Genomic DNA, 72089 nt, shown 5'->3' on the forward strand with positions numbered 1-72089 from the left:
CCTTTTGTATTTTTTTGAGGTAGTCATTCAAAAAATGATGGTGAACATTATTATTGCATACAAGTGAGTCCATGCAACTTATTATGTGGCTTATAAAACAATGTTTTACTCCTGAACTTATTTAGGCTTGCCATAACAAAGGGGTTGAATAATCATTGACTCTAGACATTTCAGCTTTTATTGTGTGTAGGCCAGTGACCCAAAAATGCAAATTGAATACATTTTAAATTCAGGCTGTAACACAACAAAATGAGGGAAAAAGTCAAGGGGTGTAAATACTTTCTGAAGGCTCTGTAAATACTATGTTATGGATCATTTAATACTACTTTGGCATTTCATGTTTCATGTTCTGTATGATTGTAGAGTACAACAGTCTGGCATAACGTATAATAAGGCAAAGTATGGAAGCGAAGAAATGACCTGCCACATAGTATTTATATCGCACAAGCGTTACGTCAACATGCAGCGACATTTAAAGGTTTTACACAGGAGTTTTACACTGCTGACAGTTGCATCATTGCAATGGGCAAAGTATGGAAGCAAAGATAAAGCAAAGAAAGTATGGATGCAAAGAAATGAATTAAAATCAGTGATCTCTCCTTATTTGTCAAGAAGTGTATGTCTATCTCTAAAAAGTTGTTAAATTGTTTAACACGGATACCTTTTTTTCTCTCAATTATTTATCTTCTAGGACAAATGTTAATTGAATCAGGCCTTAAATGCTAGGCTGAAGTGTTTTGACGACTTTAATGAAGCTGACACTTGCGACACGTTCACTCACTCACCCCCCCCCCCCCCCCCATCACACCATCCCACCCCTGATTGGCTTCAGGTGTGCCCTGACGCTTACAGACGTTGCCATGGTTACATCATGCATTCCACTCCTATATAATTATGTGGAATAACTTGACGTGGGTCCTCAACATAACAAAATAGTGTAAATATATCTCTCAGTACGTTCCACTCTCCTCACATCTCTACCCACACAGACTTCTTACTCTTCTCTCTCAAACAATTTGAGCGATGTGATACTATCCATGTCATCTGGAGTGTAGGCTACATTATATTTAGTCATATGTGACTTCACTTAATTGACGCTCTTACTGTCTCACATATTGACAAAATAAAAACAATGACATGTATGAAAGTAACTCTTGGTAATTGCATGAGTAAACTATTGGAAGACATATTGGCGACCTCATTACTTTGAATAGCAAGTCACCCAATAAAGTACGAGGGCATATTACTTCATGCCCTGTCAAAAGTCAAGGTCCTCATTTTGGTCTGAGATAGGATAGGAAGACTATTGTTCAGAAAAAATCCAATGCCCTGGATATCTTGAGTTTAGCTGGCCCTTTAGTAATGAGTTCATTGTTAAACAACTTCAACAACCATATCCTGAGATGCAGGGGCAGAGAAAGTTCAAATTGTAACTCAATGTGCTCCCCTGTTACTTTTTGGAACTCTGTTAATTTGCAGAGATACTTCTGGCATCTTCAATACACTGTATGCTACTGTACCGCTAATGCACTGTACTGTACTGCTACTGTACTGCTACTACTACTGTACTGTAAATCTTTATTTTTTACAGTAAGTAACACAGTCCAGTATGTGTTGGTAATTGGGAGTCAGTTGAATTGAGTGATGACTCATTTCCCCTCAATAGCTATAAGGGCAAGGGAAATTAGGTCACATGGCAAAACTCCTGGCCGTAGGCTTAAAGTACCCTACACTCAATGACTCATTCACACTCTCAATGACTCACTCACACTCTCAATGATTTACTCACAATATCAATGACTCACTCACACTCTCAATGACTCACTTACACTCTCAGTAACTCACTCACACAATATGACTCACTCACACACACTCAATGACTCACTCACACTCAATGGCTCACACACTCTCAAGGACTCACTCACACTCTCAATGACTCACTCACACTCAATGACTCACTCACACTCAATGACTCACTCACACTCAATGACTCACACACTCTCAATGACTGACTCACACTCTCAATGACTCACTCACACTGAATGACTCACACACTCTCAATGACTCACTCACACTCTCAATGACTCACTCACACTCAATGACTCACTCACACTCAATGACTCATTCACACTCAATGACTCACTCACACTCAATGACTCATTCATTCTCAATGACTCACTCACACTCTCAATGACTCACTCACACTCAATGACTCACACACACTCAATGACTCATTCATTCTCAACGACTCCAAACAAATCAAAAAAATGACAGAGAGAAATTCTCCTATGGTGTTCATCAGTCATTGATTGTCAGCATCCTTTGGGCCCACCCAACATATGTTTGACAAAATGAATGTAATTTGCCAGTCGCAAGCTTTCTGGTTTACAATATGAGCATTGCTTGTTCTATCAACCCTTATCCATCGTTAGTTTTACAAAATCTGAAAAACTTCAGATACAGTAGGCTACGTCCCAAGCATTTAATTCACAAATAGACACATTACCAACACACAAGCTCTCAAGCTCAGTGAGGAGCGTATTACTGTGGAATAGGTAGGCCTACCATTAATAATGCCTAGCCAGGGGATGTGGCACACTACTCCTCTCATGGCCGCTTCCTTATCAACTATTCAGTCGTGTGAGTTTGGATCTGTCTAATTACATTAGTTTAATTAAGCACGGCTAATAGACTCTCCTGGAAGATATGATGTCTTGCTGTGACTGGAGCGCCGTGTTGAGATGCATGTCAAACACACAGACAGGGGCATTGTGGGGACTCCAAATGCTTTGTATTGGCAGACATGTCAGACCAGGCAGCTCGGAGTGGAGGGCTGCAGGTTAGATAAAGTTCAACTACTGGGAGAGTTAATCAACGGAACTTACTGTAATTGTCTATGGAATGTTTCAGCATACTGTAAACTCAGCTTGTAGCCTACCAATAACTGAACAAGTGAGTATTGACATGTAAATGTCATTTTCTTGTGTGATTGTAAAAACTGAAAGATCATTGTTTTGTCTTGTATTTCACTTACAGGAAGCATAAAGGTGACAGCAAGTATGGATTTAGCCTCGGAAGCCCAGGCTTCAACTAGACGAGGTTTGGAAGGATGGTCTCACAAGACTAGTTTGGATGACAAGGGTATGAAATGCACCCCTTGGGCAAGGCCCTTAACCCCACAACATGCTCTGCACTGCAGCTTGACCCTGTGCTCATCTCACCTGTATGCGTGATGTCTGGGGGGTGGGGGGGAGAACAGAGCGGAAGACACATTTCTGTTGTTCGCTGTAACTAATGGACAATAAATTGTATTTGATACACTTTACTGACATTTAGCAGCCATTAACAACCAGTGGGCAAACAGACGTGATAAATACTTTTACTGAGAACCTAGGACTGCGAACCTGACTGACTGACACACCATTAGTGCAGTAGGCATATTAGGCATGTGCAGTTTGGTTAGGGCCTCTGTGGGTCAGCTTACTGTTCTGCTTGGTTCTCCTCTTCAGAGTCCTCCCTGACGGAGCACAGCAGCATCTTGAGGGAGCAGATGAATGAGGATGAATAGCGTTTCATCTGGGCTGTGAGCATGTTTAACACAGCAGAACACATCCAGTTAAACATAAAGGTCCCATTGCCACATGCAGAATTGAGGAAAGGTAGAGGCTACAAAGGAGGGAGGGTAGGGGGGGCATTGAGTTCAAATTCCCTCTTTGATTTGTAAGGGGTGAAAATAGAGTTCGCCCTGTGAAATTCACCCTGTGAAATGGTGAAATTATCAGAAAACAACATGAAATGCTGGAAAATACAAGTAGATGACAAGTGCTAGTTTGGATTCCTCAGGAATTCATGTTAAGCATAAAAGGTGATGAGAAGTTAATTATGAAAGAGAGTAACTCAAGCGAGCAGTAAACAGTAACCGCAAAATCAAAACAATCAAACACATTCCAGATTTAGACGAGACGTCTGACTCGTGGCTCAAGGCATATTTTTTAGACAAATTACATTCAGTAGAAAATAGTCTGTAATTAAAATAGACCCACTTGATGGAAATGCAATGATGTCTTGCCATTAAGTTGGTTGGAAACATTAATTCTGGAGTGTTGAACCCTTGTAATCTTGAAAGTACTGTTTACTGTCTTCAGAAAAACACAGACAATTAAAATGTTTCATGGACCCAGCCCATGGTGTTGCTTGATCATGATTTGTGTTAACTTCACTTCTCACATCTCAGTTATTTTTAACCATATTCCTAGCAAGAGAGGTTTCCATGTTACTACAGCTCAGTGCAGAATAGTTGATGATATGCATTATCATTGCTATTTGGAATATCTGTAATACTTCTCCAATACTCACAACTATCAAAGTGTAATGTCTCTATAGAGATAGTTATTATACAGTTATTACAGTTTCAAACATATTACTATCACATTTAGCAGTTTTGTAAAGTTCATGTGTGGTTGTTGGTCAATGAGATGAAAAGCAAAATAATTGTATAAAATGTCCCCAAACTGATGGGTGAGAAATCAGGATTATGGGGAGAAAAGGTCATCACTTTTCTGCTTCCGTCCTCTGAGTTCTGCCATATGTCTGATGCAAACGTCATAGTAGTCCCCCTTGTGGCCAACGTGGGGAAAACATATCAGTGCTTCAGCAACTAATCAAGTGGAGGATAGCCTACATTTGAGTAAATACGTACATTGTTTGTTATCCATATCTTTAACTTCTACTGAGGCAAATTACAAACTTAAACATAAAATAACAGTAAAAAACGTATACTCCGAATCCCTTTAACTGTAACTTTGGAACCCACTTCATTCTCCCATGAGAATGCAGTAAATGTGCGTGCAATCGTGAATCATATGGAGAAACTGATGTTTTTAATGTAGGTTTCAGATATTACTCATCATGAAACCAAAATGGCTTTTGTGGATTCCCAAACCCACAACAAAAACACCTTTCTGAGAAGTATTTCTTCCTGTGCCTTACAATAAACCTGCATCCATATAAAACCAGTTGAAATAGTTAACATTACACTCATTCTTACTTGTTACAAAGTAGTAGGCCTACCAGTAAAGTAATTGTTATGCTACAACTCCTTCTGTGATTTTAGTTTAGTTCTTTATGTTGAGCTGCAGCTACTGGTACCTCTGTGTGCACGTTGCAATAATAAATCAAAGATCAAATTGTCAATCACTTAGTCCAGACAATGTACTCTACACGCACGCACACACACACAAACACACACACACACATAAGAGAGAGAGAGAGAGAGAGAACATTCTGTAACTATCATATAGGATTAAAAAACAGTCCTCATTACATCATCCTAGAAGTACCTTAGGCTTTATTCCAAAAATGTATTAGATAACACATTCTGAGGAAAAGTCAATTACACAATTAACTGACCACGTCCTCATAGGCTACATAGTTTGGTCATGTTATACAACCACTCTGTTCCTTTGAATGTTTACACATGCATTCCCTTTGCAGTACATGGCCATCATTGACTAGTCTTTCGATCACTCATTTTTAAGTCACATTATGAAACATATCAAAGTTACCTACATTTATTTACCTATACTTTACAAAGCATTACGCACGTTTTCACATTGGCTAAATGTTTTCAACCCACTGCATTTATATTTTCAACCCACCCCTTACTATATTTATACATGTGAAACTATAGGATTTAGCTAAACTTATTTAAATTGTTTTACTAGAAATTTGAGAAAACCTCTCATATAGACTGCAATTAACTTTTAGCAAATGAAATACACGTAAATGTTATTTTTCTCTCAACACCTATCCCTCCAACCGCCTTTTGTTAAATTGTTAACACATTTTCAAACAGGCATAATCCAATAACCTAATAGAGTAAAATGATATAGAAAATCTAATTCGGTATTTTATTAGCTTTGGACTAATAAAGCCTTATAGGTGGCACTCTTATCGACCACAAGATGATTTTCAATTCGATTGTGCCATACAGTAGCCATAAATGCGCAATTTTCGGCTACTGTATTAACTATGGCTGAAGCAACAGCTTGCTATCTTAAGTGATTTAAATGGTAGATATAGAATGCCAAAGGCATTTTTCTTACATAGAAAGTAGGCTATATTATGTATATGTTATTATTGTTATTTTTACATTTTATTCGTTGTAAATGTAATTACTGTTATTTTTAAATATGTGTGTGTGTGTTATCTTTGCAATGCAAAAGCCTTTCAATAAGTTTGTCTCGTATAGCAGTTTTTAGTATCTTTTCAACAGACATTGATGGAAATTAAACAATGAAGTGGTTATTTTATCGCTTGTTTGGTTAACCATGGATGAAATGTTAGGATATGATAACCGGTGCTGTAATTTATTTGATACTTGATGTTGTGCTCTGAGACCAGGTTGGATACCAACACTACAAACCACTGCATAGGAAGCCTCTATAGTTTTATATTATCCGGCAGGACCAATTTGAGAGTTTGGACAATATAATGATCCTTTGCCATGCACCATTGTTAAAAAGAGGCTATGCGCACCCTCAAACAAATGTATCTTATGAACACGCAATGTTTTATATTATCAGTCGTTTTTCTTGACACCCAAACATGTGGCGTGTAGATATGAAAATGAATGAGTGTGAACGCTCTCCTGGCAGTCGGCTCCTATCTGCTATTCCCGCGTCGAGCTCCCTGGAGACCCTGGAGAGCGCGCCGGGAGAAGAGCGTTGTAAAAACCAAAGTGGGGCACGAGACAAGCTGCGCCACAGCTGGCAAATCATCGATTTGAGCATCAGAAACGGGGAGGGGCGGTTCGTTTACCTGCCACCCTTTCAAAGAAACCCTCCTCCCATGCCGCTACTCAAATCTACCACACTCGCGCAGCACACGTTGCTCGCATTTGCGCTCAATTCTGGCTCTCCGAAGTTCAGCTTTGCGCAGTCTTTGCGAGTGCAGTTTTGACAGCTCGTGTGTTCCTCTCAACCGTAGGAATTTCCCGAGCAGTTTTGGATCGGTCAAGGTGGAGCAGACTCTATTAGAATTCTGAACTTTTGATGGAAAACAAGAGGCTTCACGGTAACTGCTAACTTTGAAGGTATTGTGACATTTTCTCCTGAATTCATTTTTTTCTTTTTCAATTCAACAGAACCTGCTTATTTTTGCTATTTGCTATTTTGTAGGCTACTGACAGACTGGAATGTCCACCTATTTTAAAAATGTAACGTTAGGTGTGATCCTTGAATGAACGGAAGTAGACTTTGACAGTAAGCGTTTAAGTCAGTTGACCAACAGTTTTCAGATCCTTCTCGATAACCGACTAAAGGCCAAAATGCATCTGAATATAGGCGCATTTATGTCTTCTATTTAGAGAAGACAATCTCTACGTTCTGAGTGCATGATTTATGATAGGCTATAGATGAAATACTACAATAGGCTATAATATGTAAATGTATATACTTTTGTGTCGCGTTTAGTTCAGTTGTAAATAATAACTTGGCATATTCCAGACTTAATAGGCACCCATGAATGATGTTAAACCGATTCATGTACATTGCGCATCTTGAGGGAACGCACCAACTCTGTGCTTCCTTATCTTTTCAGCTCGGTGATGTAGCCTATAGGCCACCTGCAAACTTGGCTAGAAAAATGCATTACATGACCAGTATTTGTTTTGAGTGATGTCTTGGAATAACCCCAATAGAAAAACATTAGCCACCTTTTATTGTTATACAACTGTATATAGGCATAGATAACAGTGTCTTTGACAAAAGTCAATTTTTTGTCGCGTCAATTGTTTGACATGCTGTTAGATTAATTATATACATTCTGAACGTGACAATTTGCATCACGTGTTAATAACAAGTAGGCTAAGTAGTCTATTACCCTTTACCAACAGGCCATGATAGCCCCCCCTCCTTTTTTTGCCAATGGGTGTTTTATGAAGTCAAGTGATAATCGTTCAAACTTGAGTCTATGCTTATTTTAAGACAGAACTCACACATTCCAATGAATCCATATAGTTTAAGATAGTTATCCAGATAACTTTACATTTTCCAGGATTCAAACAATAGGTGAGCTTTAATAGTCAGAGAACATAGTTATTATACCGTACTACTTATATATCTAACGCTGCACTTTATTAAGAATTGCTTTATAATAGCTTCATAATCAAATGCCTTGTAGCCTAATGGAACTAAAATAATAAATTAAGAAATAAAGTGGATTGCGAACATATTGAATATCCCCTTTTGCAATGGTTGAGTTGACAACATGTATTGCAACTGATAGTGAGCATATTGGGTAAAAGTAGTGATGATGGCCTTGAGTTTTTGTCTAATTGAGGTTTTTGTAATTGTGCTGATAAGGTGTTTTCATTAAGATCCAGATGAGTGTGTGTGTAAGGGCAGTTATGGGAAGTTGTAGTGTGCCAATGTGAGATTGTGTGGGCATAGTTGTGTTGTGGTTTTGTTCAGGTTCGACAGTCTCTTTCATATATCTCAGTACGGCTTGGATTCTTGACAAGCCATAATCACTAGCATTGCTGCTGACTTAGATTAATCTGATCTGATTCACTGATCACCAATAGGTAAACAAGCTGTCTGTTGTCTCAGCCCTGAAAAATGTCATGGTATCTTTATATCAGCTAATATTAGTAAAATAATGCTAATTGGAAAATATTTATTTATTAAATTAATTATTCCACAGGAACATCAGGTAAAATCAGCACGATATCGGGAATTGCATTTACCATAGTTACGTTTTAAGTAATCTTATTGTTAAGTTTTAAGTATTCTTTTACAGGAGCAAAAGTTTGTATGTCTAATATTTCTAACTAGCCTATGCAATATGTTATAGAAGAAGTTGATTTGACTAATCTAGAGCGTAAACTTTTTTCTTTCCACTGCTGACTGTGTGCTGAGAGTGTGATAGTCCTGTACGCTGAGAGTGTGATAGTCCTGTATGCTGAGAGTGTGATAGTCCTATATGCTGAGAGTGTGATAGTCCTGTACGCTGAGAGTGTGATAGTCCTGTACGCTGAGTGTCTGGTAGTCCTGAATGCTGAGAGTGTGATAGTCCTGTATGCTGAGTGTCTGGTAGTCCTGAATGCTGAGAGTGTGATAGTCCTGTATGCTGAGTGTCTGGTAGTCCTGAATGCTGAGAGTGTGATAGTCCTGTATGCTGAGTGTCTGGTAGTCCTGAATGCTGAGAGTGTGATAGTCCTGTATGCTGAGTGTCTGGTAGTCCTGAATGCTGAGAGTGTGATAGTCCTGTACGCTGAGAGTGTGATAGTCCTGTACGCTGAGAGTGTGATAGTCCTGTACGCTGAGAGTGTGATAGTCCTGTATGCTGAGAGTGTGATAGTCCTGTACGCTGAGAGTGTGATAGTCCTGTATGCTGAGAGTGTGATAGTCCTGTATGCTGAGAGTGTGATAGTCCTGTATGCTGAGAGTGTGATAGTCCTGTATGCTGAGAGTGTGATAGTCCTGTACGCTGAGAGTGTGATAGTCCTGTACGCTGAGAGTGTGATAGTCCTGTATGCTGAGAGTGTGATAGTCCTGTATGCTGAGAGTGTGATAGTCCTGTACGCTGAGAGTGTGATAGTCCTGTACGCTGAGAGTGTGATAGTCCTGTACGCTGAGAGTGTGATAGTCCTGTACGCTGAGAGTGTGATAGTCCTGTATGCTGAGAGTGTGATAGTCCTGTATGCTGAGAGTGTGATAGTCCTGTACGCTGAGAGTGTGATAGTCCTGTACGCTGAGAGTGTGATAGTCCTGTATGCTGAGAGTGTGATAGTCCTGTACGCTGAGAGTGTGATAGTCCTGAATGCTGAGAGTGTGATAGTCCTGTACGCTGAGAGTGTGATAGTCCTGAATGCTGAGAGTGTGATAGTCCTGTACGCTGAGAGTGTGATAGTCCAGTATGCTGAGAGTGTGATAGTCCTGTATGCTGAGAGTGTGATAGTCCTGTATGCTGAGTGTCTGGTAGTCCTGAATGCTGAGAGTGTGATAGTCCTGTACGCTGAGAGTGTGATAGTCCAGTATGCTGAGAGTGTGATAGTCCTGTATGCTGAGAGTGTGATAGTCCTGCCATTAGTAGTGCTCATGCATTTTTTTAAATGTCAAAGTGGCACAAGCTGGAGAAAACCAGGTTATGGTTTTAATAGAGGTGATTGTATCTTGTCAAATCTCTCACCGTTTGAGGAGCTGTTGTGGTTAATCTGGTCACTATTTCACAGAACAATGTCACAGCCCTTTTCCTGTTTGAGCGACCGTGTCACTTCTTGTAAGTCCTGTTTAAGATGAAAGAATGAACGTTGAACGTTGAGCGCTGCTGTTAGCCCTCTCAGTCTCACTTTCTGCTTACTAAAACCAGTCTTAACACTTAGCTAGCCGTTGTGAAAGTGGCACACACACACACACAAACACACACACACAAACACACACACACTCCTTGATCTTTTACCAAAATCTGTTACTTAACGTTATTTGACAGGAACAACACAAGTCAGATGGTGAGCACAGAGCTAACAGTCCAGATACCTAACAGGACACAGATCCAATAGTCATGCTCAGAAGAAGCCTATCATTGTGCCATAACTGTTTCATGTTCACATACCCTTTTGCAAATTCCTTTGACATGTAATAATGACCATAAGGCGATCAATTATCAAGAATACTAGCAGAAGAAATACCAAGACATTTAACTGCCTGTCTTTGCCTATAGATGTTTTTGAGGTTATCAAAAGTTGGGTTATATTTGTCAGTGAACCAAAGTGAAAGTAGTGCGTGTCTTTGTTATTGACTGCTCTGTAATAGCAGGAAATCAACCTACTGTTTGAGAACTGTTAGAAACACACATAGGGGATCTCTCCCTCTCCTCTCCAGCCTACTCATCTTCGTGGCACTTTTGCCTCACATCTCCAATAATTGCCACTTCATTTGTCAGGTCGCTCTAGCATACGGGAGAAGATTCTGAGGGAGCGGAGGCTTTGCAGGCTCAGCTGAACGTTGGCTGCTGCTCTTAACATACAGTACAGAAAACAGGAGTAGGGTGTGCAACTCATAGTGCTCTTTCAGATGAGGTCCCCACAGCAGTTAAACAGCAGTTGTGGTAAGGGATGTAGGGTTGGAAGTACATAGTAATAGATACTAACTTACATAATAGGTGGGCGAGAGGAAACAACGTCTTCAGTTCATGTATTGACCCTAAGAGACCAATTAGGCAGTACAGTACATCATAGAGGTTTTCTCTTTGCTACTGATGTGGAACTTCTCCTCAACACATGATGAAGGCTCAACGACACTCAACAACACTGACGCTTGAAACTGAATTATTCACTCAAGATTCTTGTAGTTGTAGCTTGTTTCTGAAGAAGAAAAAAAAGATGTTGACTCTAAATGGTAAAACCTCCAGACTTTTTTTTTTTTTTTAAACGATGGCTTCAGGTTAGGGTGTAGCTAACAGAGTCTGGGGCTTCTTCAAAATACCACCTACGAAGATCTCTACATTATTAAAATTCATACAGCCAAGTACTTGGAGAGTTTAGAGTTGGGTTGTGTCTCGCTGTGCTGAGACTGATATCTAGGGTAAAACCATTAATCGTCTTTACCACCCTCGATAATTAGCACTGTAGAAATAACAGCTCAGCAAACAGTGAAATTATACCTGTGGTAGGGAGCAGAGTAAATACCTGTTTAGCTGCCAGCAAATGCATTTATTAGACTGTCGCCAGTAAATAAGAGGCCTGTCTCGTTTTTTAATGTGTGGCTCTTTGGGGATTCCACCTCCTCTGAAATAGGTATGTTATGATTGCTAATAGAGAACAAAGGTAACAATGAATCTTAGCCTTTTTGATGACATGCTGCAACCAGTTTTGGTTTTAGGTCTTTGTCTTAATAGGGATTGTTTACACATTCCGGGGCTCAGTGTCAAAAATGTAAAAAGGCCTGACAATTACAGACATACCACCCTGGATGCGCACTTGTATGCAACTGCAGAGTTACAGCACATTTTGCCATGATCTGAGACTCCTTTAAAAGGGGGATATGTTGCCCCAGCATGTTGAAAACAATTTATTTTGGCATATGCTTTGCATACTGTTGATCCAGATTCCTTGGCTTAACGATAAAAGCTTGCATTGTTTCTGGTCCTCACAATCAGCACTGTTTGGTTGAATGGGGAGCCTGTCTTTCCACAGAGATAAATAACCAAAGTCTGTCATGTCGATTCTGTCAAGGTTTGGCAAAATTACATTTCTGTAAAAAATTGAATAGCAATTGTTTGCATGCTTCACGGCACCATAACAAACACAATTTGAAACACATGTTGACTGATACCTTGAACTTTTTATAATTCAAATCACCTTATTTCAGGCCCAACATATGTTTTGATTTCTTGATTTTTTTTTATTGTGTTTTATTTTTATGCTTGTCATTATCCGATCTGTGTAGGTTTTCCTGAATCCTTTGTTCAGATAATGCAACAAAAAAGGAACCGAGTGCTTTGGTGGAATTCGCATCCTGCTAAGATCAGGTTGTTAATACCCACCCACATACTCCGATGAAACAATTTCAACGGATACTGTATTCTCTTGTACACACAAACACAACCTCAACCATTCCCTTGTCAAATGTTTTGTACAGTGGTGGATGATGAATCCTTTGACTGCAGATTAAATGTGCAGAGGAAAATATGTAGATAAAACTGCATTGACAAGTTTGCACTCCTTATCCAATTCTCCCACCCAGGCCTATGGATTGGTTGGCTCAGTAGCCTTTCTGTGTACTGGGCATAGTAAAAATTCGTATCACCTGCCCACATTCACTTAACCCTCTTAAGAGTTCTCCTGCACCAACCGTAGTTTTGTCCTTTCAAGTATCCTCCACAGCAGAGTATATGGCATCCTTTGCATCATCTTTGGCCCCCCCCTCACTGTGTAGCTTAACAACAAAGTGTGGACAAAGCCATCTTCAGTGTTGCTTTCCGAAACACACAACCCTGTCTCTCTAGCTATTAATTGTTGATGTGTTGCAATCCACGAGGCAGAAATTAGAGTTCTAATTATTCAGTCATGTGATGAGCACTGGCCCTGCAACCAGTGACAGAAAAGTCATTTCCAAGGCCCTGAAACTGATGCTAGTTGATTGTTCTATGACTAATTTGTTTTATAATTCGATAAAAGCGAAGGGGGATAAACAAGCCGATACAGGGTCCTCTCACCAGCCTCGGGGACACAATCATTTGTTTTGAATCATTAATAAAGATTCCTGTGGGCAGACTAAAACGAGGCCAGCTCTGGCCCTGTGTTAATCATGGCCCGGTCGTCGTCGTGGCACCACTGTCGCTACGGCTGCTGTGGCTCGGGACAGTGGTCTTGACCTTACGATGCATATAGGCCCAGACAGACACAGAGCCGAGACCAGCTCACTCTCGGATACTGAGAAACCTGTGTTTCCGTGTGTGGGGGGACAGTGCACACCACACATCGTCCTAGCGGTGGGCGTCAGAGGTCCGTTCTGTGAGGCAAAATAGTATATTTTGTAAGAGCGCGCGGCTTCTCAAAATCGTCACCGTCTCATTTCTGTTACTCTTTGATGCCGGCGTCTACGACTTGACACATACTGTGAGGCCTGTTCAGAGAAAAGTGAAAAGGTCTTCCAGTAAGTGGGCAGGGACGTCGTCCGGTTCTATTTTGGACATTGGTGTTCATTTGAATCTCACTCTCCTTCTCCGACGATGACACAACACTGCCAAATCAGAATTTTACCTTATTTCACTTTTAATTCAAAAGCATACTGACTATGAGGGCCTAATAGAGAGCCTACAACTCGTTCAGTTTAAAGAACACTATCCATTGCTGATATGGAATATCTTGCATATTCAGGTTCACTGCTTAACGACTGAGTACTCAAAGGATCTCTCAGTTACTCAATCATTACTTTTTAGTAATAGTTCATTTGTATATGTGGCACACCATGCAGTACTGCTGGAAATGTCCCTTCAACTAAAACAATTTGCACCGGACACTATCCTCTTCAAGTTTTCATGTGACTTTGGTAATTGGCTTGCTGTCTACACACTCTCAATGCAAACACACTCTTGCAAATACCTACTACTGTATAAACAATATCTCATTAGTGGAGAGGGAATTTGTGCATGTACTATAATAATGTTTTGACACATTCACACCAATATTAATAATACACAGATTATTGAATTCCTCATTGGCTTATTAGTGCCTTCTTTTTTTGTGTGCTTTCATATATCCCAGATCCTACACAGCAAACTGAGGTCTGCACTGACAGCATTACCCCATGCTGTTAGTATTCACACACTGCTAAGATGCAGACAGACTCATTTGTATTAGATAATCCAAATAATCGTATTAATGCCCATTAAAGTGGTGAGCATGAAGACATCACAACACCTACATACTGTGTGTGATGACGTGTTCGGCATCTGGGACAACAAAGAAACCACGTCGTCCTAGACGCTAAGCCAACATTGCAGCGTTCGCTCATGCCACTTTCTTTTGCAGGATCTTAACATGTTAAAGAGTAGATTATAAACTGGTTGTTAAAACTGACCTTGTACTTATTTTCTCTCCATTATTTAACAAGGGACTTCATGATCATTTTATGTGATGGTATAGTGAGGGTCAAAGAAGGGGCTACAATATGGCAATAATAACTGTAAAGTTATATAATATGGTGGTGCAAAAGATGGCAAAGCTGATAGCACAATAGAAGGGATCATGAGTATGTGTTGTAAAATATTGTAACTAAATCATATGGCTTAAGTATTACACTATTTAACAGAGATTCATCTTTAAAGACATTCATTATATTGACATCGTTTATTTTATTGAAGATGTGCATGTCAAACCATTGCTCATAATAAGGAGCTCAGCTATAACATCACCCATCTCTTACAAACATGTAATAACACATATGCCTTGGCCCTGGTAAATATATCACAATAGTGTGTTTGTAATCAGCTGGTATTGATAGAGGCCTTTCAGTGTGAAAAATATTTTATTCTCTCTGATACAAAAACCTATATGTTAATTGATAATCAGTACTGTTGATTCAGTGGTGTAGTCAGTGCAAATCTGTGCCCTTCTGGATGTCAGAGGGTTTTCACAGCCATGTTTGTGCCAACGTCGCTGGCAGTGGTAGCACCTGTTGGCATTGTCAGAACCTGGCTGGCAGGGTTATCAATGCTCTCTGATGGTCTCCCACAATCACAGTGGAAATGACAGCGGCTGCTTGCGTCACGGCAGATAACAATTTGCCCGACTATAGCTCGCATTCGCTGTTATTTCTATGTCCATGCCCACTCTGACAGATATGAAAACGTACACCCAACCGAATGTACAGAACGCGGCATGTGTTGTCTCTCAAAACTATTTTGATAACAAACATTTTATGTATTTAGCTTGGAATTTTCCCAATGTGTTAAATAAAACTTTGACCCTGCTATTACAGGTGATATCATGTGAAATGAGCAACGGATTTGACCCAAAAAGATTGATAGTTGTTCTTGTACATTTTACTACATCACCAGTAGTAACACTGTAATAACATAGTAATAGCCCCAGAATATCGCTTTGTCCTTTTCATCTTTATTATCATGCACCTTACTTGATTAACACAAATGAATACTGCAGTACTCTGTTGATGAATGCAGTATGAATTTTGCAGTTTAGACAGTTTTTACATCTCTGTACAACCCAACATTTTATAGATAGGCTACTAAGTTTATTGAATTGTGAAATACACCTGACTAGTTTGAACCTTAGAAGGTAAGGTTTTAACATGGGAGCATACAGTATGGGTTTCCTGTGACAGGCCACAGACCCGGGACAGCATCACTTACCGGCAGCACAGACTCACTGCTTTGAAAGTGACTGACATTGAGCTAGGTGTTGTTGTTGACTCAAGACAGTGTTCTACCTCAACTTGATACCGCTGACTCTTACCTTGCTCTGTTTACTTCCGGCTCAAACGTTTTTCAGCGATACATTCATTGGGAATACAGTGACTCGGGTGCTCTTTCTATCAAAAAACATCAAACACTCACATTTGTATGCGATAAAGAGGTCAACTGCTGGGTCAATCCTTACAAAGCTTGAACACCATAAAGTAACACCTTCTTGGCTTAAAACTCCGTGAACAGGTATGAACTGAGAGTTTCCCTGAGCTCAAGATGTCTCATCTCTAGGAATCATCTCTCAGGAATTTAAGAGAAACCCTCTTTTGAAGAGTTGGACTTTTTATGACAAATCTTTTCCCCTCACATATTTCTTTCTGCTCGCCTCTATGTGTGTTATTGACAAAACAACAGGTTTTTTTTGTGTGGGAGGAGATTTATGATTTGACTTAACATTTCTGGGAGCTATAGGCCTTACCATGGTTTATGACTAAATACTACAATATATATACAACATTTTGTTTCTATATGCAACATTTCCTCTGTGTTTGACCAAAGAGGTAGGCAATCACTGCATATATAGAGTTTGTGTTTATGGTTTGCAAGGTATTAATGCGTCCTGTTTTGGTTGGTTTCCTTTTTAGCTTTTTTTCTGAATCCTGACTGCCTTGTTTTCATGTTGTGTTGACAACATGCCTGATATACTGTAGCTAATATCTTGGTCTGTCTCTGAAAGTATTTGCACCCACATTTGTTTTTGTTTATTGTCCCCTGCTGACAATCTTTTCATGTAGAATAGTGTTTTATCTCAGGGTATGCAGGATAACTGTAAGGATTTACATTCTTTGATTCTGTGTGACAATTGATGTTATCTCTACGTTGTTTGTACAGACGTATGTTTTATAGCATCGCTGTGCTGTGCACATTGCCATTTGAGAAAGAATAATTGTGTTGTGATGTATATAGGAATAGACAGCAACATTGCTTTCCGTTATAGACAATACTTTGTTCAACAGAAGTTGTAAGGTACCTGCCTTGACAGTGATGTCCTTGAGGTGTGCCTCTAGGGTCTTGGGAAGGTCGCACTGACTCTCTCCCAGTCCCCCCTCTCTCCTGTGCGAGGTTAGGACAGTGTCATATTTGTGGTCAGGGAAAGTCAGTACCGTAATCCAATCTTTTTAGTAGTAGAGGATTGGCTATGCTCTCTATTGCGTTGTCACCCGTGTGTAGGGCTGCTCGTAGCATGTGTGCAATGAATGCACTGTGTACATAAACTATTTAGAAAGGCACCAGAACAGCTTTTGCTCACCACCCTCTACTTCTATGATGTGTGCTGTAGCAATAAGACATATTCAGCCATGAGGCACCTCTAAGTGATATGCAAACACAGTTAACAGGCTTGTGTTCACACCTAACAGATTTCATCTCTCTTCAATAATCCTAATATCGGATTTTGAAATTATTATTGTAGGCTATTATTCATCTTATTATGGGAAAAGTTCAGGAAAATAATAGTAACAATCTAATAAACAAACAGCCTATTATAATTCGGGATACCAATTTTGTTTGTTTGTTTATTTATTTGTATGCACAATAAGAATATCTTACGGGTCGAGTAGGCTACTCAGGACTGACGTAGATCAATAGCCAAAACGGCATGGGAGTTATTCTATTGTGCTCTCTCAGATAGCATTTCAGTGATGTGCGGTTTATATCGGCCTATTTTAACCATTTCCACATGTTCCTCCTGTAGCCTATATAATGTCCATTCGCATAGCATCTCGAATATGTATAGCCTATGCGCGCCTCTGTGTATGTGCATGTGTGTGTGTGTTATTCAGTAATAAATGCATAACCGCCTCACTCCAATCAAGCTGATTAAAAATTCCTGCGCGCACAGCCGGAAATCGCACCATCCTCTGTTTTCTTTGCACTTTTTACTTTATTTTAGGTTCTACACTCCGCCAGGACATCAGCTATCGCGAGTGGCTGCCTTCAACACTCGATATGCAGGTTAAATCGTCTTGTTTTAGGGGTATTTTCTTTTGAAATGAGGAGGAGAAAGGGAAAGCACAGGCAGCACCAGCAAGGGGAGTGATGAGTCAATACAACTCATAATTTAATGGGGACACAGAAGGGGAAAGCGAGAAAGAAAGAAGAGCTCCCGTCCGGACGCAAATCAAACCAACAGAAAGAACAAATATCGCAAGCAGCTGTTATGCATCCATAGCAAGCCTTAAATCGACATTGGAAAGTAAATCGCACTTTTTAACATGGGTGTGCATATCGTTGCGCCATCGTCTCTACATGAGATAGCAGATCATTGTCGATAAAAAAAATCTAGAGAAGCCGAATTTATTGAATACACGTTATTTTTGTATGCGTTTATACATCAGGATTGTTCGCGACTGGTAGAAATAACAGATTTCAGCACCGCTTATCACTATCCGATGTTCTATTCACGACTGACTGATAATCGTGGTGGATACGTTGTGTTAACTCGTTGCACTTGTAACGGATGGACTATGCTCGAGACAGTTATCCAGTTTATTGTATCAGGTGTTATTTTCCTCCGCTACTTCTAATAAGACGTAAGAATTACTATTTTTCCAGTGAGCAAATAATTCGATTTATTTAGGCTATACTGTACAGACTTAATTCCTTACCAATGTTATCGTATCCCAGTCTGTCTCGACGTCTTCTTTTATATAGATTTGGGTTGCTCTTTTGTATATCAACCTTTCATCTCTCAAAAGAAGAACACATTTCTGTAGAGGACCTATCATTTAAACCTAGAAAGCATCAGACATTGAAGTTTTCTTTCCCTTGACAAAACTTGAAGAAGGCATCGTTCACCAAGACTGCATTATATGCTTTCGAGTTTTGAAGTGCTGAGTTTCAGGTTGGTTTGCCCTAAATGTAACTTAACTTGTGTTTTGCACTCTTGCTTGTCTTTTTTAAAGGTCATTCAGAAATCCTGCCCTGGACCTCCACCATATCCGGGTCTGGATTCTGTTGCCCCTATTTAAACAATTAGTTGCTTCATTGCATATCATGAATGAGATAGTTCATGATCATGTCTGTGCTGGTGGGAAGGTGGGGGTACATTATTTTGACCTGTTCAGTTTTTGTTTAAATAAAAAAATAAAAAACTTTCTATTGCACAATGTAAACACTGTATAATAACCCAACTGAATGTAGCCTTAATTTTATTTTTAAAAATGAAACACCATAACAGATACTTATTCAAATGTTGCTAAGCAAATGGTGTGTATTAGGTGTTTAACCCTGTCATTCAGTTGTGGAGAGACTGTCAAGGTGTTGATTGTGTGCTTCCTGCAGTCAGTGGCTGTGTATGTGGGCGGCAGGTAGCCTAGTGGTTAGAGTGTTGGGCCAGTAACCAAAAGGTTGCTGTATCAAATTAAAAATGTGTTTTCAATAATCAGGTGTTTCCGGCATGTCAGACTTCACCTTGTCCTCTGTCCATTCTTTTTTCTGATTGCACTTTTAATTTCTGATAGGCTCAACGGTATAAAAAGTCAGCATTCTTTCTAATGGTACTGCTTTCATTTAGTTTTACCTCACATTTTGTAGTCTTCTCTTAAATTTAAAGAGCAATTTAAAGAGACCTCCCACACAATTTGTCTTCCTCATATCATGTCCTGTTTAGGCACATGTGATACCACTCTGTCATAACAATGTTCTTCAGGTCCTTTGCCTTTTTATGCTTTTTTCCCACAAAGCCTGTCTGGTAATTTTTTTTGGGGGGGGAGTGCTGAAAGTGACTCAGGCTGAATATGTTTAGCTCTACTCTCTCAGCCTTCACTTCACTGTTGCAAGGCTTGTGGGCTTGTGCTGTGAACTGCAGTAATCATCGGAGTGGAATCTTTCTGCAAATTAATGTGTTTGCACAAAAATGGGCTTGTTTGCCCACCATATGGGAATCCGTAGTGGGACAGACATACATAATACATGCTCTGAAAAATGGGAACATTACGATGGCACGAAACATTGTGAGTGCCAAGTAATGAAAGCACAAAATTGGCAGTTATTGTTGTAACTGTTATGTTATTGTTATGTGCTTTTTCCCATAGATAGATGTTCATGTTGACAAGTTATCACCCTCTTTTTTCTAACCTTTTCAATGTCCAAACAATCAACCCTAAAAAGATAATTTGGCATACTTCATATCATGCATTTGAATATGATGTGCTTACTGTGTGAAGGCCTTACATGTCCATGAAACCCCCTAATGTCCTGCCAGCTAGTTAACACCCAGACTGTCCCTGTCTTATCTCCTCCCAGGTGATAGTGAGCAGAGGTGCTGAGAATGATGGACCATCTCAGCGAGGCGTGCCTGGGGAAGGAGAACTGTGACCTGGTCAACAGCATGGGTGACCGCGACTCCAAGGCCCCCCCAGCCAAGCTGGCCCGGCTGGAACAGAACGGCAGCCCCCTGGGCAGGGCCCGCCTGGGCAGCACGGGGGCCAAGCTGGCCGGGGTACCCTACAAACCCTCGGGACACCTCCTCAAGAACTGCCACAAGAGGGGTGAGTGACACTGGTCAGGGTGGTGTGTGTTTATGTGTGTAGGTGTGTGAGAAAGCAAAATATAAGTAGGCCCAAATTATGGCCTGTGTGTGTTTGGCAAGATGGGAGAGAGGTGGAATGTCGTAAGTGTGTGTGTGTGTGTGTGTGTGTGTGTGCTGTCTGTGTTTACAATTATAATGTCTTCATGGTTCACAAGTGTCATGTTGTCATGGTTTTGTTTCCATCTTCCTGTGCAAACCGATTTAAATTTCCCTTAGTCATCTTAGTGCACACACCCACACTTAGGCCTATCTACAAAGACCCATTGTTTATACTGAAGCCGTTTGAGAATTATTACTGTGTTATTCTGCATAGCACTGCGTCACTGTTTCTCTCCTGTTGTTGTTTATTATAGAGAATGTAGGTCCCCCACTTAAGGGGCATTTATTTTGAGATGATGACATATAGCTTTTTTATATACAGTAACTACTGGCCTGGTCATTACATGAATAATGTTATTATTTTATGAATTTTTGGGGCTAGATACGAGCATTCAGACCTGCAGATTTTCATGAGTTTATTAGCGGTTGGCCGTTATGTCTCGTCTGTTTGTTCGGCGGTGTTTGTGGGGACTTTGGAACCATAGAATGTTGCGTTGAGTGTCTTGATGCGCTGTTACTTAGTTGGTTCCTGTCTCATTTGTTGCAAAACACCAGCTGAGAAAGTTCAATTTTACTCCCCAATCATCATCCTCAGGCCCTACATCACTCTGTCCTCGCGTTTTTCAGAATGTTCCAGCATATTTATTAGCCTTTTTCGAGAGGAAATTGTGAAATTTATAGAAGCGTCTGTTGCTGAAGTTTCGCATGGCCACAGTGGGCATTGTTTGAGCTGAATAATATTTACCATGGGCTTTTCTCCGCTCCATGAAAACAAAGGCTGTATTGATCCCGAAATGAACCTACACAGCAGTCTTTATTGTTAGATCTCTATCTATTAAAATCAGGGAGAGAAGCAGCGTTTCAGCACATTCCCTGGCACCTGCTGGTGATTACCCCGTTCATTGATTGTTTGTCAGAGATGTTTGCATCTTCAGGATGCCGGACATTAGAAATATGGTTCATTGCAACTGCTCAAACTCCATGAATAATGTGCTGCATATCATCACCACTGAAGGCTATAGAGGAACATTTTAACAAAAAAAGTTATGATGCTCCGAAACTTAAGTCACCGAAACATCAAAAGACGTTTTTAACCCAAATGGTATAATTTGAAATTTGCACAGTGCAACGTCTTTGGACAAGGATTCCTCGTTTTCTACCTAATATCAGTGCAGTGTTTACACAGACTAGTAAACCTCAGGGCGCACTGGAGTGTTGGGATTTGGAGCGGTGCATCATGGGAAGGTGATATGGGGTTGACAGCAGAGGCAGAAGCAGTCTAATGTGATCTGAGCTCCTTGACAATGAATCAACAGATCTCAGTCAAAAAGTGGTTAAAAGCTGAGATAGGCCAAGATTCATCTGAACAACATTCAATTTATTTAGACTTTAGTTCAAATCGAATAATGATATCATTAATAATGACTAAGGACATTAAAATCATTACTCTAATCATGATGTCACTGATCATGATTGAATAACTAAAATCACAGTACCCCCACATCTACTACCACTACTAGTTCTATCAATGTGAATAACGCTAATAAGGAAATTCTAATAAAAAACTATGTAATATTTATCATTATGCTGTCACTGATAATACGAATGGCACTGACATTCATTCATTCATGAATAGAGGTAGTCTGACTGTATCAGCTGTGTCTAAATGTAATATTAATCCCCCCATTGAAGGTCACCATTTGTCATGTCTGAGCCCCCGCTGTGTTGCTCTGTGTCTCTCCAGGCAACATGCTCCCTGTGTTCTGCGTGGTGGAGCATTACGAGAGCCCCATCGAGTTTGACAGCAAGGAGGAGCACGCCGAGTTTGTGCTCGTCAGGAAAGACATGCTGTTCAACCAGCTCATCGAGATGGCCCTTCTGTCACTGGGCTACTCGCACAGCTCGGCGGCACAAGCGAAAGGTAGGACTGGCACAAGCCCCCACTCTATTGATGACCCGCTCACACACACATACACACACACGCAGATACACACACATACACACATACACATACAGTTGAAGTCGGAAGTTTACATACACTTAGGTTGGAGTCATAACAACTTGTTTTTCAATCACTCCACAAATTTCTTGTTAACAAACTATAGTTTTGGCAAGTCGGTTAGGACATCTAGTTTGTGCATGACACAAGTAATTTTCCCAGCAATTATTTACAGACAGATTATTTCACTTATAATTCACTGTATCACAATTCCAGTGCTTCAGAAGTTTACATACACTACGTTGACTGTGCCTTTATACAGCTTGGAAAATTCCAGAAAATTATGTCATGGCTTTAGAAGCTTCTGATAGGCTAATTTACATAATTTGAGTCAATTGGAGGTGTACCTGTGGATGTATTTTAAGGCCTACCTTCAAACTCAGTGCCTCTTTGCTTGACATCATGGGAAAATCAAAAGAAATCAGCCAAGACCTCAGAAAAACGCCTGAAGGTACCACGTTCATCTGTACAAACAATAGTACGCAAGTATAAACACCATGGGACCACGCAGCCGTCATACAGCTAAGGAAGAGACGCGTTCTGTCTCCTAGAGATGAACGTCCTTTGGTGCGAAAAGTGCAAATCAATCCCAGAACAACAGCAAAGGACCTTGTGAAGATTCTGTAGGAAACAGGTACAAAAGTATCTATATCCACAGTAAAACAAGTCCTATATCGACATAACCTGAAAGGCCGCTCAGCAAGGAAGAAACCACTGTTCCATAACCGCCATAATGACCATCGTTATGTTTGGAGGAAAAAGGAGGACACTTGCAAGCCGAAGAACACCATCCCAATCGTGAAGCACGGGCGTTTCAGCATCATGTTGTGGGGGTGCTTTGCTGCAGGAGGGACTGGTGCACTTCACAAAATAGATGGCATCATGAGGGAGGAAAATTATGTGCATATATTGAAGCAACATCTCAAGACATCATTTAGGAAGTTAAAGCTTGTTCGCAAATAGGTCTTCCAAATGGACAATGACCCCAAGCATACTTCCAAAGTTGTGGCAAAATGGCTTAAGGACAACAAAGTCAAGGTATTGGAGTGGCCATCACAAAGCCCTGACCTCAATCCTATAGAACATTTGTGGGCAGAACTGAAAAAGCGTGTGCAAGCAAGGAGGCCTACAAACCTGACTCGGTTACACCAACTCTGTCAGGAGGTATGGGCCAAAATTCACCCAAATTATTGTGGGAAGCTTGTGGAAGGCTACCCGAAACGTTTGACCTAAGTTAAACAATTTATAGGCAATGCTACCAAATACTAATTGAGTGTATGTAAACTTCTGACCCACTGGGAATGTGATGAAAGAAATAAAAGCTCAAATAAATCATTCTCTCTACTATTATTCTGACATTTCACATTCTTAAAATAAAGTGTTGATCATAACTGACCTAAGACAGGGCATTTTTACTCGGATTAAATGTCAGGAATTGTGAAAAACTGAATTTAAATGTATTTGGCTAACGTGTATATAAACTTCTGACTTCAACTGTATACACACACGTACAAACTCAGGCATGCCCACACACACACCCACACATGCACATGCCCGCTCCACGAACTATACAACTGGCCCTGCTATGATTTGGCTTCTTCCACAGCTTACCCCACACAAGCTGCCCCCCTTCCATCCATCCATCCATCCATCCATCCATCCATCCATCCATCCATCCATCCATCCATCCATCCATCCATCCATCCATCCATCCATCCATACACACACACACACACACACACACACACACACACACACACACACACACACACACACACACACACACACACACACACACACACACACACACACACACACACACACTGCCCCCACTCTCCCCACACACACACACACACAACTGCCTTAGCTGTCCAGGCCTCCGATAGTTTCCCAGCTGATCTGAAGGCTCAGTAACGTAGGCTGACATTGATCCCAGACAGAGGATGTAACTACATGCCTCTCAGGAGTTCTCAGGGCCTCTGCTCTGTAAACCTCTAGCTAGAACACTCAGTGGGAGTGAAGGTGGGACCCGTTGCAGCTGACTGCAACTGTAACACACAGACCTGGGCTATTTCCAGGTGCCTCTGCCCTTTATTACAGGCGGGTCTATCATACAGCAACATAGTTGACCAAAATACCCCACATTCTCTGTAGTAGGACATACTGTAGGCTCGGATGTTTTCATGCCATTTATTGGTGGTGGGAGGGGGGGGGGGGGGGGGGGGCTTACTGGGAAAAGAGATGTCAACCTTAATGTGACCTTGCTGGAAAAATATAGAATCAGTCAATTATTATAAATGTTTATCTGTATGTGTCTAAACGTGACAAACATAACATTTACCGTTTGTTTGTGTTTCTCTTTCCATTGCAGGTCTCATTCAGGTGGGCAAGTGGAACCCGGTCCCACTGTCCTACGTGACGGACGCGCCGGACGCCACCGTGGCAGACATGCTGCAGGACGTGTACCATGTGGTCACGCTGAAAATTCAGCTGCACAGGTCAGTCTCCGCCCTGTTGCCCAATCAACCCATCAACCCACCCACCCACACAACCACCCACTTAACCAACCACCCACCCAATGCCAGTCCAGTGAAGTATCCAACCACACCACCCTCCTGACCCCACCCCCCACCTATGCCAGTCTAGTGTGGCATGCGTACCTAGTTAACTTGGGTTAAACACCCAACACATAGGCCTACCATTTGCTTTCCATGCTTCCACACTAACTGAAATTAGCATAATAGCCACAGACCTTGCAGCAGTCATAACAGCAAAGACATACCTGGAATCCAGCCATACACCTGATAGTGATGGATGGGCTGGACATAGCAATGGTAGCTATCCAGTCCATACAAAAACCATGCATGGCAGTCAGGTTTGCTCATAGCACCTACTGTAAAACTGTACACACCATTTACGTTGACCACAGTCAGTAGCCACACCAACAAGATGTCATAGTTTCCCTTCGAAATTCATGATGCTTTCATTATGTGTGGTTACAGGGTTTATTCCACATGGTTACAGGGTTAAAACAGAAGCAACTCAAAGGTTAACAGTTTGGGCATTAATAGTTAAGGTTAGGGCTATGGTTTGGGGAAGGCTTATCCTTTTACTGCAGTGGGTTAAATCAGGGTCACAAGAGTGTTTCTTGGTAGTCTTAAACAAATCTACTTTGAGTTTGCATCCCAATATTACACTTTATATACATCACAGAAGACTGAAATATACCAAAACCGTTTGACATAGAAACACAGATTATATTAATTATGAAATTATGAAAAATATTTATAACATTCTACTTATGAGGCCACTATTTCATTTGACTTCAGGAAAGGGCTACAACAAAATAATAAACAACTATACAATATTAGCATCAGGTATCATCAGTATTCACAGTGGTCTCAAGGCTTGCTAGAGCCTTGTGAACTGCAGTAGCACAGTGGTCTAAGCAGCATGCTCCAGCTCCGATCATCATCAGTCCGCGCCCAGTGCTGGGCAATCTTTATTTAGATTTTTTTTGTGAGAGCCGAGGAAGGCCTATATCGACGTTCTCAGGACGTTTTCAAACATCCAAAATCGGCATCTATTTCTAATGACCAGTCTGGCCACACAGCCCACACATACTGTTTACAGACCACATAGCAGCCACAGACTACACACACACACACACTGAGATTGGTACTGCTGGTGTAGAGGCCTGTGCCAGCTGCACACACTCAGCCCTACCCTCACTAGCTCACTGCTAATGCAACCCTCTGGGGGGCTGTTCACACACGCACGCACTCACACACACACACACACACACACACACACACACACACACACACACACACACACACACACACACACACACACACACACACACACACACACACACACACACACACACACACACACACACACACACACACACACACAGGTTGTTCTCCCTCCCTCCTTCTCTTTCCTCCCCTCCTCTGCACACACACCAGCCAGAACACAGAAGGTTGTGTTTATTTCCAGCAAGCTTGTGTGTCTGCATGGATAGCTGTCTGTCTCCACCACTCACCCTCCTCTCTTTTCCTCCCCTCTGTTCCTTTGCTTTCCCCAGAGGCTCTCTAGCTGCTACAGCCGTTTAAGGTGTTCTGGCAAAGCCTCAACCAGAGCCGTGTGTGTTGTGTGTGTGTGTGTTCGCCCTCCATCTTTGAATCCTCTAACTTCTACCGATCTACCTTCTGTTTATTATATATGCATTACACATATCAAAGTACCTACAACCTTTTGATAACCTTTAAGACAATAGCAACCCATCTCCCCCACCACACACACATAAACTCAATAGACACCCATACAAACTGTGGAGTGTGCGGTTCACGTGTTTCTTTTGTCGTTGCCATAATTCAGGAATGCATGCAATGCGAACACGGCCATATGTCCCACACACGTGACGTCTGCTCGTGCTTGATCACATGGAGAGATCCTTATCTGAAGCGAACGGGGCTCTCTCACTGGAGACCTGCTTGTTCTCGTTCGAATTCCCCCTCATTAAAATGATCTGGTTTGAAAGGGGGTCCACTTGTCTGTAAATAGAGTACATTCATCTGTATATCGCATAGACGCGCACACACACACACACACACACACACACACACACACACACACACACACACACACACACACACACACACACACACACACACACACACACACACACACACACACACACACACACACACACTTTTCACATTCTTTGTCTTTTTATCAAAAATTTGTGTTTTTACGTGTGGCATGTTGTTATTTCCTTTCCCCCCGCTGCAGAAATCTAGCCGGTAACACCTTAAATTGTTTCGCCGAGCACATCGAGCCAGGAAGGTAGAAGTAACATGAAATAATAGTCGCCACATGCAGCTGATGTATAATTCATGCATCAATACAGCAGATGTGTTGTATAAAGTAATTAACTAATCAGAACAATCAGGAGAGAGAGAGAGGGAAGGAGAAAGAGCGAGGGAGAAGGGAGGGAGGGAGAGAGAGCAATCTCCAGATGCATCTGCTTGATGCGCCAAATGAAATCTGTCTGTCTTGGAGGGGCGCTTGCAGCAGGAAAGCATGGCCCTGTGCTCATCTCCCTCTCTCTTTCTTTCTCCTCCTATTCTCTCCTGTTCTCTGCCCTCTTTTCTCTCCTTCTCTCTATTCCCCCCTCCCCTGTCTCAATCTCCCTGTTCTCTGTCCTCTCCCCCCACCCTCATCCCTTTCTCTTTCTCTCTCCCCCTCTATCTCTTCTTCCTACCTCCTATCTCGTCTCACAGTTGTCCTAAACTGGAGGACCTGCCGCCAGAGCAGTGGACCCACTCTACAGTAAGAAATGCCCTCAAGGAGTTACTCAAAGACATGAACCAGAGCTCTCTGGCAAAAGAATGTCCCTTATCACAGGTGCTGGAGCCGTCCACAAACCCCCACTATTCCATTTGCCAAAGACTGCCAGTGTCCCTTTTTCAAATGCCCAGAGTTTGATAGAGTGGAACACGATGGAGAATTGCCATAGAAAATCCAAATCAATACCCATTGTCGTCCATATAGATGCACGTCCGTCCCCCCCTTCTTCTTCTCTTCCCCCCTCATTTGCAGAAGCAGTACTGTTGATTGAATGCAGGGTTATTGTTGGGTAAACAATGGACCGACCCAGAATAATCTTGATTTTGCTCTTTATACGTCAGGCTAGAAATATGTATGTTTTTTGGAGTTGTTTTTTTCTCTCACCATTATGTAATACACTCACTCTGTATTCAAGTAGCTTGACTCTATAGAATTACAGCTTACGTCATATATCATAGCTCATAACAGAAGCTGTTCTGCAGGAAAGTTCACAGGAGCCGTCTGGGTGTGTGCGCTTACGATATAGAGTGTGTGTGAGCGCTTATGGTATGGAGTGTGTGTGTGTGAGCGCTTACGGTATGGAGTGTGTGTGTTATGGAGTGCGGTATTCAGTGGACTCTCCCCTCACCGAGGCTGCCGTATGGTCACCTAGAGGCCCGTGGTGTGTGTGTTTAGCCGGGCAGAGCGTGGTGATGATGTAAAGAGTCCCCCGGCGGTGTTCAGGCTGAGCCGCTCCCTCCCTCAGCCCGGTAATCACCCTGTTTAGGGTCCATATGTGAACCACTCTCTGTGGTGCGGTCCAACCGCGCAGGCTCAGAGGATAGCATCGCTGCTCGATTTTACTCCGTTGTTCAGCCATTGTTATTTACTCATTGTAAGACGCTCTGAGTAAGTAAGAGTGTCTGTTTTACAGGCTACCTGAAATATGAAATGGTAGTTGAGATGTGCATTGTTAATCCCAAATATCATATGTGATATACAATAAGCAGCGATCCCTTTACTCGCATTGTAGGGGTTCACAGATGGCCGACCTAAAAATATTTCACATCTGTTACACTGTGGGTTCTGCATTGCTATACCCACAGAGAGGTGTGTTGTTGCTTTTCATAGGTCTCTCTATAAGTCTCATTTGGTCCATTGAGCCCAGCCCAGTATTAGACCTGCATGGCTACTGCTGTTTCTTATCAGTATTAAACTCTGGCTCAGGGTCTCTGATGATAGTGCCTGAAGGGGACGTGATGGGCGGCAGGTGAGAAGCCACAGAGGCCGCAGCGCTCCTAAGGCTTCTGGGAAGTCAACAGCGCCCGGGGAGAGGAAAGGGTGTGTTCGGAGGCAGGGAAGATTGGTAGCTTTTATAGGATTAGTGTCTCCTTGATATTCAGGAGGGTAATCCTGGGGAGAGAAAGGTTAACAAACAGAGAATTTGCGGGAGAGAATGAACCCTACCTCAGAACAGGGCTCAAAGAGAGAAAGAAAGAGGGGGGGCCATCGTGAAAAAATGGCGCCTTTGTTCTGTGTCTTGTCAAACATTTAGTTCATTCTTTTGTGGCGCGGAGTCATGCTTTGTGTGTTTGGCCTACAAATGCCCTGAAGAGACTCCAACTCCAAGAGAGGGGAGGGGGGGCTGAGAGAAAAGAGACTGTATTCACCACTGTGGCCATTGTTATTGTTCCCAGTGGAATATCATTTGACTGCGCTCAGATGGAGTTCCAATGTAATGCCCCCCGTAGAGGAAAAGTAGATGAGGTCTCAATAAAAAGTTTGACTCCCGTCCACCACCTTCTCCTCATCACCACCCTCTCTGAGAGGGCCGGCTCAGTGACTGGGAGCGAACTTAACCCCCAGGCTCCTCTGAAACTACGGCAACAAAAGAGGCCCCCCTCGCCACTCTGCCCCCTCCCCCCCTCCTTCCCCCACCGGGCGGCCCTGACAGAGCAGCTGTCCTGTTGCATAGCAGCAAATAGCCATGAAATGCCATCTTTGTGAGCCTGGGCTCTGCTCTAAGGCTGCTAGTGGCTGAGGTAGCGGTAGGGCCTATTGGTGTGTATGTGTGCATGTGTGTGCGCAAGAGTGCGTACATGTGTGTGTGGGGAGGGGTGGGGACGCTTAACCCAATTGGTGTGGAATTGACTGTAATTAGTTTTAGATGTTTGGGGGGGAAGCAAGATATTAGCCACAATCAGAGCTAGGGAACAAGAAAAGGGTGTGTGTACGGTGTCTTAGTTAGTTTATGTGTGTGTGTGCAATATGCTTGCAGGCCATGGCAGGTTTTACCAACGTGTCTTTTTCATGCGTCTCTCTCCCATGACGGAAAGTGGAGTAGATAGTTGGGGCAGATAATGGCCCTGTGCGACTTCCCGGGGGACACTGATAAGCTCCTGTGCTGTAGATGGCTATCACTTAAAGGGCCCAGGGCAGGCAGACAGCAGCATCCTGATGCCACACCACGGTACCTACCACTACCTGTTGATGGCTGCTGGCTGGCAAAGGCTTCGTGGGCGCAAGGTGGCGGTGGTTATTTGCACGGCTTGGCAAATGTGTGTACCGTGTCTGTGCCTGTGTGTGTACCTGCCTGTGTGTGTGTGCCCCAGTGAGAGGCGTGATGTATGGAGGGAGATGCCTGATTAATGAGGACCGTTTATTAGAACATCTGTGTCAAAGATGGAGGAACACAGGCAGTGTGTCTTGGGTGGGCCCTGCTATAGCTGGCTCTGCCTCACCCAGATACTGTAAATGCAACATGCTACGCCCAAGGAATAGCATTATGCCAAAATACGGACTATACTCACCAAAATAGTGCATTCATATGGACTGGGTTCAGCTGATATACTGTACTGTATGTGCCATTTTCTGTTAACACTATTGAAGATACCAATCCTCAATTGTCAGATCCTCAATAACTCATCCTCAATGATCATTCAGCAATTCACCGGGCTTGTAATGTATGCTGGTTGTGTAGTGATGTTGAGGTCAGGAGTTCAACATCAGTTCCATAGTGATCCACAGCAGCAGACTCAACCCTCCCTCGTCTTCCATCTCCGGTGAGGAGGAGTGGGAGATGAGGCTGCGGCTCTGCTGCCAGCGCCGTGTGTTGTTCACTGAAGTGCTGTTGTGCCAGAAGGTTCCCTCCCGTCCCCAAGTGCTCATATTAAAGATATGATAAAGATGGCATACCTGTAATTTGAAAACAGATGGTTTCATCTTTTGAATATTTATAACAATCAAAACAATTTCTCCTGCTATTCACCCGCAGGCCAGGAAGGTGTTAAAACATTTAATGAAAAGAAAACTGCGCCTTGTTTGCGAGGAATGCGTTCGAGAAATAAATAAGGAAGAGTAGAGTCAATTGTGGAGAAGGCGAGAGGGCACAGATATAAAGCTTTATATCTCTTGAAGATGTTTTTTAACATATTGTGGAGAGCGAGAGAAAAAATTAAAGATTCATCTGTTTACATTGCCTGATTTCCAGATGCTAACTTTTAATAGTCTGTTTGTTATTTTACTTTTTGAAAGCAAACTGCTCTTTACCGTAGTACTACACCCTGATATCAACAAGGCTACTAATTCAGTGAAGCCCATTATTTACCTTCCTCCCAGAAAGGTTCTCTCAAACTCTGTGGCATTTGCTATAAAGGGACACACCTCTTATATTTAATTTTGATTTGTTTAACATTTGGAAAGACAAGACCAAGATTTGTGCATGACTGATAAAAAATGGTCTTTGCTAGATTATTGTTGTTTGTGCACCGAAATGTTTTATTCATTTTGACAAGAAAACACAGTATTAGTGCATGTCACACCAGCGTTAATAAATGCCCTCATGGTGCACATTGCGGATCCTGAAGGTTTTCTCTCTCTTTACCAATCTCTCTCTTTCAGAGTATGATCTCCTCCATTGTGAACAGCACTTACTATGCAAATGTGTCGGCGGCGAAGTGTCAGGAATTTGGGCGCTGGTATAAACATTTCAAGAAGACAAAAGATATGATGGGTAAGCAAAATGGACAGAGTGCAAAATGTTACACTAACACTGTCTTATCAGACCCCCCAATCACCATTCCAATATGTCTGCCCCATGTTCCCCCCCTCTTCCTGGTACATTAAACACATTTTAATCACATCATCTAATGATGGCTCTTCTCAGATATTTCCCTGTACACTGCTCAGGTGCACAATGTTTTCACCGTTTTTCCTGAATCCATTCAGAGTAATCTATTATTGCTTATCAGATGTAGTTTAGTATTCAGTAATAGCTGTCAAATCACAGACTAAATTGAGGTCCGCGACCTTTGTTTACGAATACTGTTTCAGTTACCTACAAATGACATAGGGATGATTTTCCTGGCTATCATCTGGTTTGAAATCAATCTGTTTTTCCTTGTCAAAGTAGAACAACGCTGGCTTTGTATTTTAGATAACTCAGTTAGTCCTCCTTGTCCCTTTTTGAAAATTAGGTCACATAATTCAGATACTGTCTATTTGATGTGTTTTGGTCATGAAATACCATACCAGTCATATTAATAGAGTTTAATATACAGTCATTTAGAGTATTGGTTTCAACCTACTGTGTAGAAATCCACCTTCCTATACAAGCTAGTGCTCATGTTGATTATATTCAAGATCAGTGGCGGTCGGTGCTGTTTAAGATTAAGGAGGACGATTAATTTGTTATGAGCATGGCCTTATTTCTATTACAGCATATTAGATGACTGTCATTCATATTCCATTCACCCAGCTCAATGTAACATCGATAGGTTTTGGCTACTAGTAATCAAGATGAAAGACAGTGACACATTCAATACCTTCTTGCACACTCTTGCTTGCATCTAGCTGATCTAGGGTGTTATCATTAGTTCTAACAGTTCCAAACGAGAGTTTCTATTTGACAAATTCAGGTAGATTTGTCGCCGTTTTGTTCCATTTGCTTCCGTTTAAGAAAAGTTTTTTCAACAGAATCGGCGGAATGAATACACCCCTGATTATCCGCACACACAGTTCACTTTCATAGCAGCTACATACAAACAGCATCATCACTTTGCTCGTTGTATAATTCCTTCTCGAATATACGCACTCCCCTCTTCTCACCTTTTCCATTCGCTTGTGGACTTCAGTGCACAACACATCAGCTGTCTGTGACCAGGCAAGAAAAACTTTCCAAGCCAAACCTTCATACCAGAACCGTTAACTGCTACACACAGCCTACATCGTTGTCACCATATTAGCTAACATCATAGTCAACATAGCTACTAGAATTAACACATTAGTAAACCTGCTACAATCACGCAGTACAGTGTACAGCAAGTAGTTTAGCAGTTACACTGGCTGACCTCTCTGTTTGAGCCAGGTGTTTGAGTAGGCTAAATTAGCTAGCTGCATTAGCTAGCTAAGTAAGTTAAAGTGAAAGTGAAAAAAATACAACAAAATATAGCTAGCTCTCTCTCTCTGCTGCTTCTCTTACATTTTTGAAGAAATTAATTTGTTCAAATTTGTTAAACTATTGTCTTTCTCTCGCTTTGAGTAAACTACTCACCACATTTTATGCACTGCAGTGCTAGCTAGCTGTAGCTTATGCTTTCAGTACTAGATTCAATCTCTGATCCTTTGATTGGGTGGACAACATGTCAGTTAATGCTGCAAGAGCTCTGATAGGTACATCCTCCGGAAGTCGTCATAATTACTGTGTAAGTCTATGGAAGGGGGTGAGAACCATGAGCCTCCTAAGTTTTGTATTTAAGTCAATGTACCAAGAGGAGGGTGGAAGCTTGCTGTCCTCCAGCTACACCATGGTGCTACCCTACAGAGTGCTGTTGAGGCTACTGTAGACCTTCATTACAAAACAGTGTATTTTAATCAGTTATTTGGTGATGTGAACATATTAAGTATAGTTTTATCTAAAAAGGAGAACTTTTTAAATGTTTCACTATTTTAATGTTTATGAAATTCACTGAGTAGGGTGGTCCTCCCCTTCCTCCTCTGAGGAATCTCCGCTGGTCAAGATATAAGACCAGAATGTTTTCATGGTTTTGCCTGTGGACACTGTTCTGATCATGGACACGTAACACCACTGGCCCCCTACCCATCCTCTTGTGTACATACACACATTTTACGTAACATTCTTTATGGTTTATGGAAGAGTACATAAAGAATGTAGGATCTCAAGTAGCAGTCCTGTGTGTATTTAGAATGTGATATTTATGTGTACATGGGATATGAGGTGAAGCATAGTGGATATTAATATGTATGTGGCCCAGTCAAAACTGTTCGCTGCTCTGGCACCCCAATGGTGGAACAAACTCCCTCACGACGCCAGGTCAGCGGAGTCAATCACCACCTTCCGGAGACACCTGAAACCCCACCTCTTTAAGGAATACCTAGGATAGGATAAAGTAATCCTTCTAACCCCCCCCCCCCTTAAAAGATTTAGATGCACTATTGTAAAGTGGTTGTTCCACTGGATATCATAAGGTGAATGCACCAATTTGTAAGTCGCTCTGGATAAGAGCGTCTGCTAAATGACTTAAATGTAAATGTAAATATTAACTCTGTGGCATCCCTTATGTCCACATTAACCCTTTCTTCCCCTGGTCATGTATCATGTAGATTGTATGGGGTGTTAACCCTCTCTTTCGCTCTTTCGCTCTCTTCACCTGTGCACTGTGTGTCTTGTCCTCTGTGTGTGTGTGTGTGTGTGTGTGTGTGTGTGTGTGTGTGTGTGTGTGTGTGTGTGTGTGTGTGTGTGTGTGTGTGTGTGTGTGTGTGTGTGTGTGTGTGTGTGTGTGTGTGTGTGTGTGTGTTTGCCCGTCTTGCCCACACGTCTGTGCAGGCATGCGCCAACCCTCGCAGCTGGAGGGCTACCTGGGGACGTGTGTCCTCCACGACAGCCCGCGTGCCAACACACTAGGTACGTCACGAGGCTACACACACACCGTCTGTGGGCACACACACTGCACTGTGTCCCTACCCAGTCCCTGCAAAAGCTGGCACCCCTCAGGTGACTGTTTGTCACCCACAGCGACACTCTCAACCTTAATATTCATGAAAGGATGCCTACTATGCGTGCCCGTTGAGTGGCAGCGATGGCATAGAGGGCACTGTTAAAAGGGAGTGTGTAAGTCTCTCCTTTGTGCTTCAGTGCCACTGTACTTTCATAAACATACACTTAGTCTACCACCATGGGCAGTGTAGTTATATTGCCTTACATCGAGACACTGTCTGTAATTGAAAATGCGTCTGGTTAAACACATTGAAGGGCCCTGGTCGACAGTCTCTGCTGTCAGAGTCTGCCTCTATGGGACCCAGTAAAGTGGTCTCTACTCTGTTGAAGTGTGAGAGCAGTCCCCCTATCCAGCAGGAGACAGAGTTCCATGGGTTTTTAGACCCCCCCCCCACCCTCTCGCTCTCTCTCTCTCTCGCTCCCCCCCGCTCCCTCTCTCCCCCATCTCTCTCTCTCTCTCTCTCTCCATCTCTCTCTCTCTCCCTCTTTCTCTCTCCCCCCTCCCTCCCTCTCTCAACCCACATCCCATTCCCATTGTGTGTTTAATCCGGGGCTCTTTTGTAGCTGGATTCCACACAAGGACTCCCGCTTCTGTGGCTGCTTTTTCTCCAGGGCCTGCCGTGCTTTTCTGCCACCCCTTTTTTTTCTTTTTTTTCATGGAAATGCTGTGTTTGTGTGCGTTCAGTCTGTGTGTGTGTGTATTTGTGAGCATGCCCCCCAGCAATGTGTGTGAGCACAGAGTAGAGAGACAAGAGCGAATCATCACAGCCAGGGAATGCCGAGGATTATGGGAGAGATGTAATTATTACCACGTTTTTTCCCCTTCTTAATAATTTGTTTCGACAAATACTGAAAAGAACAGTCTTGGACAGTTTTTGTGTTTCCTGACAGTTAAGAAAATATGCTGCTATATTTGTGATTATTGTGTGGATTTTTGGAGCTCTTCCAGGCACTCAATCTTTTATATCCCGCTGAAATATTGAGTTTGTGGAAAATGTTCTCCTCCTAACACCAATTGGTGCCTCTCAGAAATATGATTTATATGATTCAATATGATTTTTTGGCCCCATGTTGGCAGTTGCACACATCCAGGTGTAAATGGTACTATATGGATTATTTAAGATATACTATTTTAAGTTCAGTGAATGTAAATTATTAAATCTGTATGAATTCTTTAGATAGAAAACCTCAGCAGATTCTAGCAGATCCAGTTTGACGAAACCTCACATTCACTCATTGTCACTTTGATATCCCCTTAGATTTTTTAAATTATTATTTTCATCCACAGACTTGTAATTTAGGCAAAGCTCAAAATACTCACAAACTGCCATTATGGACTTAAATATTCCCAAAATGAGAGAGACACCATAAATAGTACATTCATTTTTCCTTAGGCCCGAACAGGCTGCCATATGGAAGAGGTCATGTCTAGGATGCTCCTTATACTGTAGAGCTTCTCTCTCTCTTCTCTCTCTCTTCTCGCTCTCTCTCTCTCTCTCTCTTCTCTCTGTCTCTCTCTTCTCTCTCTCTCTTCTCTCTCTCTCTCTCTCTCTCTCTCTCGCTCGCTCTCTCTCTCTCTCTCTCTCTCTTCTCTCTCTCTCTTCTCTCTCTCTCTCTTCTCTCTCTCTCTCTCTCTCTCTCTCTCTCTCTCTCTCTCTCTCTCTCTCTCTCTCTCTCTCTCTCTCTCTCTCTCTCTCTCTCTCTTCTCTCTCTCTTCTCTCTCCCCTCCCTGGGGATATATTTAGGCCGTCCCCAAAAATGTCATATTGGCTAGCTTCCGTACCTTGTTTTAGAATTAGGGACATAAAGAGCGATTCAGGGATTATCTGTCTCCCAGTATGTGCTGACATACACACACACACAAACATACGTACACACACACTTGTTTTTATTGCTCACATGATTGGGCCATGGACGTTATAAACTAATTTCGGGAGCTGCCAAGGCTCTGGGGGCAGCCTGCAGGTCGCACACTGAGGCCCTTTATCTGGGGCCTGAATCTAGGCTGGGGATTTTTAGACAGGCAAGTGTCTGAACAGCTATGTCTTATCACAGGGACACAGGTTTGTTCAGAGGCTGTAAAGTTTTGTTGCTTTGAGATTTAGCCTGATGCACTGTTTTCAATTTCAAAGTCTGTTTTACTCATCTGAGTGGGTTGGACAGTGTGCATTGGTATATTCTGTCTGGACATTTTCTGCTGTACTCTTCAGCCAGTATTCAAAGTGTTTAAATTGACTCTCTCTCTCTCTCCTCTCCCCCTCCCTCCCCTCTCTTTCCCCTCTCTTTCCCCTCCTCCAGCAGACATGGACGGCCTGTCCGATCACTCCCCTCCGGGCCCCAACCACAACCACAACCATCTGACCTTCTCCCAACAGCCCATCCCGGGCAACACGGCCGAGCAGCCCCCCTCCTCCCCCGTGCCACCCCTGCCCCCTCCGTCCCACGGTGGGGGCCAGACCCCCGGCCGCCCAGCTCAACTCCCCCCCGGCCTGCACCACCCGGGCCTGGTGTCCACCCCCATTAGCCCCCAGCTGGTGAACCAGCAGCTGGTCATGGCCCAGATTCTCAACCAGCAGTATGCCGTCAACCGGCTCCTGGCACAGCAGTCGCTGTCGCAGCAGTACCTCAACCACCCGCCGGTCAACCGAAATGCCCTGACCAAGCCCCTGGAGCCCCAGGTAGCCAGCAACACCGAGGTGTCCATGGAGATATACCAATGGGTGAGGGACGAGCTGAAGAGGGCCGGCATCTCCCAAGCCGTGTTCGCCCGCGTGGCTTTCAACAGGACCCAGGTGAGGAGGGGCAGAATTTAACACTGACTTTGGCATAAATCCCCCATTGATGCCAATAGGAGATTTAGGGAAAGATTGCAACATCTCAGGATAGTATTATGTGCTACCAGGACTGAAAATAAAAAAATACACAACTCTTGCCTTTCCCCAAAGCACTCTGACAAAGCGCTCTGACACATCTGTCACAAGGACAGAATTGTTTTGAGTTGTAGTGCCTCAAAGTCAAACTCTGCATTCTTGTCGAAGCCCATCATCAAAACAGTTCATCTTATAACCGCTTACAACAACCTAGCACCACAACAACAACAATTTAAAAGCTACCGTACACCTGGCAAGCCGCAACGTCAGAGCATCAGGCGCGGTCACGGCTTGCGCTCCCTCCGCTAAGACATGTGATTTCACTTCACAGGCAGGCAGCGCAGCAGGGCCCTGACAGAGATAATGTCTTAAGATGTTCTGCATATTTTGGGGGAGGTGGCAGCAAACCTCATTACTCCTCCGCCACTTTGAAGTTGTGTGCGAAACCTCTTGATAAGAATCTATTGGAATCAGTGCGTACCGACGCTCTCTCCACAAAAACAGTTAAGTGGATAACAAGCAGACAGTGGTGTTTTTGTGCAAATTGGCAAGCCTCTCTCCTTTCAGCCTTATCTCTCCGGTATGAAGAGTTAGTAATGTGCCTTTTGAGAGCCTCCTCTTGTATTACTTACTTTGCATTATTTTTTTTCTCTTCCTGTTTCTGCCATTCGTGTTAATAACGGGTGTGATGGTGTCTACACGGGGCGGGGCGGACGCACGGGAGCTCGCCGATCCTTTTTTGTAGAAGCGGCCGATTGACTGGGGAGATTAACGGAAAGGGTTGATGGCCGGGCGTAATAAACATACAAGCCTGCACAAACACAATTGCACACACACGCGCGTGTACGCAAACACATAACACACACACATGCGCACACACACACACATATTCTCGCACAATCTTCAGAATACCTGTGACATGCACTCAATGTCAGTATAAAAGCTGGTCTCCCCGTTCAGAGTTGATACCTCTATCTAGTTATACATACTTGGCTCCGTCATAAAGCTAATTTATTCCATTGTTCTTTAGTGTTTCACTAAGTCACAAGCACAATGTGTTTTCTTAAACTACCATACCATTAGTTAAACAGCGGAGCCACTAGTTCTAGCTCCGGTAGTTGGTGTAATTATCAACAGAATTGACGTCAAGTTGTTTATTACAAAATCATTTTGTTTATTTCCAAATCACACACCTATTGAAGAAGAGAAGCTGAAAATGGATCACTCAGTGTGTGTACAACGGCGGATGAAAAGCCTCAGTCACACAGTCCTGATAGTACAGTGATTCCCGTAATGACAGGATTCATAGCTATTGAAAAGGAACAGTGGATACGCTGATTGCTACGCTGATGCTCACTGAGTCAATGTGCTGTAATAGTTACATTATCCTCTGGGTCTGGGAGAGTTTACTAGTAGAAATAGAATGTTCACAACGGACATGAAGTTGCTGTAGTGATGTCAATGTATGAGTCTTCTCAGGGCTTACAAATAGGGCATCTCTCTCTCTCTCTCTCTCTCTCTCTCTCTCTCTCTCTCTCTCTCTCTCTCTCTCTCTCTCTCTCTCTCGCTCCCCCTCCCTCTCCCACTCTTCCTCCCAGGGCCTGTTGTCTGAGATCCTGCGTAAAGAGGAGGATCCTAAGACGGCCAGCCAGTCTCTGCTGGTCAACCTGCGGGCCATGCAGAACTTCCTGCAGCTGCCCGAGGCCGAGCGAGACCGTATCTACCAGGACGAGAGGGAAAGGAGCCTGACGGCTGCCTCGGCCATGGGGCCTGCGCCACTCATCAGCACCCCGCCCACCCGGCCAGTGCAGGTATGGAACGAACAGGCAAGCATACACACAGACAGAGGAGAGTGGACACAAACACACAAACAAACGCATTTATTTTGACCTTAAGTTGTACAGCAAGTGCCACTACCCACCCCACTCTTAAAATAGGAAGCAACTCAATGACGACAAGTTCTGTGGATTAGTGAATCTCCCCCAGTCTGTCAGTCAGTCACTTCCTCATTCAACTGCCTGACCACCAGCTCTCCACTGTCTCTCCCACAATCAAAGTCCTTTATTGGACAGGTATGTGGCAACTTTTCCACTTAAGCACATTTTGAGTGCAGTCGAGTGTGTCTAGGGCGGAGAGAGCCAGACAAAGACCTCCTCTGTTCAGCCTCGGACTAAAGACTGCCTTTTATTTGGGAGAGTGAGAATGTCCCTGTGCCACCCATTGGCCAAACAGGGAGGCCCTTTTGACTGCATGGCCAGATCGCAGTGGCCGTCCTTACAAAACTGGAAGGAAAGGGAAGAATCAGACTCTGAACCAGTGGTTTTAAACTAGGAAAAGGCCACTTTACAGTTCACAGGTCTTCCTCAACAGTCAGTTGGCTGTGAAAGCTGGACATGGAAAAAGGGAGAGAGAGCCGATCGATGGAGGGGGACAGACACAGAGAGGGAGACAGAGTGAGAGAGAACTGTCCCTCGTACAACGACACATTGACCAGACTCGACCATGTTTCTGCTATCAGACATACCTCTGTTCAGGCCCTAATTCTGTTTACTTCAGTGTCGTCCATTTCAAACATGTGGATCAGGAGGTGCACACACCTTTCTCGATTGAATAATTGTGTTAGTCAAATTCCAGGGCTGGGATTTCAGTTTGTATTCTAAAGGCATCATTTTATGGGGCAGTACAGGGCACACAGACCTTGTCGTTTCGTTATAACCGGTTTATTCTAGATAGGTCACATCTAAATTTCCACCATTTACTATACAGTTTTTTACTTCTTGCTGAACATGAAACATCACTGTAGCATATGATCATCAGCCCTAATATGCGTTTTTCTATTCTTCCCTTCACATATGACTGAGTCCTATCATGGTAGGCCTAGCCCTGGCCTGGACATATGCCAGTCTCCCACTGACAGCTCCTATAGAGTATTAAGTAATGCGTTGGGAGATTTAGCCACATAAATCAGTCAGGGTGGCAATTGAGCAGAGACAGGGAGGCTTTTATAGGCCTCCTAAAAAATGATGCAGAGGTATGTTTCTCATGTGTGCCCATGGGTGGCTCCAGTGCCCTCACCAGCCTCTGCATGTCCCAGGCTTAACAATTAGAGCTACTGAGGAAAATGTTGGTAGTCAGTACACACACTGACACCCCTCGCCTATTGAGTCATAAATGGTTAAAAAGATGTCCAGGAATCTTAAAACATTCCAGTTTACCACAAATTTGGGGTCCATTATCTTTACATAACCACCAAAATGGCTCCCCCGTTAAATGTCTAGACATATGCGTTAAACATTTATTTTAGATTTTTACTGATTGTTTTGGGTAAGTTTGTAAATGATAAGATTAATACTGAGTATTGAAATTATTGCCTACACGTAAAAAAAATATTTTAAAAAATGCAGTATTCACACAAGTTTTAAAAGGGTTTCCTCTGGACTTTGCATATGAATGACAACAAGCCACGGAATGATGTTGATTCAATTCCATGTATCTCTCTGCAATCTGATTTCTGATCAGTTTAGCTTCATCAATGAGACTGCAGTGTACTAACGTTGTCATTGCACATGTAATATCCTACCTTTGTGTCGATACAGCCTAACAATTTTTTGTTAGGCTGTGTGTTTGTGTGCGTGCGTGCGTGTGTGTGTGTGTGCGTGCGTGCATGCGCATAAGCTGTGCTAATGTGGTGTGTGTGTGGTTAAGTCCCTTTTCTGAGGGTGGAACTAAACAAACATGTCTCTGTTGCCCCAGCAGCCCAGGAGAGAAGACTGTAACAACGTCAGACCTGAGGACTGGAACCCCAGAATCCCTGTGGGCATCTCTCCTGTAAGCAAACACGACAATGAACCATCTCTTTGTAACACTTTCACCATTACTGTACTGTATCAATAACATTGTAATTCATGGTTATCGTAATAATGTATGTTATGGCATTTTATGTAAATAATAGCATGATTTGTTCGTAACACTTTTAGAATTTAGAATTTTACTATTAAGTATTTCGTTATAAATTTAATAGCTTATTAATTCAAGTAATTCAATTAATACAAACATATGTATTAATAGTTGATCAATTGTTTATTAATGCTTATTAGTAAAAGTTATTATAAAGTGTTAGCAATATGTTATCTTATATATTCTTATATATGTTAAGTGAAGTTAATTAGACGAATTATGAAATGTATGAAATAATTGAATGTGAAATTGTCTCCCGTGTTTTAAACATAGTTCACTTTCCTCCCTTTATCTATCTGGACAGATCCCCGAATCCAGAAAACACGGCAGCATCACCTTGTTTTCCAACCCTTTTGCTGACACTCCTTACCCTGCCCAGGTGAAGGCCTCGCCGCTCCCCAGCGAGTGGAACGGCAAGACAGAGAGCTGCATCCTCAACATCAACTCATCCATCTATGACGAGATCCAGCAGGAGATGAAGAGGGCCAAGGTGTCCCAGGCTCTGTTTGCCAAGGTGGCCGCCTCCAAGAGTCAGGTACAGACCCATCTAATGACCTAGACTCTGGTTGCCATTTTTGTACACACAACATACAGTTCTAGGCCAGAGACCAATAAGAGCACTATTTTGGTACAGGCACACAGACCTGCAGAACAACACCACACACAATAAGTATTATTTTCCACTTTGCCACGAAGTAGAAGAGGGTTAACTGAGAAACTGGTATCATTTTGGGAGAAATTGGCACTAAACATTTAAACAAAATATAGAACAAAAGACTGTCTCAGGCTATATTATTGGGAACGTATGTTATTAAACTATTAGTTACAGTTCTGTGAATGTTACAGCTTGAGATATAATGCATCAATATTTACAGAGCTAATATTTTCATTTCCTGCCTGAACTTGTCGTGGAGACATTTTGGCTCCTTCCCAGTGTGGTTGATGAAACATTAGAAAACAAAAGAATAAAACACAATATAAAACCAGATCTGGAGACATTCACCAGTTAGGGGGTTCAAAAACTGAAGCGCCACATTGTGCAACTCTCCTCTCTTCTCCGACTGGTGATTTATCGCCATAATGACATATGTCTCCTTTATTGTGGGTTTAGCGAACAGCAGACCGTGTTTCAACACAAAACAAACGTGTTTATATTAGCTGTGCTCTGAATGACTCTCAGCTAAAGCCTGTTATCTCGCCCAGGGAACAACCCACTCGTTGAATACCGGCTTGTGTGAGCAAAATTACCATCAGTTTAACTCTTATTAAAACTAATTAAAGAAATGCGGAGCAAGCCGTTATTATTAAAGGTTTCATATATCGGTGGAGCACAGTTGAAAATGTTTCCACAATTGTTACTTGATGAAGAAAAAGAAAATAGATTAAACAGGGGCCAAATTATCTGGAAATATCTGTGGAGGTTGTTTTTTTTCCGCTGATTGCGATGATTATAGGGCCAGATACCTTTGTTTTAGCAAATTGCAGTTTGATGCACAAACCATTGTTTTTGTTCAGGAGTTCAAAGACTTTTTGGAAGAGAGGAGAGAAGAGGGGGAGAAAAAATATATTTTCTCAGATTATCATTTGTGAGTGAACAGGTTTCCACTGTCTTTCCCCTCTCCCCCCTCTCTCTCTCTCTCCCCCTCTCTCTCTCTGTCTCACTCTCCCCTCTCTCTCTCTCTCTCTCTCTCTCTCTCTCTCTCTCTCTCTCTCTCTCTCTCTCTCTCTCTCTCTCTCCCCTCTCTCTATCTTCTCTGTCGTCTCCCTGCTCCACCATTCATGGCGATGGAGGCGGAGGGTGTGAATGTGAATTGAGCAGCAGATAAGAAGTGTGCTAATTATGCCTGTGAAAGGGGGCCTGGGAGAGCACTTATCTCTGGCTCCATCTCGTAATGGGCGCTCCCCGGGCAGCTGGTGCCCCTCCCGGCCCAGGCCCACACCACCACCGGGGGCAGTGGCGGCTCCGCACCAGGCCCAGACTCAGAACCAGAGACCCAGGCCCGGGCTCTGCACTTTAGCCCAGTGGGGGTTGCTGGGGCTAGGGTTGGAGGGCGAGGGAGTGAGGAGCTGGTGGTGGGGGGTGGTGGTGGAGGAAGGGTCCATCCATTGGGGTGCAGACTGGCAGGAGGAACGGGGGTTTGGGGGCGGGGGAGGCTCAGTCTCGATATGGAGGCTGGCACATGCGTGTCTGATTGGTGTGCCGTGCCTCCTCTGCCCACTGCCACCCCGGCACAGTGCAGGAATTCTCGGTGGTCGCACGCTCGCATGTATGTAGCCCACCACCCTGAAAGAGCTGGCGAATGTTGGGGGGTTGGAGGACAGGAGAGCTTGGGTCAGGCAGCTATTGTGTGTCTGTGTGTGTGTTTGTCTTGTCTAGTCCTGCCACTGTGAAAGATAGATAGAACGAGGAGAGGAGGGGAAAGGAGGAGCGAGGAGAAGAGGGGAGGAGATCTGAGAAGGGGAGCAGGGGGCTGTGGAATGGGAGAGGGTGGGAGCAGTGGTGGTCCCCTGAGTGGGAGAGCTCTAAGCAGGAGTTTAGAGATTGGCTTACACTCCAGTGTGTGAGATTGGCTTACACTGTGTGTGTGTGTGTGTGTGTGTGTGTGTGTGTGTGTGTGTGTGTGTGTGTGTGTGTGTGTGTGTGTGTGTGTGTGTGTGTGTGTGTGTGTGTGTGTGTGTGTGTGTGTGTGTGTGTGTTGTGTGCGTGGGGGATGGGGTTTGGAACACAGCCATCCCGTCCCCTCTCAGGGCTCGTAACCACAGCAGACCTCTCTTTCTGCCAGTCTTTAACTGGTACGTCTCTCTCTCATATTCACAGTAGCATTTCAATCACCTTTTTAACCTCAACATTTTGGGTGCAGTGATTAAGTACAATTGAAAATCTCCATTCCGCTGCTGGTTGACATCAAGTTCAGTCATGCAGCCTACAGTATATCTTGAGACTACAGCCCATTTTGATTTATTTGTACAGCTATACATTACATTAAGATAGAATCCAATAACCCTTCATATTTCATTTTTATCAAATTTCATTCTTATCAAATTCAAAGTAGAGCCAACATTCATCTGTGGGAGACGTACTGTATAGTAGTTTGAGCAGGTTGTTAGAGGGTAACTATAGTATTGAGGTTGCGTTTGTTGATGATGTTGGTTTGAAGCCAGCTACAGGAGACAATGCCGCCAGAATCCTCAGCCAGCATTAGGAGACGCCCCTTTAGTAATAGCGTTCGAAAAGATGGATGCTAGATTTTGATGAGAGCCCTTGTCAGTGCTAACAAAGCTGCACCGGTAGAGGTGGTAGCTAGCTAGCTATCTGTTTTAGCTAGTGAAATGGAGGCTATCCGTATTGGCTAGGCTAACAGAGAGGGTGTTTAGCTAGCTGTATGTTGTTGGCTGCTAAAGGAGCGGAAGCTAGGGATGGGAGGCTAGCGGTGGGAGGCTAGCCGTGGGGAGCCACTGACATGGCTTTGGTGTCTAAACTGCCTGACACACATCCTGAGAGGGAGCTGTGATTGTCTGTATCAGAGTCCCTGCTGTCACACAACAAGCGATCCGGGAGCTCCTGCGCCACAGGGCTAGCTCACATACCCCCCAACACACACACACACACACAGAGTGACCAGTGGAATACAAAAAAGAAACGCCACCACCAAGCGCCCCTCTCTCTCTCTCTCTCTCTCTCTCTCTCTCTCTCTCTCTCTCTCTCTCTCTCTCTCTCTCTCTCTCTCTCTCTCTCTCTCTCTCTCTCTCTGTCTCTCTCTCTCTCTCTCTCTCTCTCTCTCTCTCTCTCTCTCTCTCTCTCTCTCCCCTGGAAGAGGCTACGCTAATTAGCCAGGCTCTAATGAGACAGAATGGCACTGATCTGGTCCGCCGCTGCGCCACCAGGGGGGGGCAGGGGGTTGGTGCAGGGGGGGCTGGTGTGTGCCATCTGTCACCCTGCGCCCGCCTGGCACGGAGCTCTCCGGGGGGGTGGGGGGAGGGACACTGACTGCCTAGCTGGTCTGGAGTGGAAAGGTGGAGAGTGGGAGAGAGAGAGAGGGGAGAGGAGGAGGGTGGTGGAATTACTGGACCTGCCCCCCCGCCTATAATTTCTGAAATGATTCATATCCTGAGTTAGTGGAATCTGTGTTGTTCTTTTTGACTGGGACAGCTTGAACGCTGTACATCCATCCCACTCATATGGCCCAACCACCTCCTTAATACTCATGCATGGACCCCTCCCATCCTACCAAACCTGTCAATCAATTCTCACCAGAAATGTTGGGTTCCTCTCTCTGCTGAGTCTAAGGGGCAGATGTGATGGGAGATGACATTTGGAACGTTGACTCACTGCTTTGACAGAATTGAATAATATCTGATCTTCTAGATCAGGAAGAGCCTAGGGAGAAACTGGGCATGACCACCTAGAGTCATGAACCTAGAGATAAAAAATGTGAGGGTTTTATAACTTGAGTGTTTTTCCTTCATGGATAATATGACTGTGGTGCTGTTATAGGGCTGATCCAGAGTGATGTTATAAATCCCCTCCCAAAGTTTCACTTCTGTTTCTGTGGTGCAACGGCCAACAGAATATCTCCATTGTTTGTTTACAGACTCCGGATTGTCTCCCTGCGAAGCTGAGGCAGATTAGAAATGAGAGAGCATCACCAAAAGGGAAATAAAGGCCATGACTGTTTATTAATTGATTTATTTATTTATCCGGTTGCTTGGTTATTAGGTTGCCGGGGAAACGGTGGCAGATCCTCTATATTATTAAAGAGACGATTTCTTGAACCGGAGACCCAGATGTCTGAATAATTAATTTTGTGTATGAATTATCTCGCAAAAGGCAGTTCCTTCTCCTCCCTCTGAAATGAGCATTTTTGTAATTGTTTAATGGACAGAGGAATCACCACCAGCATCTAACCCACTGCCTCTCATTTCATCAACCTCCTCTAACCCCCCCCCCACCCCCCCCCACTGAGCATGCACATACCTCTCTACTGTACTACTCAACTGTCTGGTTCTCTCTCTCTCTCTCTCTCTCTCCTCCTCTCTGCCCTTTTGCCCACCTCTACCACACCTACTGTACCTACCTCCATCCCCACATTCCACTCCCCGACATTTGCCCCCCGCTGTCCCAAGTCTGAGGTAGCTCTCACCCTCCACGCCCCCGTTGCTTCTCCTTCCCAGGCCGGGCTAACAGTGTGGGGAGAGCCTCGCTCCAGCTCCAGCCCTTTCCCACTATCTCCTCTGACAGACCACACAGGGCTTGTTCTGAGGCCCATTCTGGCTAATCTGATCAGGCAGGCAAATACGCCGGGAAAAGCGCTTTAATGATCCCCCTAATTACCTCAAGTCAATACCAACTGTATTATTAGACTCGGGGAAAATATTCCATTAGGGTGCCCCCTGTGGGAGTCCCCCCCGTGCGCACCGATGTCACGCGCCGCGCGCCCCCACGCTTGTAATTAATTTTATTTACACACGCAGGAATGCACAAGGTCGCACCTGCAGCCCGGAGCCGCCCGACTCGGCCCGCCTAATCAGATCTGTCATAATTACCATTCTGCATGCTTCTGACACACGCCGGGAAATATTTCAATTTAACTACAGCCACTAGCTCCGGCAGATGCAGTGTGGGGATGTGTTGTCTGTGTGTGTGTGAGAGAGAGAGAGAGAGAGAGAGAGAGAGAGAGAGAGAGAGAGAGAGAGAGAGAGAGAGAGAGAGAGAGAGAGAGAGAGAGAGAGAGAGAGAGAGAGAGAGAGAGAGAGAGAGAGAGAGAGAGAGAGAGAGAGAGAGAGAGAGAGAGAGAGAGAGAGAGAGAGAGAGAGAGAGAGAGAGAGAGAGAGAGAGAGAGAGAGAGAGAGAGAGAGGGGAATTGCATGGGGAGACATTAGGACCTATTCGAGTGCTTGTGTACTCCCGCTTTCTATTTCTCTCTCTCTCTCTCTCTCTCTCTCTCTCTCTCTCTCTCTCTCTCTCTCTCTCTCTCTCTCTCTCTCTCCTTCTACTTGTTTCTCTTCAGACCCTGTCTCTCTCCTCTCTCTTACTACGCACATGATGCCACAAAGTAGACTTCTCACACTGTATAGCTATGACTTTCCACATCAGTTCTCATTTCATACAGAGGGTTAAGACGTCCCTCACATCTCATGCATATCATTCATTGAGACCCTATTTGGAGATTTGAACAAATGTAACAGTCCCTTCCATCTGAAAGCAGACTTGTAGACCAATTACAGATACAACTTTAGCTGACATACACAATTTGCAGGTTTTCTGCTATTTTAATCCATAATTCACTAAAATCAGCCATGATTTATCAGCTTAATTATGCTCTGATATTAGCAATTAAACTCCAGCTTTGAATTAAATCTCAATCAAGTGCTTATAATTGATGGAATCACACTCCTCGTAGGTGATTGGTGTGTTCCTTATTCAGATGCTGTTTAGCTCTGAAACTTCTTCTCTCTTCCTCTTTTGTGAGTTGGTGGTCCTTTGTGCATTCATTTACTCTCTTACTTGTTCTCCTGTTTCTGTAGCTGCCTCAATACTGTTGTAGACTCCATAGAAGACGTAAACCGAGGGATACTATAATGTTGAAGAGATTTTACTGGACTCTCTCTCTGTGTTTAATAGTTATCAAAACCGGAATAGCTTGATACATTTTTCCACACTCACCTGAACATGCCTCCTAATGTTTGACAAAGAGACCCGGCATACAACATAGTGAATTGTTTTGTCATTTTGTAGCCTGGCAGAGCAGAGCACAGATGTGTCAAGTTCTGTATTTGAGGATTTTATTGACCTGCTCTGGTCGTTCTGTCCCAGTTCTAAGTGTTCCCGTTTTAGGAATTCATACTGCAACTGCGACATTCTGTGACGATGAACCGATTGCCATTGTTCTGAGAGTAAATGCTGAGAAAGAGAACGTTTCCTGCACAATCATGCTTTCACTCCGCAGCATATGTGCAATGGAGATTTTCGAGTCTGCTATTGTTGACAACTGGCGCATTGTGATGCGAGAGGGCATGACCTTTCACTCAGTAAACGCTGATATCACATGTTTCCCAGCTGGTGTCTTTGACATCATGTATCTTCCACTGCGGGTTAGAAATGTGTCGGTCAAGACTTCCCATGTTGCAATTTGAAAATGAATGCAGGGAAACAGGTTGCCTTGTTTGTTTCAGATTGAGCAGATGTGGGTATGTATGCATACTCTACTCTTGACACTCCTGCAAAAGGGGTTAGCTAACCAATCTGTCAACCGATTCGAAGAAATTCCACTTTGACAAGACATTAATGCATGTTTTTATGTAGCTACAGGTTAAACTCTGTATAAATGTCCAAAATAAGGGATTTAAATAACAGATTACATTGTATTCTGTTGAGCAATATATTTCCTACTAAGGATTCACAATTTGACTGGATTGTTTTGTGTACAAATCCTTCAACACAAATCATCACTTTTAATTTGTTGTTTCTAAAGAGTGTTAATTGATAGATTCATTCTATAGCACAAATGCTCGTGGACGGTCAGGCCCCAGTCCAATGAGTTCTATTGCAGGGAGTCAGATGGTTGAGTTATGAACAGTCAAGAGTATTACCATGTATTTCCATGCGTAGAACAATCCCCTGCAGGATCAGTGAGTAAAGCCCAGGACCTTAGCTCTACCAGGTGGAAATAATGTAATGATGCACATAGACATCTGCATGAGCTCTTTCACGGTTCACTCTACTTGTGTTACCATTGACTTAAGGTGAATCCTGAAAACAATTACAAAACATAATAGCTGTATACTTACATTGAGGAGTTTACCACAACAGTCACGGCCTTCATCAATAAGTGCATACAGTGCCTTCGAAAAGTATTCAGGTCCCTTGGATGTTTTCCACATTTTATTACGTTACAGCCTTATGTGCTTAGGGTCATTGTCCTGTAGGAACCTTCGCCCCAGTCTGAGGTCCTCAGCGGTCTGGAGCAGATTTTCATCAAGGATCTCTCTGTACTTTGCTCCGTTCATCTTTGCCTCGATCCCGACTAGTTTCCAGGTCCCTGCCGCTGAAAAACATCCCCACAGCATGATGCTGCCACCACCATGCTTCACCGTAGGGATGGTGCCAGGTTTCCTCCAGACGTGAAGCTTGGCATTCAGGACAAAGAGTTCAATCTTGGTTTCATCAGACCAGAGAATCTTCTTTCTCATGGTCTGAGAGTCTTTAGGTTCCTTTTGGCAAACTCATAGCGGGCTGTCATGTTCCTTTTACTGAGGAATGGCTTCTGTCTGGCCACTCTACCATAAAAGCCTGATTGGTGGAGTGCTGCAGAGATGGTTGTCCTTCTGGAAGGTTCTCCCAGCTCCACAGAGGAAATCTAGAGTTCTGTCAGAGTGACCATCAGGTTCTTGGTCACCTCCTTGACCTAGGCCCTTCTCACCCGACTGCTCAGTTTGGCCGGGCGGCCAGCTCTAGGAAGCCCAGGGTGTTCTTGGGGACCTTCAATGCTGCAGCATTTTTTTGTTACCCTTCCCCAGATCTGTGCCTCAACACAATCCTATCTCAGAGCTCTATGGACAATTTCTTCAATCTCACGGCTTGGTTTTTGCTCTGACATACACTGTCAACTGTGGGACCTTATATAGACACGTGTGTGCCTTTCCAAATCATGTCCAATTAATTGAATTTACCACAGGTGGACTCCAATAAAGTTGTAGAAACATCTCAAGGATGATCAATTTCAAACAGGATGCACCTGAGCTCAATTTCGAGTCTCATAGCAAAGGATCTGAATACTTATGTAAATAAGGTATTTCTGTTTTGAAAAAAATTATACATTTGCAAAAATGTCTTAAAACCTGTTTTTGCTTTGTCATTATGGGGTATTGTGTGTAGATTGCTGAGGATAAAAAAAAAAAAATCCATTTTAGAATAAGGCTGTAATGTAACAAAATGTGGAAAAAGTCAAGGGGTCTGAATACTTTCCGAAGGCACTGTAGACAATGTCATCCCCACAGTTACTATAAGAACATATCCAAAGCAAAAACAAGGCATTACCTACTGGGCTAGAGCTACCGCTTACAAGAAACGGGACACGGACATGGACGCATGCAAGAAAGCCTGCTACGACCTCCGATGAGACATCGAACATGCAAAAGGACAATATAGGAGGAAGGTGGAATCCTATTACACCGGCTCCGATGCTCGTTGTATGTGGCAGGGCTTGCAGACGATAATGGATTGCAAAAGGAAACGCAGCCATGAGTTGCCCAGCGATGCAGAACTCCCAAACAAGCTAAATGCCTTTTATGCTCGCTTCGAGGAATATAACACTGTGCCTTGCGTGAAAGTTGCTGTTTTTCCGGATGACTGTGCGATCTCGCTCTCCGTGGCCGATGTGAGAAAAACGTTTAAACAGGTTAACAATCACAAGGCCGCCGGGCCAGACAGAATACCAGGGCGCATTCTCAAAGCATGCGCAGACCAGCTGGCAAGTGTCTTCACTGACATTTCTAATCTCTCCTTGTCCCAGTCTGTAATCTCAACATGTTTCAAACTGACCACCATTGTCCCTTTTCCCGAGAGCTCCAAGGTAACCTGCCTAAATGACGATTGTCCTGTCGCACTCACATCTGTAGTTATGAAGTGCTTTGAAAGACTAGTCATGACACACATCAACACCATCATCCCAGACACCCTACACCCACTCCAATTCACATATCGCCCCAAAAGGTCCACAGATGACACAATCTCAATTGCACTTCACACTGCCCTCTCCCACCTGGACAAGAGAGGAAATAACTATGTGAGAATGCTCTTCATAGACTACAGCTCAGCGTTCAACACTATAGTCCCCTCCAAGCTCATCACCAAGCTACGGACCCAGGGAATGAACCCCTCCCTCGGCAACTGGATCCTGGACTTCCTGATGGGCCGGCCCCAGGTGATGAGGGTAGGCAACAACACCTCTGCCACGCTGACCCTCAATATGGGGGATCCTCAGGTGTACGTGTTTAGTCCCCTCCTGTACTCCCTGTTCACCTATGACTGCATGGCCATGCACAACTCCAACACCATCATCAAGTTTTCTGACAACACGATGGTGGAAGGCCTGATCACCGACTGGCTGCATCACCGCCTGGTATGGCAAATGCACCGCCCTTGACCGCTATGCCCTACAGAGGGTGGTGCGGACAGCCCAGTTCATCACTGGGTCCGAGCTCCCTGCAATCCATGACCTCTATATCAGGCGGTGTCAGAGGAAGGCCCGAAAAACTGCCAAAGACTCCAGCCACCCAAGCCACAGCCAGGCTCTAAGACAGCATCTACCCCCAAGCCAAAGACTGCTAAATAGCAAGACTGCTAAATAGCAAGACTGCTAAATAGTCAATGAATGGTTCTTGAACTATCTGCACTGACTCTATCTGCACTGACCCTACGCACACTCACTAGACGATATATACACCCTACATTGACACTCCCACACAAAACCCACACACTTTCACGTACACTACATACGTACACACACACACACATAACAAATACACACATTCCGACACAACACAAACACACATACATACACATTACACACACACACACACTTTTATACTCATCATATGGTGCTGCTACTCTGTTCTTTATTTTAGTATTATTATTATCTATCCTGATGCCTAGTCACTTTACCCTGCCTTCATGTACATATCTACCTCAAATACCTTAATATTATCTATCCTGATGTCTAGTGACTTTACCCTGCCTTCATGTACATATCTACCTCAAATACCTAATTATTGTCTATCCTGATGCCTAGTCACTTTACCCTGCCTTCATGTACATATCTACCTCAAATACCTTATTATTATCTATCCTGATGCCGAGTCACTTTACCTGTACATATCTACCTCAAGTACCTCGTACCTCTGCACATTGATCTGGTACTGCTACTTCCTGTATATAGCTCCACAGTAATCTGGTACTGCTACTTCCTGTATATAGCTCCACAGTGATCTGGTACTGCTACTTCCTGTATATAGCTCCACAGTGATCTGGTACTGCTACTTCCTGTATATAGCTCCACAGTGATCTGGTACTGCTACTTCCTGTATATAGCTCCACAGTGATCTGGTACTGCTACTTCCTGTATATAGCTCCACAGTAATCTGGTACTGCTACTTCCTGTATATAGCTTCATTCTTGTGTATTTTATTTTATTCCTTGTGTTACTATTTTATTTTATTATTATTTTTAAACTCGGCGCATGTGACAAACACTATTTGATTTGATTTGACTTATTTGTACTACTTACTCTACTTATTTGCTTCAAAATCTTTACTCATTGTTTTATTACGGAATGAGTGAGACGGGTAGAAGGAATCCCAACTCTAGTCAGCACTGTGAATGCATGCTAAGAGTGTAGGATTTTTCAGGTTGGCCACATGATAGCTAGACCTCCAATTCTCCCGGGGAAGAATGGTTGAGTTCAATTAAGGGCCTCGACCCCATTTCCTCCTCGTTCCCACCCCTCTCTTCTCTCCACGCCAAAGACTATTTGAATAGGCGCTCGGACCTGCCTTATTTGCTATTTAAGATTTCCTCACACACACAAAACATTGGGTCTGTTTTCCACAGTCAATTTTTGCTCATTGTTGCGGGAGATTCACATATGCCGAGCATCAAGCAGGTCGGCATTTCCCGTCAACAGATGGGCATGGTGCCGTATTTACAACCCAGTGCACGTAACTGTGTGGGGTGAATGCGCTCTAAGGTGCACGCGCTTGCAGAGGAGAAACAGGTTTGAACATACCGTGTTATCAGCTGCATTTATCTGCATAGCATTGTCTGCTAGTGGAGCTGGGCCCTATGCCAGGTTCAAGGAGGGAAAGACAATAATGCTTTGTCTCTCCTACTTTTTATTTCACTCTCCCTCTCGGACACAGAGATATGAGTCTGGCTGGCTCTCTGCAGCTTTCTGCAGCTCTCAATCCCTCCTCTGACAAGTTCCACAAGTCCAGCCACAACAATGGATCGCAATATTTTTCTCCCAACTGTCACAGGTTTTTTTTGTTTCTCCCTCCCGTAAAATATGTTTTTTTCTACAAGGTCAAATGTGCTTTTGTTTCAGAGTAGACAATTATTGTATAAAGCACCATATTCAATTTGATTGTGTTATAATCCCCCCCCCCCACCTAACAAAAAGAGAATCAGAGTTGGTCGACATCTGCCGGCTTATTTTTCGGTGGTGGACTGATGGGGCTGATAATGACCAAATGAGATTAGAGATAGGTGTTGGCCCTGCCGTGTGACTGTGGAGGCAGGCCTCTCTATCTCTCTATCTCTGTCTTTTCCATACAGGGTTTCACAGCAGGGTGTTGTTTATTGATGCAGTAATGTGCATCCATGTTGTGGAGGGAGAAGGGAGGGAGGGTAAGGGAAGAGGGGTGGGAGGTGAAGGGAAGAGGGGTGGGCGTGAATACCGGGCTGTTCCCTGACAGAGGCAGGCCTATGTTCTCATTGGCAGCTTGTGACTGCTGCAGACACACACAAACATGGTACGGTGTGCCGCTGCATAGTTGGGTGAATCTTGCGCATGAATTCAGCCATTGTGTTCGGAGCGAAATAAATCAGAGTGCCTGGTTGCTATTTATACTGTGCTATACAATGGGAGCTCTGCTGGGCTTTGTGAGGCCTACTGCTGAGGAGTTTACTACTCTGTCATTCTGCACCTCTTCACCCCCTCAGCCCGTGTGCTGACGGTCAGATTGGACGAAAAAACAGGCAGGGTGGTCACTCTCCTCACTGCTCCATTCTCCATGCTAATCATTATGAATAATACATTTTTATTTATAGAGAGCGCTTCACTAACTCTGAGAGAGTTCGAGGTAGTTCAGAATTGGTGAGCAGTGTAAGTACAGCGTATCCAAACACTGTTGTTAGGGGGGAAATGAACAATATGGACGTAGTACACAGAGCAACAGAGATGTTTGGTTCTTATTGTAAGTGCCTGTTTCAACACAGTAACACAACATGCATTGTGCAGCCAACCTGATAACTATTACACCAATTGATGCAGCTTATACATTTCTGCACAGTCTATCTAAAGCTTTGAAAGTCTGCACAATTTCAAATAGAAGTTGAAACAATGGTTAAGTCATATATATTACAGTAAACTGCAACACCATTTTAGATTTTTCCACCACGTCACATTGTCATTGTGATTATTAGACAGAAATCCTCACTCCAAATGAAGTTTTCACATCACGTTTTTTTGACCGAAACCAAGTTTTTTCCCCCCTGAGTTTGCTGGAAAGAGAGCCAAGTGCCACCTCCTCTGACCAGCTCTCCCACCTCTCTTTCTCCCCTCAATGCTTCTGCCAGGCCTGTGGAAGCAATGCAATTAGACAAACACAAACACGACTTCAGCTCTTTAAACCAGGGAAAACGCTGACTGCCCACTTGTGTGGGGACAACTAAGGGAAGCTGCCATTTTGACATTAGCTACACTTTTGTGATAATTTTACCAGTTTTTGCGAAAAAATGTAAACTTCTCTGCGTCAAACATCCTTTACTTTAGTCATAGAACATTCTATCAACGAGCTTTCAGCAAAATATGAATAGCATAGTGACAACATATTAAGACTTTACCTCTTGTTTTTACTGTAGTTATTTTGAACTAGCTAGTTCATTTATGTGAGGACTTACTATGGGGTTCATGTTGGCCTTTTGTTTGACTGACTTTAGTACTTTGGGTTTAATCCTGCTAGTTTGGGGAGTGTTTGAGTTGGATTACTTCATCGTGCCTTGGTAGCGTGGTTCAGTTCTGTCTGAAGAGGCGGGGTGGCATGTGGGGGCGAAAAGAGGGGTGTTCCTCAATACCGAATCAGCGGAAACCGACAGACATCAGAGTGGTAACGCGGTCCAAATCCCTCTGCATGCAAATTAAAAAAGGAAACAATAAACGTGGCAGAAGAACAAGGTGGGCACACAGTCTTTAGGTCCCTTCTACCCCTCTCTCTCTCTTTTTCTCTCTCTTTCACTCTCTCTCTCTCCCTGTCCTTCTTTCTCTCTCTCTCTCTTCCTTGTTCTGTCCCCCTCTCTCTCCCTCCCTTGCTCCCGGCTTTCTCCAAAACCCTCCTGGGTTTGATGTGGCTTAGGGGAGGAGTTGGAACAGGGGACAACAGAAATGCTGAGTTATCTCTTGCATGCAGTGTGGTGGCGTGGCTCTGCCCCTGTATGTTTGTGTGTGTGTGTGTGTGTGTGTGTGTGTGTGTGTGTGTGTGTGTGTGTGTGTGTGTGTGTGTGTGTGTGTGTGTGTGTGTGTGTGTGTGTGTGTGTGTGTGTGTGTGTGTGTGTACGTGTACGAGTACGTGTGTGTACGTGTGTACGTGTGTGTGTGTGTACATGTGTGTGTGTGTGTGTGTGTGTGTGTGTGTGTGTGTGTGTGTGTGTGTGTGTGTGTGTGTGTGTGTGTGTGTGTGTGTGTGTGTGTGTGTGTGTGTGTGTGTGTGTGACCAGCACAGTGTAATCCTGTGGAAATGAAAGGTGCTGCCGCACACTGGCTGGGAGATTACAGTACTGCTCTGTCACGCTGCCAGGACAGACTACCGGCTGAACAGCTTCAGTCGCTCTCCCTTCTCTCCTCTTTAACTCCCTCTCCCCTCCCTCTCTCTCTTTCTCTCTCTCACACACACACTCACATTCTCGCCCTCCCTAAATGAAACTGCTTTCCCTCCTTCCCTCCCTCCTTCTGCCTTCTCACCCGTTACAGCTCTCTTTTAGCCACGGTCATTTAAAATTCCCTATTTTTCTGTCTGTTTCTCTTCCCTTCTCTCTCTCTATCTTGCTTTCTCTCTCTCTTCCTTCCTTTCTCTCTCTCTCTCTCTCTCTCTCTCTCTCTCTCTCTCTCTCTCTCTCTCTCCCTCTCTGGCTCCCTTGTTCTCTACTCTTCATCTCACACTATTTTCTCTCACCCTCTGCTTCAGTTCTGTCATGGTGATCACCCCCCTGCCCTCACACGGCCTAGTTGAGTTCCCTCCACATCCAGCGCTGTATAACTGAGTCACAGGACCTCATCACAGAGCTCCATCGACGGGCTCCGTCTCTACTGTACTGTACCGCTCAGCTGCACCCACACAGTCACACACACAAGCTGCCTTTGACTGTGGCTTCTCAGATACATGCCCTGTGTAAATTCATATTGTGTAGCTACAGTCCTCCCTCTCATGGCCCTCTGCTGGGCTAGAGTATAATGTGTCATGTAAACTGTTAAATGGGTCCTTCATCTTGTGCTACGTACTATGAATACTACATACATGTGTATGTTGTCATACCTAATGGTCACAGAATGTGTTCTTCTGCTGCCTTTGGAATTGTATTATATTGGCATGTTACAGGAATGGGCTAAAATGTATAGCTAAGGGTATACTCTCCGCCACTGGTTAGGGTTTCTTTCTGTGTGAGTACAGCAGTTGAAGTGGAGGGTTAGGCTTAACCTCTCTCTCGTTTCCTTTCGGTAAAGGGCTGGCTGTGTGAGCTTCTGCGCTGGAAGGAGGACCCCAGCCCAGAGAACCGTACGCTGTGGGAGAACCTGTCCATGATCCGCCGCTTCCTGAGCTTGGCCCAGGCGGAGCGTGACGCCATCTACGAACAGGAGAGCACGGCCGGCCAGCAGCAGCACCACGCCGACCGGCCCCCGCACATGATGCACATGTCCACTGACCCCATGCAGGTGAGGAGGCAATGACGTGCACATTAATACATACATGCCCGCACACAAGCGCATAAATACACATAGACATGTACACACACACATACACACACACGTACCTATGTGCAGTGGACATGCATACACATCCATTGAAGATGAGAGGAGATACACACACACACACACACAAGCACAGACACCAACTTTGATGTCTGTACCCACAGAACCCAACTCTGATGTATATGTCCCACACAGATCCACTACAGGTGAGAGAGAGAATTTATATTCTATCATTTATGTTGTGATTTCAAATAAGCAACCAGTATTATCCCTTAGTTTACATTGTAATTATCTGGTGTTCGTAATAACCAGCAGTAATGGGACATTTCTACAAATTAGCTCTATTAATCACAAACAGAGTAACAGTCAAAATGTTTGTTTTTAATGAAATACTTTTTAAAGTTACTTTTACTTTTAATTAACTTATCTAAGTTTTCTTTTTAAAAAGGCAGCTTGCAAATGAACACAAAAACCTGAGACTCACGTTAAACTTTTAAAATTGTGAATTATAAACATAAATACTTATATTAAACATAGTGGCAGCTGAATGGCTGATCAGTTATTTTGTTAGCCAGAAACATATAAAAGCACCAGTGTAGAAATACCAGAATTAGATTTCTCTCATCGGGCCTAATATCAGATTAAAAAAGAGAAAAGAAATGACCAATTTGGGATACTTCGCAGAAAAGTTAACCGCTAATGAAATAGAAATGATTTGGCTTCCAGTAAAATGTCTCAGTACTGTATTGCATAGAGGAACTACTGACACTTGCAATTCATAGTGCTTATTGGTGTTGGCGTTGAACCTCTGTCAACCCAGGTCAGTCGACTGATTAAAAAGCTTGTTCTCAAGAGAGACCTGTTGCAAAACAGTGACGCACAGATGTGGAGAGAAGCCGGCACTCATTGGCTAACCTTCCCTTATTAAAGCTCCCTAAATGTGTGTTGTAGTGTAAAATGGGATCTTTGAGTGAAGATGTGCAGCTGGCTGATAAGCTATCTGTAAAGTGCTGTGTTTTCTAAACTTCATTACCAAACTCCAATTGGTAACTCCCTGACGAAGGCCATGCAGCCGAAACGCGTCGGTTTTTAAAAAACGTTGTTTCTATCTAACATGCCATACTAATAAAAGCATTTTACTTAATTATATGAAGAGTGCCTTGGTCCTCCTTTCTTTTTGATGACCAATTGGAGTGTGTCTGACTCAGGGGGGAAAAAACTGTTGCGTGTTCAATAGAGAGCACGAGTTGCCCACTCAACCCTCTCTCCACTCAAACAATGAGACATTTTAGGAGTAATGTGTAATGTGTTTACACTAGCGGGATACTGACGGCAAAGCAAAGCCATCGTTAGCATTCTGACACCCATGGCAATCGGCGGCGATCGCGTTTTGAATTGTACACACATTGAGTTTGTTTATCGCGGTCTGACAATATCATTTGAATGGGGTCTGATAAGCTTGACAGTACCAATCAGAATGGACAGTTTCCGTGTGAATTTCCGGCATCTCAGTGTCTTTGTACGTGTTTGCATGCGTGTGTGTGTGTGTGTGTGCATGCAGGTTTGTATGTGAGAACTGGTGCCTCTACCACACAATGAAAGACACAATTTCCGCATGAAAAAAAAATCCCAAGGACTGATTACATTCAATAAGATATTACATGGAATTCCTCCAGCCGAGCGCCTGATCTGTACACAGTGGGCCCATTTTTCTACACAACTCAATTGAGTTGAATTAAAGGCGTTATTAAGTCGCCGATAAGTGTTCACTGATAACATCCTGTCTCTTGTCCCCCCCCTTTCCCACTACAGTCTCAGACCCATCAACCGCCACAGCAGCAGCACCAGCCCCCCATGTCCCTCCAGCACCCCTCCCAGCCTCCATTGTCCCAGCAGCCCATGCAACAGCAGCAGCAGCAGCAACCACCCATGGGCCCCCGGCTTCCCCCTCGCCAGCCCTCCACCGCCTCCCCGGCAGAGACAGAGGACCAGGCCCGCGGCGGTGGGGGCACCAAGGCTCGCTCCGGCGGGGGCAAGATCTCCCAAGAGGCCCTAGGCATTCTGCAAAGCTTCATCCAGGACGTGGGGATGTACCCAGACGAGGAGGCCATCCACACCCTGTCGGCCCAGCTGGACCTGCCCAAGCTCACCATCATCAAGTTCTTCCAGAACCAGCGCTTCTATGTCAACCACCCGGCCAAGCCGCCCAAGGAACACAGCAACAGCAGTAGCAGCAGCCCGGCCTTCGAGGAGGAGCTGTCGGACTTCAGGGAGGGTAGTGCCGAGCTGCTGAAGGAGCTGGAAGAGAGCACACAGACCAACAGCACCATCTTCTCCATCAAGATCGAGGAGCACCTGGCCCGCGCCGAGGCCCTTTCAGAATCTGACCACGAGACCAAGGAGTAGAGAGAGCAGCCCCCAGTCTGAACACTGTGCTGAAAGAGTAGTGCTGCTGTACACACAGAGACTGAATGCAATGCTAAAGGGTAATGGTCTGGCTAGCGCAGTGCGACCGCTGCGAGAGTAAAGAGTAGTGTTTTTATCAATGCAGAGTCTGGACTCTATGCGTACGAGTAGCATTTATATATCAATGCAGACTGAAAGGCTACGCAACGCTAGCATTCTCACACTGGAACCCCCCCATTTCCACAGACTACAGTAATACGAATAAGTATTGCTTTTTCTGATTTTGTAAAACTTGTATTATTCACTGTAAAGACTGATGCATCATTTAAATAACCTGCACAAAAAATTATTCTAAGTATGTTGCCGTGGATATTTGCTGACTGCACTTAATGTCTGTTGTTTTACACTGATTTCCTTTCTTTTTGAGCTACTGATATTATAATAAAAAGCCCCCATGGAGTTTGATAGGACTTTGATAGGTGTTTACGTATGTGGTGTTAACTGGATTTTTTCAAATGCATATTAAATCGAGGACCAAGTGGATGACAAGGCCTTAATGATGAGGTACTAAGTCTGGAAGCCTGCTGGCAAATTAGTTATTCTTTGAAAAAGCGAAAAACATGACGGTGATTACGGATCACTCAAACTCTGGAACGCAAACCGCACCCCAGGTGCGTCGCCGAGAATAGCTCAGTCGTTACATATTATTTGTTAGGAAGAAATATAAATATATATATAGACATTATATTAACTGTAAAAAAAAAAAAAAATACAGTCTTAAAGAAACTATGCCAATAAATGCCTTGTACTATATGGCACTGCCGGTTAGATTATTTTGCAAAACCTTTGTCACTGTAACTTTTTGAATCAGCCACACAGTTTAAAAATGTGAATCACAAACTCTGTTTTTTGTTGTCTTCTACATTATTTATTTGCAGTTCATGCAGTGTTTCTGATGTAATTACTTTTTTGGAAAGTTTGTTACATAGCGCTTTTTTTTATTTCAATGATCCTTTTCTATTTATAAATGTAATTTTGATGGGCAGTAAAAACAAAAAGTGTCTTAACGTTTTAAATGGAAAATGTGCTTTAAAGGTTGCCTATAAAAGTGCTGTATGTCAAGCAACTCATGCTACAAGCTTCACAATTAATGTTGTATGCAATTTTTACTATCATGCAAATAAGCTTAGGTAAATTACTAACCTATAGAACACCTTAGAGAGAAAAACATATGCAATCTGTGTGAATATCGATGTCTGCAATGTGTCTTCCTTTGGTTAACAATCCAATTCAAGCTGTTCCTGTATAAATATCCTGTATAAAAAAGTGTTTCTTTTTTATGAGTTTATTTCAATGAGAACACCAGTTATTTTGTTACAACTGACTGTTTTATAAGTGTTTCTCGGTTTCTTTATGCAGAAATTGTCTAACTAGGAGTGGTTCTTTATTGTTAATTACACAATTAAACTGTTTGTATTGTACCCCAGATTCTTGCCATTCATGTGACCATGCTACTTGCACCTATAGAAGAAGGTTTCACTTACCATATTCAACAGTATGTATCAACATATAACGACTTTTCAGTCAAATTAGTAAATTTTTTATCCTAAAAAGTGTAATACTTGTAAGTATCACAATTTATGTTTGTCCTTTTTTTTTTTCTATGCTAAACTTAACACTTTTAACAATATGTGCATATCCAGTACCTTTGAAAACCACTGTACATGAGCTCCACTCTTGCATCTTTTATCTTGATACTCTCCTGAGAATCTGAAGTAGCTGTGAGACCTGAAAAATAAATACAAGTGGGGTGTTAATTCCTGTGCTAACGAAGCCCTCTACAGGGAGATAACTTGTCAAAACAGCACAGGTGCCCTGACCTCTCCCTGAACCCCAGGTGAAATCAGGTGTCTGTCTGCTCCACACAGAAATGACCTTTACCTGTTAACACCCTCGGATATGTGCCAGCCAGTCTGGGCTGGATTCCCTCGAGGTTTTGCTCTTTTTTTCCTTTTTCAAAATAAAGACCAGTGTAACATTGTGTGTGTTTGAAGCAAAGGAGGAGAAATGCACAGATGCTTGAATCACATATTCACATAAGGGGATTCTAAGGGCTTCAATCACCGGAGATTTGAGTTCTTGAGCACTTTAGGTTATTTATAATTCAAGGGGAAATGGTCACAGTAGTTTAATATACACTGTACACTTTTAGAAGAAAGGGTGCTATTTAGAACTTAAAATGGTTCTGTCCCCATAGGAGAACCCTTTGAAGAACCCTTTTTGGTTCCAGGTAGAACCATTTTGGTTCCAGGTAGAAAACCCTTTTGGGTTCCATGTAGGACCCTTTCTTTTTTTTTCTTTTTTTTTTCTTTTTTTATCCCCTTTTCTCCCCAATTTTCGTGGTATCCAATCGCTAGTAATTACTATCTTGTCTCATCGCTACAACTCCCGTACGGGCTCGGGAGAGACGAAGGTCGAAAGCCATGCGTCCTCCGAAGCACAACCCAACCAAGCCGCACTGCTTCTTTAACACAGCGCGCCTCCAACCCGGAAGCCAGCCGCACCAATGTGTCGGAGGAAACACCGTGCACCTGGCCCCCTTGGTTAGCGCGCACTGCGCCCGGCCCGCCACAGGAGTCGCTGGAGCGCGATGAGACAAGGATATCCCTACCGGCCAAACCCTCCCTAACCCGGACGACGCTAGCCCAATTGTGCGTCGCCCCACGGACCTCCCGGTCGCAGCCGGCTGCGACAGAGCCTGGGCGCGAACCCAGAGAATCTGGTGGCGCAGTTAGCACTGCGATGCAGTGCCCTAGACCACTGCGCCACCCGGGAGGCCCTGATGTAGGACCCTTTCTATAGAGAGTTCTACTTGGAACCCGAAAGGGTTCTACGTGGACCCCGAAAGGGTTCTCCCTGGAAACAAAAAGGGTTTGCCTAAGGGGACAGCCGAAGAACCCTTTTTTCTAAGTGTACATACCAGGGTTGGGATCAAATCTGAATTGTGTTACAAATGGCTCTTTAATTCCAATCTGAATCTTGAATTTGAATTGGCCACACCCTGCTTGATGCAGAATTTGAATTTAATTAAAAGAAGTAGAATTGAATTAAATTAGATTACATTCAATTCAAATGGCTCATTTATCACCATAGAAATGTGTATTTTGACATAATGTATGGTTACCAATAACATGTAGCATAAAGTTGAACATTTAATTTCAATTTGGTTGAGGTCGGGGGATTGTGGAGGCCAGGTCATCTGATGCAGCACTCCATCACTCTCCTTCTTGGTCAAATAGCCTGGAGGTGTGTTTGGTCATTGTCCTATTGAAAAACAAATGATAGTCCCACTAAGCCCAAACCAGATGGGATGGCATATCATCGCAGAATACTGTGGTAGCCATGCTGGTTAAGTGTGCCTTGAATTCTAAATAAATCACAGACAGTGTCACCAGCAAAGCACCTCCTCCTCCATGCTTTATGGTGGGAAATATACATGCAGAGATCATCCGTTCACCCACACCGCGTCTCACAAAGACACAGCAGTTGGAACCAAAAATCTCAAATTTGGACTCAAGGATGAAAGGACAAATGTCCACCGGTCTAATGTCCATTGCTCGTGTTTCTTGGCCCAAGCAAGTCTCTTCTTATTATTGGTGTCCTTTAGTAGTGGTTTCTTTGCAGCAATTCAACCATGAAGGCCTGATTCACACAGTCTCCTCTGAACAGTTGATGTTGAGATGTGTCCAGTTATGATGGACTGTCGTTGTACTTTGCTTATTTGATCTGTTCTTGTCATAATATGGACTTGGTCTTTTACCAAATAGGGCTATCTTCTGTATACCCCCCCCCCCCCCCCCCCTGCCTTGTCACAACACAACTGATTGGCTCAAACGCATTAAGAAAGAAAGAAATTCCACAAATGAACTTTTAACAAGGCACACCTGTTAATTGAAATGCATTCCAGGTGACTACATCATGAAGCTGGTTGAGAGAATTCCAAGAGTGTGCAAAGCTGTCATCAAGGCAAAGAGTGGCTTTTTGAAGAATCTCAAATATAAAATATATTTTGATTTGTTTAACACTTTTTTGGTTACTACATGATTCCATATGTGTTATTTCATAGTTTGATGTCTTCACTATTATTCTACAATATAGAAAATAGTAAAAAAAATAAAGAAAAACCCTTGAATGAGTAGGTGTTCTAAAACTTTTGACCGGTAGTGTATATGAGTGCAGGAGTCTCTGTGTGTATGAGCTGTGTGTGTGTGTTTTGTGTGAGTGAGTGTGCGGGAGTGCTGTATGTGTGCAAAAAAGTGCAGGACAAAGTACTGTGCAGGTAGACGGCTAGTGATGGCTGTTCAACAGTCTGATGGCCTGGTGATAGAAGCTGTTTCCAAGCCTCTTGGGCACTGCTCTGATGCACCTGTACCATCTGCCAGACTGTAGCAGAGTGAACAGTCCGTGGCCCGGCTGACTGAGGTGCTTAATAATCTTCTTGGCCTTCTTTTGACACTGAGTGCTACAAATGTCCTGGAGGGCAGGCACCGTTGGTGCGTTGGGCTGACCTCTCCACCCGCTGAAGAGCCATGTGGTTGAGGACGGTGCAGTTGCCATACCAGGCGGTGATGCAACCCTACAGAATGCTCTCAATGGTGCATCTATAGAAGTTTTTGAGGGTCTTAGGGGCCATGCTGAATTTCTTCAGCCGCCTGAGGTTGAAGAGGCGCTGTTGTGTCTTTTTCACCCCGGTGTCAATGTGGCGGGACCATTGATGTGCACCCCAAAGAACTTGAGGCTTTTGACCCTTCCCATAGCCACCCTGTCTATGTGGATTGAGGCATGTTATCTGATCTGTCTCCTGTAGTCCACGATCAGTTCCATGGTTTTGTTGACGTTGAGGGAGAGGTTATTGTCCTGGTACAACTCCACCAGGGCTGTAAACTCCTCCCTGAGCTAGAGTCGTGCATGGCCACGCGGTCGAGGGTAAACAGAGAGTACAGGAGGGGACTAAGCACACACCGCTGGGGGTCCCCCGTGTTGATGACCAGCATGGCGGAGGAGTTGTTGCCTACCCTCACCACATAGGGTCAGCCCGACAGGAAGTCCAGGACCCAGTTGCACAGGGATGAGAGCTTTGCATTAAATAAGTTGCACATCCTTACGATGAAAGATTTGTGAAATGAATTTCTCAATTGGTTTGAATTGCTATAAATTAAATTATGCTTCCTTTAATTCTAATTCTATTCAAATTGCATCTTCCTGTGGGTAGTGGCCAATTCAAATTTAATTCAAATTCATGGTTTGAATGGAATTAAATTTGGAAATTCCGAATTGAACCCAACCCTGGTACATATAGTAGACCGACAGAAAGCGTACCTCACACTTACTCAAGTACACACAGTTTAAACAGTTGTTTGACTTGACTGACCTATGAGAAGCCTTAATATCTTCACATCCTTAACACGGGTCTAACCTGTGTAGTCCCAAGCTATCTCCAACATATTCTCCAACTCCATTCTCACTGGTGTTGACCGAGGGCTCTAGTTGTTTGTCTCAGCTTCAGAGTTTATTTCTTTCTATTATGGTGGCAATATAATACACAGGCCCGACCCCAGGCATAAGTGGCACAAGCGGTCGCTTAGGGCTAGGTGGACTCCGAACTCACTCAAGGTTTCAACTTATTGTTGCGTGTTAGAGTAGTAGAATACACAAGGTGCAATTTCAACAGTTGGTTGTGCATCAGAAGTTTTTCTCTTGTTATGTCAGTCACTGACAGTCACTCAATTAGCCCATGTCAGCAAAACATTTTTAGATTGGTAAATGAGTCTAGCCAGCTTCTAAACTTGTAGTAATCATGGTCAATTATCGACCGCATACATAGATTTTTTTGGTCACTTTTACTCAGATATCATCTGAACATGGCATAATTCATGACAAAATGTGTAGAATGGCTTGAAAGTAGTTTAAAACACTGCAACATTTTCTCTCTCTGCCCCATGGCAAAATGTGTAGAATTTCAGAAAATGTGCTTTAAAACCACAAAACTTTCTCTACACCCCATGGCAAAATGTGTATAATTGCACTAAATTAACTTTAAAACTAAAAAAATTATCTCCGCCCTTCAAGGGGGATCACTAAAATGTTTTACCTGCGAGGTGGGGAACCTCCAAACCAAATCTTGCTTAGGGTCACCAAAAAGCTAGGGCCGACCAATATAATACAGATATCTAATACTTCGACACTTGCAGTGGGAGGGTTTGGGCAGGAATCTCCAGCACATTGAAGGATGTTGAGTATCATCATGGGCGGTCTTTGTAGGAGGGGGAGCTAGAACCCATAGGGCGGTGCCCAATTGGCCAAGCGTTGTCTGGGTTTGGCTGGGGTAGGACGTCATTGTAAATAAGAATTTGTTCTTAACTGACTTGCCTAGTTAAATAAAGGTTGAATAAAAGAAGAAGAAAAAGGAAGAGGCAACTACAGATGTAAGATCTTAATTTGATCACTCTTTTGTTTGCTGAGAATTTTCCTGCAAATTAGGAAATGCTAATTTGTAGTGTATTTCAGTTTTACAAAGACTTCTAAAGTGTGTAATTTCCATGTTGAAATGTCAGAATTCGCCCTAACGAACAATGTATCAAACCCTGCAAAAATGTCCATTAATTACAACAATTTCCTGTTGCTGCAGGATTATTTTCCTGCTGTAGCAAACTGGCTCAAATTAAGATCCTACACCTATAAGCCCCCCACAGCCTTTTATTGACAGATGTCACTATACCCTCTTAACACATTCTCTGGTGCAATATGCCCCTAAATAACACTCTGCCATCTCATAAACACATAAAAAAATAGACACAATGTTTTCACAATTAAAATGGAGATTCTGATTATTCAGTGGCCTCATTACCTCAGGCCTCGACTACTGCTGTTGGCTATGTAAGAAGTTAGCGGGCTATGGAAGTACTGTGAGGAAACGCTTTACGTTGAGCAACATGGCTTCTTCCACTTTTCCCTCTATGGCCTTACAATTGTGGGAATGAGGTAGAGATAGTAGTCACCTTAATCATACTTGTTTTCGAGGGAGATTTGTGTCACTGGCACCCAATGTGGGTCTAGCATTGCCCTGTTCTGTCTGTCATTTGTTGATGTACTGAAAGCTATTTTAAGATGTAGATATCCAACCCATCATGCGGTTCAATAACCCATCAATGCTCTTTTGTTCCTTGAAAACAGCAGAGGATACCTTGTTGTAGGCAGTAATGGGGAAGCCAGGGAGGAGCGCACTGAGGTCTAAGTGGAGGATGATCATTTATCAACACACCAGTTACACACCAAGCCATGCATGTGCTGTATTTAAAGGCCCGGTGGTGCTGATTTATCGGCTAAGGCCTTGGTAATGTTTCTGCAACGTTTACCTCCAGATTAATAGGGACGTTATACTCAGGTTGCTGCACAACAATGGCAGCCAGGTCTGCCACGTGCAGAGGAGTCCTCCTTGGCTCAGCAGTCTACCTACAAGCCCCTGGGACTGCGCAGTAAATTAAACAGGAAATACAGCAGAAAGCCTAATAAAGTTATTCTAATGATAGCGATCTCCTCAGAATCGCCCAGTGTAAATCAGGAAGTTATCCCTCTCCTCTCCTGCTGAATCGTTTGGCAAAGCCTAAATGTTTTAGATGTTGTTTTTGTATTCCGAATTGAAGGAGCGGAAACAGAAGGTTAGGGTTTTGAGAATTAATAACATGAATCGCCACGTTACTTTTCCCCGCTGCGCTCTTGCCCTTTGCCCTCCAGTTTTTAGCAGAGCAGATTAAACATAGGACCAGATCAGGGGGATTGAGCATCTTTCTGAACACATTAATTTGGGCAACATCACACTTACATGAATATGCATGGGAATTCTTAGAAAAACTGGCACAAGGCTCCATATTATCATAATACGTTTTAATTTTCTTTTCAGTATGCGCTAAACATGTTTTCACTCAGATGGCATTGCTATAATTTAGTGAAGTCCACTGAAGTACTACTTTCAGTGGTAAACAGTGATGACTAGGCCACAGAACTGCCCCACTAAAAGGAGCTCAAATTTGGTCTTTCTTCAGGAACGATAGAAACGTATAATTCAGTGAATAGTTTATAAACTGAACATATTCATGTAATGTCATTCAAAAAGATAACATAAAGGTCACATTTACGGATATAATAGTGTTTGCAGGAAACACAGGTTATAGGTCACATGTTTGACTTTGTTTACCTTTATGTCCTTTGATCCATTGCCCTGGGAAAACTTAGGTAATTGGCAAGTTGTATATTGTCTAGGCTTTGACTGATCCCTGTTACAATATTGAGGTTTATCGTCAGGATGGACAGACACATCTCGCTCTTTATCACCCTCTCTGCTCCCAGCCAAAACAACTTTTGTGTGAAAAGTGAAGCAGTCATAACAGCATATCCATGTTTCCTCTGCACACTGAGGCTATTCACCTCTGTGTTGACAATTCATGTTTGTTGTGCAAGACGTGGAGCCACGGACAGATAGATGTCTGGAGCATTAAAAAAACTGCAGCTTGTCTTCAAAGACTTGGCAGAAATCATTGTGAAAGTGAAGTGTCTTATCTGACGGATCAACAATTAAGTGTGTAGACCTTGCATTCCAGATGTGGAATAACTGAATGACCAGTGAAGCCCAGAGCTTAGCTGCACTAACTTACCTCAGCTCTCACAATGCCATAGCCTGTATTGTATACATTGAATACAATAACTCCAAGCACCTACTGTTTAAGTCCAAGCACCTTGTCTATCAGTCAATATTAAAATGTTCCCCAGCAACTACACAGTTGAAAGATCCACCGTAGCCATTTCTTTAAGTCTATAAACGACACATTTTCTATTAACACGAGGAAGTTGACTCGATACACAATTGTATGTGTAAACCTCACCCTGCATACATGCAGCCCACTATACGCTCATCATTGTGTAACATATTTCTTTAAGAGGATAAGCTCTGGTCAGCAGGGTATTGTACCCACAAACCATGGGATGGGAGGATGAATCTACCCGTGGTTCTTCTCTCTAAAGGCAAACAACCTCACAGTACTTACTGTTCACCCGGTGAGGGAGACCATTACGCTGAACAACAAATCATCCCTATTTACAGTCTGTGGCCTGTTGTTCATATTCTAGGAATTTAGCTCAAGTGGCCTCTTGTTATTTGAAGTAATCATTGAACCCATTTTCCTTTTCTAAACCTGTCTCCCCGCATTCATTTTAAAGCAATAACTCATCGATGAACAACACCACTCGACAGTAACCACTTGTTTCGATGGCTCCACTTAGGCAGTGACCAAAACAGACTCCACACAAAAAGTCACATCACAATTCACCGCCATCGCTTCATTATCTAACTGTAGTGTGTCACCACTTGTTCAATGAATTACAGTTAATATATTCAAAGTTTAGGTTATTTTGTAAACCGACATTGGCGTGGTGTGTTGTACTGGGGACTTTATATTTTTGTGAAAAGAGTGATGACCCATGGGGCAAAACCAGCTTGAATCAATGTTGTTTCCATGTCATTTCAACCCAAATAATCTATATGATGATGTTGAATTAACATGGAAAACTGATTAGATTTGCAGAAAATCATCAATCCCATGGGCATTTCGTCTTTCGCCCAACTTTTAATTAACATAAATACCTTTTTTGTTGATTTCACATTGAATTTACAGGTTTCTTCTAAGCTAACATCTGGAATTGTTTTAAGATGGTCATGCCAAGGATCATTTAACTATTTCTCTTTGAATTTTAGTACCCCTGTAAGTATAAATGTTTCTTATTTAAAACTTATTTGATGACATTTAATTTGTCCTTACTGCTATTAGCCCGTAGAAACGTATTGAATTACATATTCATACATGGCAAAAAATAAATAAAAAGGAAATATATTTTGTCTGTCCTATATCTTGAGCGATATAAGAAAGTTCAGTGTCGTAGAGCCAAACATGTTAGTGAGAGTCTCACCTTCTAATGGTGGGGTCATATTAGTATGTAGCCCAAACCGTTCGGACGCTACAGACAGAAGTTGGCACATCGACGGTCCCGACTTCAGACGAGTTTCGTGACACTTGTGGGGGTCATAGAATGTCTCGTCTTTCCATAGAGGGGTCAATTTAGTTTGTAGCCCAAACCGTTCGGAAGCTACAGACGTTTTCGGGTGGAAGACCGATTTTCAGGGTGTCTCATGGTCTGACAAACACTGCTGTAGCTCTGCCACCTTCCACTGCAGATGCAAAAGACTGACATCGGCGGATGAGGTGAATTGAGATGTAGCAAATGCAAAAACCAGATATCTATCTTAAACAGATGGATTTTGATGTGGATTTTTTTATTATGCTAATTTGAGTAGGCCTAGATGTGACCTAGATGTGACAGGGTAGACCTAGATGTGACAGAGTATAGGGGACAGAGTAGGAACTAGATGTGACAGAGTAGACCTAGATGTGACAGAGTATAGGGGACAGATTAGGCCTAGATGTGGCAGAGTATAGGGGACAGGGTAGGCCTAGATGTGACAGAGTATAGGGGACAGATTAGGCTTAGATTTGGCAGAGTATAGGGGACAGAGTAGGAACTAGATGTGACAGAGTAGACCTAGATGTGACAGAGTATAGGGGACAGATTAGGCCTAGATGTGGCAGAGTATAGGTGACAGAGTAGGCCTAGATTTGACAGCGTATAGGGGGCAGAGTAGGCCTAGATGTGACAGAGTAGTTCTAGATGTGACAGAGTATAGGGGACAGAGTAGGCCTAGATGTGACAGAGTATAGGTGACAGGGTAGGCCTAGATGTGACAGAGTATAGGGGACAGATTAGGCTTAGATTTGGCAGAGTATAGGGGAAAGAGTAGGAACTAGATGTGACAGAGTAGACCTAGATATGACAGAGTTTAGGGGACAGATTAGGCCTAGATGTGGCAGAGTATAGGGGACAGAGTAGGCCTAGATTTGACAGCGTATAGGGGGCAGAGTAGGCCTAGATGTGACAGAGTAGGTCTAGATGTGACAGAGTATAGGGGACAGAGTAGGCCTAGATGTGACAGAGTATAGGGGACAGGGTAGGCCTAGATGTGACAGAGTATAGGGGACAGATTAGGCTTAGATTTGGCAGAGTATAGGGGAAAGAGTAGGAACTAGATGTGACAGAGTAGACCTAGATGTGACAGAGTATAGGTGACAGAGTAGGCCTAGATTTTACAGAGTATAGGGGGCAGAGTAGGCCTAGATTTGACAGCGTATAGGGGGCAGAGTAGGCCTAGATGTGACAGAGTAGTTCTAGATGTGACAGAGTATAGGGGACAGAGTAGGCCTAGATGTGACAGAGTATAGGTGACAGGGTAGGCCTAGATGTGACAGAGTATAGGGGACAGATTAGGCTTAGATTTGGCAGAGTATAGGGGAAAGAGTAGGAACTAGATGTGACAGAGTAGACCTAGATATGACAGAGTTTAGGGGACAGATTAGGCCTAGATGTGGCAGAGTATAGGGGACAGAGTAGGCCTAGATTTGACAGCGTATAGGGGGCAGAGTAGGCCTAGATGTGACAGAGTAGGTCTAGATGTGACAGAGTATAGGGGACAGAGTAGGCCTAGATGTGACAGAGTATAGGGGACAGGGTAGGCCTAGATGTGACAGAGTATAGGGGACAGATTAGGCTTAGATTTGGCAGAGTATAGGGGAAAGAGTAGGAACTAGATGTGACAGAGTAGACCTAGATGTGACAGAGTATAGGTGACAGAGTAGGCCTAGATTTTACAGAGTATAGGGGGCAGAGTAGGCCTAGATGTGACAGAGTATAGGGGACAGAGTAGGCCTAGATGTGACAGAGTATAGGGGACAGGGTAGGCCTAGATGTGGCAGAGTATATGGGACAGAATAGGCCTAGATGTGTCAGGGTATAGGGGACAGAGTAGGCCTAGATGTGACACACCTGAGCTACTGTAGGTTTCAATTAATGACTGTATTACTATAAATTACTGCTAATGTTAAGACAGGGATCTGCCATTCCAGGTGTCCTGACCTGCTCCTCTCTGGACCAGGCAACCCACATAGCAGGAGGTCTGAAGGTGTGATACTCCTCTTCTCTGACCATC

The 72089-nt window shown here is 43.4% G+C and overlaps 1 protein-coding gene across 2 annotated transcripts; it reads left to right on the plus strand.

Annotated features, from left to right (window-relative positions):
- Window positions 1–20252: 20252 nt before the first annotated feature.
- Window positions 20253–59995, plus strand: LOC120031442 (DNA-binding protein SATB1-like). 2 transcript variants are annotated; one of them, XM_038977198.1, is made up of 10 exons: window positions 20253–20480; window positions 22365–22541; window positions 24991–25117; window positions 27908–28031; window positions 31854–31965; window positions 37267–37760; window positions 39437–39649; window positions 42175–42330; window positions 57290–57499; window positions 59372–59995. In XM_038977198.1, the coding sequence occupies exons 1-10, from the start codon at window positions 20261–20263 to the stop codon at window positions 59939–59941; spliced, it is 2403 nt and encodes an 800-aa protein (XP_038833126.1). In that variant the 5' UTR covers window positions 20253–20260; the 3' UTR covers window positions 59942–59995. The 2 variants fall into 2 exon arrangements, with proteins under 2 accessions (XP_038833126.1, XP_038833127.1); XM_038977199.1 differs by having other exon boundaries at window positions 59414–59995.
- Window positions 59996–72089: the final 12094 nt, after the last annotated feature.

This window comes from Salvelinus namaycush, chromosome 37 (assembly GCF_016432855.1).
Source record: "Salvelinus namaycush isolate Seneca chromosome 37, SaNama_1.0, whole genome shotgun sequence".
Taxonomy (NCBI): domain Eukaryota; kingdom Metazoa; phylum Chordata; class Actinopteri; order Salmoniformes; family Salmonidae; genus Salvelinus; species Salvelinus namaycush.

What these genes read in the sequence shown, in the direction of transcription:
- LOC120031442 (XM_038977198.1), top strand. Translation starts at nt 20,261, where the DNA reads ATGATGGACCATCTCAGCGAGGCGTGCCTGGGGAAGGAGAACTGTGAC. An exon ending in CTCGGCGGCACAAGCGAAAG is followed by an intron (nt 22,542 to 24,990) that starts GTAGGACTGGCA and finishes TTTCCATTGCAG; the next exon opens with GTCTCATTCAGGTGGGCAAG. An exon ending in TGGCTTTCAACAGGACCCAG is followed by an intron (nt 37,761 to 39,436) that starts GTGAGGAGGGGC and finishes TCTTCCTCCCAG; the next exon opens with GGCCTGTTGTCTGAGATCCT.